At 35.4% G+C, this 72,089-nt stretch overlaps 1 protein-coding gene and 1 long non-coding RNA gene across 2 annotated transcripts; one reads left to right on the top strand and one right to left on the bottom strand.

Moving 5' to 3' along the window:
• Nucleotides 1-47,968: 47,968 nt before the first annotated feature.
• LOC149138655 (uncharacterized) lies at nt 47,969-49,912 on the bottom strand. Its single transcript, XR_016264297.1, has 2 exons — nt 49,469-49,912; nt 47,969-48,361 (listed from the first exon to the last, which is right to left on the bottom strand). It is a non-coding gene; the product is annotated as an uncharacterized LOC149138655 (long non-coding RNA).
• Nucleotides 49,913-50,030: 118 nt separating this feature from the next.
• Nucleotides 50,031-51,660, top strand: LOC149138654 (hydroxycinnamoyltransferase-like). Its single transcript, XM_089447773.1, has 2 exons — nt 50,031-50,501; nt 50,571-51,660. Exons 1-2 carry the CDS (start codon nt 50,061-50,063, stop codon nt 51,558-51,560), a joined length of 1,431 nt encoding a protein of 476 aa, XP_089303899.1. The 5' UTR covers nt 50,031-50,060; the 3' UTR covers nt 51,561-51,660.
• The last annotated feature ends 20,429 nt before the right edge of the window (nt 51,661-72,089 follow it).

Below are 72,089 nucleotides of genomic sequence, written 5' to 3'. Positions count from 1 at the left end.
AAACTTTACTCTTTGGAGAAAAATTTGTTGCTGTATTCGATTTCAGGTAAAACACTTGTTTATGGAGATCAACTTATCATTGCAATTCGGTCAACAGTGACCATGGTAAAATCCACTTTCACTAAGAAAATGCATAAAAACACCAAAAATCATGTGTTATGACCACGGAACTACAAATAACCATGACTGTCAAAAAGCAATAAATTAGATGTCACAAGATTAAAGCTAAAGATAAGACAGAAGAATACTAATATGGAATGGAATTTCAACAAAGGGATATGCCATTTTGGAAACATACCCTATAACATCACATAGGTCACAACCAAAAGCTAAACATGGTCCATGAGGCATGACATTAAAGCCGCCAGCAATGATGGCACTACACAAAGGAAGTTTGTGCAAGGAGGCTATCACATCAACCCATGAACTTGCACTCCAAAGCCATCTTCCAATTGGTAAAGCTTTTTGTGCCAACAATGCTTTATGAACCATCTCAAAATTGTTACGTATGTGTGAATATTCACAACACACACCCAACAACGATGTTAAGATACACACAATAATCCCAAAATAGGGACACCGGAAGTTACGATCAGGACCTTACCTTAACAAAATTTTTGTACTGCCTCGTACTTAGTATGTTGTATAGGCCTGGAACTTATATTTGTGTCAACAAATGAGTATATGGTTGAATCCTCAGGTGTCTTCACCGACAAAGACATGTGTGCATTTTGGAGGCATATAATGAGAATTTTGTCAGAGTTTTCTTGTTTTTTTTGTTGGTTTTAATGGTTTATCACAATGAGGATGAGTTGTACAAACCATGACTATCAAAAAGCAATAAATTAGATGTCACAAGATTAAAGCTAAAGATAAGACAGAAGAATACTAATATGGAATGGAATTTCAACAAAGGGATACGCCATTTTGGAAACATACCCTATAACATCACATAGGTCACAATCAAAAGCTAAAGATGGTCCATGAGGCATGACATTAAAGTCGCCAACAATGATGGCACTGCACAAAGGAAGTTTTTGCAAGGAGGCTATCACATCAACCCAGGAACTTGCACTCCAAAGCCAGCTTCCAATTGGTAAAGCTTTTTGTGCCAACAATGCTTTATGAACCGTCTCAAATACTGAGATTCAAACTTATTGATGCCTTATTCTACATTGAGAATTAATTTCAATACAACAATGTGTCACCAGAGCAAGGTTGAGTTTGGTTTAGGGCTTGGTCTAAGGCCAATAAAGGAGATCGAGCCATGTTGATGTAACCCTTGAAGGAGGTTGAGTGCCTCAGCATGTGTGAATAGAGTGCACAAGGGAAAGATTGAAGGGTTTACATGAGTGAGAACAGAACCAAAATAGCAACTCATCTGTGTCTACATTAGCCCAAGAAGGAGATGCAGAATCTTAAGAGAAACTGCAGCAAGAAGAAGCATAAGTTTATGGTATGTTTTTTGTTGGAAAGAAGCTAAGTTTACCCTGGGAGATAGGCCAAGAATTATGCAGGTAATTTGTGCCTTAAGAGGGCTCAGTCCAAGTTGAAATAAGGAGCAAGAAGACACCAAAAGTTCTAAGACTGAAGTTAGGGTTTTGTTTTATGCACAGGGAAGAGGGTCAAGCCCTAAAAGAGACCTGAGCCTCATATCAGACTATGGTGGAGGGACGAAAGGCCTAAGAAGGTTTGCTAGATTTTTGTAAAGGAAAAGCCTTTATAAACCAATTGTATAAAATGGTTTTTGGAAATGTTTGAGACCACTCAACTTTACCTTGCCACATTCGACTTTGACATCTACGATATACGATTTGCAGTTATATAAATGACATTCTATTTTGATAAGTTTCAATAAGAGTATAATTTTTTGAAAAGTAAATTTAATTATATATTTATTTAGAACATTAAACATTATATAGTGAAAAGCAATTATATTCCTCCTCCCTTACAGTGACTATTGAGAAAGTTCCAAGAAAGTTACTCTCACTATTCAAAGGAATAAGAAACTTTACTTTGTTTTTTCTTGGGTTCAAAGAAAACTCAAGAGTTTAGAACCTTCTTTATAGTTTCTCTCACATCAAAGAAATAAGAAACTTTTCTCTCAGTTTTTTCTTCGGTTCAAAGAAAACTCAGAGATTTAGCTGCTGGAATAAACATATAACCCGACTCACCAAATCTAAAACGATTTAGGTGCCAATTTACAGTTGGACTCCCACCAAATTGACTCCATTTATTATCCTAGGATTCAGGATTGTGTACATAAAACTTGATAAATGATATTTGAGGTAACTAAGGAGTTGTCACATGTAATCCTGCTCCCTCCGTACATGAGCAAGGAGATTTGGCAATAGCATGTCCGCTTCGGCTCTTTCTCAATTTATAAAATTGACACTGTTGACTGATATTGGAATAACCAACCCTATTCTAAGTTGAAACTTCTTTCAAATTGAGCAGTCACCTCATGAAAGGTTACCTTAAAATTGCTCCATAGTTGTGACTATTCGAAATTGACGAGGTGATTCCTCCTCCCTTACAGTGACTATTGAGAAAGTTCCAAGAAAGTTACTTTCACTATTCAAAGGAATAAGAAACTTTACTTTGTTTTTTCTTGGGTTCAAAGAAAACTCAAGAGTTTAGAACCTTCTTTATAGTTTCTCTCACATCAAAGAAATAAGAAATTTTTCTCTCAGTTTTTTCTTTGGTTCAAAGAAAACTCAGAGATTTAGTTGCTGGAATAAACATATAACCCGACTCACCAAATCTGAAACAATTTAGGTGCTAATTTACAGTTGGACTCCCACCAAATTGACTCCATTTATTATCCTAGGATTCAGGATTGTGTACCTAAAAGTTGATAAATGATATTTGAGGTAACTAAGGAGTTGTCACATGTAATATCGCTCCCTCCCTACATGAGCAAGGAGATTTGGCAATAGCATGTCCACTTTGGCTCTTTCTCAATTTATAAAATTGACATTGTTGACTCATATTGGCATAACCAACCCTATTCTAAGTTGAAACTTCTTTCAAATTGAGCAGCCACCTCATGAAAGGTTACCTTAAAATTACTCCATAGTTGTGACTATTCAAAATTAACGAGGTGATTAAAAAATAACATGTTTGTTTTCAGTTTCTTGACCATGGTAAAATCCACTTTCACTAAGAAAATGCATAAAAACACCAAAAATCATGTGTTATGACCACGGAACTACAAATAACCATGACTGTCAAAAAGCAATAAATTAGATGTCACAAGATTAAAGCTAAAGATAAGACAAAAGAATACTAATATGGAATGGAATTTCAACAAAGGGATATGCCATTTTGGAAACATACCCTATAACATCACATAGGTCACAATCAAAAGCTGAAGATGGTCCATGAGGCATGACATTAAAGCCGCCAGCAATGATGGCACTGCACAAAGGAAGTTTGTGCAAGGAGGCTATCACATCAACCCAGGAACTTGCACTCCAAAGCCAGCTTCCAATTGGTAAAGCTTTCTATGCCAGCAATGCTTTATGAACCATCTCAAATACTGAGATTCAAACTTATTGATGCCTTATTCTACATTGAGAATTAATTTCAATACAACAATGTGTCACCAGAGCAAGGTTGAGTTTGGTTTAGGGCTTGGTCTAAGGCCAATAAAGGAGATCGAGCCATGTTGATGTAACCCTTGAAGGAGGTTGAGTGCCTCAGCATGTGTGAATAGAGTGCACAAGGGCAAGATTGAAGGGTTTACATGAGTGAGAACAGAACCAAAATAGCAACTCATCTATGTCTACATTAGCCCAAGAAGGAGATGTAGAATCTTAAGAGCAATTGCAGCAAGAAGAAGCATAAGTTTATGGTATGTTTTTTGTTGGAAAGAAGCTGAGTTTACCCTGGGAGATAGGCCAAGAATTATGCAGGTAATTTGTGCCTTAAGAGGGCTCAGTCCAAGTTGAAATAAGGAGCAAGAAGACACCAAAAGTTCTAAGACTGAAGTTAGGGTTTTGTTCTGTGCACAGGGAAGAGGGTCAAGCCCTAAAAGAGACCTGAGCCTCAGATCAGACTATGGTGGAGGGATGAAAGGCCTAAGAAGGTTTGCTAGATTTTTGTAAAGGAAAAGCCTTTATAAACCAATTGTATAAAATGGTTTTTGGAAATGTTTGAGACCACTCAACTTTACCTTGCCGCATTCGACTTTGACATCTATGATATATGATTTGCAGTTATATAAATGACATTCTATTTCGATAAGTTTTAATAAGAGTATAATTTTTTGAAAAGTCAATTTAATTATATCACATATTCTCACCAATGACTTTGATTCTACATAATATCACACATTCCCACCAACGACTTTGACTCTACCCCACATAGCTGCATGGTCATGATTACAGAAGATGCTTTCAAATATCTTTAGTAGTTTCTTACACACTTACATGTCCTTATGGACAAGAACTTACAACATTACATACATACTTAATTATGAGACAGATAAACCTGAAGGCCAACACCACTACATTACAGTTCTAACTTGATAGTGCCATAATACTTCAAGTCTACTTCTTTGCTGCATTATTCCTATTACCAAAATTAGCAGCAACTTTGGCTGCCCTGTCAAGAATCCCAGCAACCATAAGTGCTCCTGTTGCAAAATAACTGTTGTTGATAGTTGTTGTTCCTGCATTGCAAGCTGCATGCCCAGCTGTAATCAAATCTGCTTTTGATATCTCTCTGAAGAATTTGCCAAAATCTGCCACCTTTGCTGCAACAGTGTCCATCACTTGATACTTCTTGTCTAACTCTTTGGCTTTGCTTAAAGTATCTTTTCCTAGCGTATAACCTTTTGAAAGCATTGTTGTAACCACTTTTACTGCTTGGTCAACAAAATGGAACAAAAAATCTCAGTTGCTTATCAAGGACTTCAAACTGTCCAATAACAACAATGTTAATATCCTCGGAATATCATAGGCTAATTGAGAAAATCATTTTTCAGTCTAAGAAGTATGACTTTCTAAATTTTGATGTAATATCTAAATTTTACCTTTCTCCATTGGTAAGGTAGGTGGCCTTTACAAAACTACGGGAATAAGTAGAATTTAAAAGGTAGGATCTTCCTTCTCTGCAAATAGTTATTTACAGACAGTTTGTAAAGCAAGATTACATTTAAGACTTTTTCTTACAAAACAGTCAAAATAAATGAAATTTGTTTTTCATTATTTTCCTTTCTTTTCACAAGTAAAATCTTATTCTAGGTTACTCTCAATATCCTTGACCAAAATGGCTTTTGAGGTAATCTACATGATCCAATCTTGATCTTGGAACTATACAACAGGAAAAAAGTATTGTCGTTTACCCATGAATGGTACTCATTTATCAAATACCTCAAAAAAAAATTGAAAGATCAGACATGTAAACACATATATAGAGACCATAAAAAAGCAAGGTCTAGATCTAAGTGCAGTATTAATGCTATTTTGAGGAAACAAATTTCTTCTTAAATGTATTTGAACCTTGTTCCTCCACATATAAAATTAACCAACAAATATAAAAGACTAAAAATAAGTAAATGAAAATACTCCTAATGCGTTGCCCTCTTCATGGAATTTTATCATTTGCTTTTCCCATTGATTAACTGCCTCCTCTGATCCCCCCCATGGCACAATATACACCTCCTGATTTGGGATTGTTGCTCCTTGGTTCAAAAACGCCAAAAACATCAGAAACCTACAATTTTTTTCACTTTTTGTATTTTTACCAGAAAACCAAATCTATATTCAGAATGCCATGTCAATTTGAATGTGACTATCAGTAAATTTACATCTTGAATTCCATCTCTTTATAGAAAATTCAAATCGCAACCAAAATCCACTTGTAACAAAATCACAACAGAGAATTTACCCTTTAAACCTTACAATTGCAAACATTGATAAACTAAGAAAATCATACTTACACTAAGAAGGATAGTAGTTTCTAAAGCATAGGGCTCCTTGATAGTCACTAGAGCAACTTGTGTCCACTGCCCCATCCTATCACCACCCAAAAAATATAATCAGTCATTGGTTTTCGCCAGTTAAGGTTTGTTGTTACACAGACCTTAAGTATGTATATCAATGCAAATCCTCTAGTGTTATCGAGTTTTATCAAGAAATATATACACCAGGGCTACTGCCTGGCTTCATATTTCTTGACTGATTGATGTCAAGCCTTACTACATCCAACATGTTTTCCATGAATCACTTCTCTAATTTTGATAACACAAAAATAATATTGTGACTACACTTTATTTCTCAACCAATTCCTAATAGAACACTTCTCTGCAACTCTGATAAAACACAAGTTGACAACTATTATGCTCAATAGATAGTGCAACACAAAAATAATATTGTGACTGCACTCTATTTCTCAACATATTCTTAATAGAACACTTCTCTGTAACTCTGATAATACACAAGTTGACAACTATTATGCTCAATAGATATTGCAGAAATTGGAAATCAACACTTTTACATAAAACTCAATCAAGAAATCCAACACCCACCTCTCTAATTTTACGTTCTTTACTGTGCCATAGTATGAGAAAAACTGCTTAACGTCCTTAATTGTTGCTTTGGTAGACAAATTACAGACCTGGATTGTGTAACCATCTGTAATGGCCACTGACAACACTTGGAAGTATCTATTATGATATGATTCAGAATCTTCTTCTCAGAATTTTAAGGGAATAGAAAACACACGAATATGATATATATATATATATATATATATATATATATATATATATATATATATATATATATATATATATATATATATATATATATATATATATATATATATATATATATATATATATATATATATATATATATATATATCGTGACACTAAATAGTAACCAAAGGAAGATTTATTAAATTAACATTAGTTGTTTTATTCGTTATCAAAAGTTTTGATTCAATGCAATATTGGGCCTCCAAATCTTTTTCTTCCTCAGTCTCAAGTGTATCCATCGATTGCTGTGCAATCTTTGAATATGCATTGTTGAATATCGTTCAAAATGAAAAGAGCAAAGCATCACACCATCATAGTGAGTTGCTTTTTTGCAGCGTCTGATAGGGAAATTTAACAAATCACATCCTTTGCAGATATGGTTTGATGTATTTAATTTAGTCATTTTGCTTTGTGTCAATACATTTGAAGAATTACAACATTGAAGGAGGTTTGAGATCGAGACCATTGGAGTGAGCAAAAATGTGAAACAAAAACTTAAGTGGAGTACCTTGTATCTTAGATGTAGTGTTCTGCTAAACAATCCTAAAAATACTATTTCATGGATGTAAGAAAATTAAACTCAGTTAATGCCTACAAATATTGCTCAGCTAAACCAAGGAATTTTCTGGAAGCGACATTGTAGGAAGTTACAGTTTTCCCATCACTGGTGGTCACCTTGAAGGAGAGGCTCTGCCCATCAAGATAATTGTTGCTCTGCCAATTTTGGCCCTAGTTCCGTGACATCAGCTGCTAGCTAGTCTTGCCGCCTTTGACAAAAATAGCCTCAACATCGCCTGCTCCACCAATGTTGGTGATGAGGACCAAATTGAAGTACGAATGACCATTAATGGTGAAACAAATTCCGCCCTTTCTTTGACAGGGTACCCTGAATCAAGAAATCAACACCAAATCAAACCCCATATCAAGAAACTCAAAAAAACTTTTTAATAGAGCATCACCTTTAGTTCAAAACCCACATCAAGAAACTCTAAACAACGCTAAAGCTAGCAGATAGAGACAAAATCCACAAACCTTCTGTATTGAACAGGGACGATTCCAACCCAAAACTTAGCAATGTGCTGAAAAACAGGCTCATTTGCCAGTTGTTGGAAGCGACATTGTAGGAAGTTACAGTTTTCCCATGATTGGTGGTGACCTTGAAGGAGAGGACCTGCCCATCAAGGTAATTGTTGCTCTGCCAATTTTTGTCGCAGTTCCAAGACATTGGCTGCCAGCCAATCTTGGCGCCTTTCACAGAAACAGCCTCAACGTCGCCTGCTCCACCAACGTTGGTGATGAGGACCAGATTGAAGTATGAATGACCATTAATGGTGAAACGAATTCCGCCCTTTCTTTGATAGGGTACCCTGAATCAAGAAACTGACACCAATTCAAACCCTATATCAAGAAACTCAAAACAACTTTTTAACATAGCCCTCCTCTAATTCAAAACCCACATAAAGAAACTCTAAACAACGCTAAAGCTAGCAGATACAAACAAAATCCACAAACCTTCTATGTTGAACAGGGACGATTCCAGTCCGAAACTTAGCAATGTGCTGAAAAACGGGCTCATTTACCAGTTGCTGGAAGTGACATTGTAGGAAGTTACAGTTTTCCCATCATTGGTGGTGACATTGAAGGAGAGGCTCTGCCCATCAAGGTAACTGTTGCTCTGCCGATTTTGGCCCCAGTTCTGGGACATTGGCTGCTATCCAGTCTTGGCGCCTTTGACAAAAACAACCTCAACGTCGCCTGCTCCATCAACATTGGTGATGAGGACCAGATTGAAGTACGAATGACCATTAATGGTGAAACAAATTCCGCCCTTTCTTTGACAGGGTACCCTGAATCAAGAAACTGACACTAATTCAAACCCTGTATCAAGAAACTCAAAACAAATTTTTAACAGAGCACCACCTCTAGTTCAAGACCCACATTAAGAAACTCTAAAAAACGCTAAAGCTAGTAGATACAGATAAAATCCACAAACCTTCTGTATTGAAGAGGGACGATTCCAACCCGAAACTTAGCAATGTGCTAAAAAATGGGCTCATTTGCCAGTTGCTAGAAGCGACATTGTAGGAAGTTACAGTTTTCCCATCACTGGAGGTGACCTTGAAGGAGAGGCTCTGTCCATCAAGGTAACTGTTGCTCTGCCAATTTTGACCCTAGTTCAGGATATTGGCTGCCAGCTAGTCTTGGTGCCTTTGACAGAAACAGCCTCAACGTCGCCTGCTCCACCAACGTTGGTGATGAGGACCAAATTGAGGTATGAATGACCATTAATGGTGAAACAAATTTCGCCCTTTCTTTGACAGGGTACCCTGAATCAAGAAACCGACACTAATTCAAACCCCATATCAAGAAACTCAAAACAATTTTTTAACAGAGCACCACCTCTAGTTCAAAACCCACATCAAGAAACTCTAAACAGCGCTAAAGCTAGCAGATACAGACAAAATCCACAAACCTTCTGTGTTGAGTAGGGACGATTCCAGCCCGAAACTTAATGTGATGAAAAATGGGCTCCGAGAGATCAAAGTGCTCCAGAGGAGGATTGCACCAACCACTTCAATTGATGACCTGAAGCCGAAACCAAAAGCAAAGCCAAAACTGTTATGGAGGATCAAATTTGCGCTGGTGAGGCGGTTAGGGAGTTGTAACTATCTCAGCGTAATCGAACGACTCAACATGGCTCAATCGTCTAACATATCATCTAATGGTGCAAAGTAATGACACGTAGGCAGACATCAAAGTTTATTTCAGAGGGAACACCTTACGGTGTAATTATTTTATGTTGTATGAATTTCTCGAATTAAGGAATGTTAGGAATTTGGGTAGTGTCCGGAATGGCTAGAAGTTTCTGCAAAATTTATAATAAATGGTTAATCAGAGCCATAATATTATATAATAAAAAAATCAATAAAAAAATTAAAAATATCATTTTTTTTTAATTATATAATTCATAGAATAATCAAAATTAATATTCAATCAAAATATTCAAATATTAAAATCAATTTAAATATATAAATAATAAATATATAATCTCTGTTGTATATAAATATATTTTTTGGGTGTTTTTCTCTCTCAGTCTTTCCCTTTTATATATATTATGACATATGATAAGTCTTTGAAACAATCTAGGTTGAAAATACAAAGGAACAATTTTACATATGTTTCTCTAGTTATTCTTAATACAAAAAGTAAAGCAACTCTAATGTTTAAGCATTGTCTCTCACATACAATATGCACACAAAATCTTCTACCATATATATTCATAAACAACAAAAGAAATACTCATCAGCATGACATCCTAGATATTGCCCTTAGATCGAGGTGCCACACTCTTCCTTAACCTATCAAGAGATTGCTCCAATTTCTCAATTAATGATATCCTTCATAAGGATGTTTTTGGATTTTTCAACTTAGCCTCATGTTTTGTGGGAAGTTCAACATATTTATCTAACCAAAAAAATAATCTTCAAAACTCCCTCAACTTTCCCAAACTCCCATTACAGCTCCCGCTGCTAAAAAAAAAAAAAACAAAAAACATACAATTCTAAAACTCCCGAGAAGACAAGAACCATTAAAACAATTTTTAATTTCTCTACTCTGTGAAGCTATTGCCTTGTAACATAATACTTATCCTTTCATTCTACTTAGTTTATTGAGAAACGAAAACTTATCGTTTCATTCTACTTAGTTTATTGAGAAACGAAAGTATGTTGAACAATTTAAATAGTTAAAAGTACGTTTTCTCTTTGGATATATGAAGAGCTATTTATGAACTAGCATTTGCACCAAATGTTGCAAAAGAAACGCCGTAAGGCATAATTTGAGGAACAATCACTACATGGGAATGGGCAAATCTAAATGAGATGCAAATATGTAGCAGAAATGAAATTCTAATGCTGTATAAACAGAAGTTGATTTAGGGTGCCTCACACTAATTTTTATTAATTATTGAATTAATATTGCATATAAATCTCATAAAATTCAATCAACTTATAATTTAAGGCTCTGATCTAAATTTGACTTTGGGTCATTAACAGGGTGATGCCGTGTCTCAACTACTTAACCACTAAACCATAGGCCAACAAAGAAAAGACTGCAAAATGTTACAGGCATTACCATAGTAAACCCAATGACTCTACACACAAGAATTTTTGGGGGAGAGTGTTATTGGAATTAATAAATGGCATAACAGGAGCAGAACCCTTGTCTTGCTTCCAATCCTCGTTTACAAAAGAAAGCTCATTTTGAATGATATATCTTAGGTTTGGATCGGAAGGCAGAGCTGAAGCCTCTGATAAAAAAGAGCGACATTTTTCCTTCACTTCATTAAAGCGACTATAAGTGGGAGTGGGAATATAATTTTTGTTAGTTTTGAAGGTAGATGGAGCATCAAATTTCAGTAATTTGTAAGGGGATGAACTGGCCTCATTGCAGTTGTTGTGGTCTAAAGTGGTTGTTAGCTATTTTTGTGGTTGATGTGAGTAGTTTTGTGAGTGTGGCCTTAATGCAGAGTGTTCTTTGTCTTATGTGCTTCTATTGCATTGTCTACAAACTCATTCTGGTGAAAATTGGGTTGGCTAGGAATTTAATGCAGGACCTGCTCTACCAATGAGCTACCTGCCCTTTTGATGATGGGCATATTTACCGGTTTGATATCAAGGTGTGAATTGGTACCTCCAGCATTCCATTGGGTTAATGCCAAATGGTGTAGTAGCACATAGGCAACTTTTGCAGTGACATTTCGGGGGAGTAGTTCAAGTTCTGCTGATATTCACCTTCTTCTGCTAGCTAAAAATGTGTTTTAGGTATGGTTACTCAAGGTTGAAGTTATGATAACGAGAAAGATCAAGGCCTAGGTTTTGGGCCGAGTTCTTTGTATGTTTAATCTGCTACATGTGCCTCTGGTTAGAGTTCCTTCTTGAATACTTACTTGAGTTGGTGGAACTCGGAGTTCATAACACTTTCCAGCTTATTTCAAAATTCATTCCATATTTTCATGCAGCATTGCCTAAAAGTTTCCATGTCGGCACTGGTTGCCTTTTCTCCAGACCAATCCTGGTTCAATTATGCAAGTACTCTTCTTAATAGCATACGCTGTGTTGGGTGCCAAATTATACATTTCTGTTATTGAAATTCAACTCGAGAATATGGTAATATGGTCATATGGTCATATGTTTATTTTGTTTTCTATTTTCCAGTTTTGGTCTGCCAATCATGTACACGAGCTTTTTTTCTTATCTTCACAAGATAAGATAATGCATGCTATGTATGTTTAGGAACATTTGAAATCTTCTAAGAATTGATGGAAACAATAGATGTTACTATGGAAAAATCAGATGAGTCCAAATTAATATCACATGGATATTTTGATGAACTAGTAGTTGTACCTAAGCTAACCTTAACTGACAACACCTACAAGTCATTACCAACTCCCGTGTTTTATGATGCTAAAAAATAACTTATAGCCTTATCTGTTACAAAAATGGTTCTCCATCAACAAAAGGAGCATTCTACATCTGCAAGCGAATGGATTTATTTGGATTTCCATCACTCACAGGGAGGGGACTGCAACAATCATAGTTGTTTTTCTCTTCGGAAAAATATACAAGATGAAGACAACTGCAAATTGATTAATTTTACAGATCCTTCTTTGAAAGTGACTTCAACTATTTTGAATATAATGGAGTATTTTGATAAGCACCAAGATAATCAACCTGAAAAGAATGGTCCAGAGCTCTCTGAAAGTGTTGGTATATCAGATATTCCAAGGTTCAAGTTTGAAACTGTTCTGGGCGGGGTACCTGACAACATTGACATGAAAACACAGGATAATCTGCAAAATGCACTTCAGTCAAGAACTAAAAAAGTCTCTTTATTGTTCAACTCTATGTTTGTATCGAGTGATTTGTCATTTTACTTAAATGTGAAAAGAAGTTTTGTAAGATGTGGAGATCCTTTAGCAAAAGAAACAAGTAGCATGCAAAATTCTTTGTATAGCGATCTCAATTCTCAAATACTATTTCATCCGATTTTTATTGTCAAAAGAACATGATACAACTTCATCATATTTAGATGTCCAAATCTGTCATAGACATTATTGATTGCATTCGAATGGATTCTGAAATGGTTTATGAGTTAGATAATGAGCTAAAAAGAATAGTACATGCATTTCCAAACCTGAAAAAGCTTTGTATTTCACATGTTAATCAGGTAGATCTAATGATTTTGATCAAGGACATGGTTTCCCAAATAGGTTCCTTGAAATATGATACAACTTTGAGAGGACTAGGCACTATGCATATATTATAGAAGACAACTTTTGATGTTTGTCTCTAAGTGTTCAGGTAGCATATCTGTATTTGATAGAGTTGGTTCAAAGCATAGAGTTTTTGGAAGATTCTATAAAATTGCCCTATTCTTTGCTTAAATATGCCTTTCTTGACCATCAATAAGCACTTTGGATTTAACAGCACCAAAACATAGAACTTTTGGAGGAGAGTCTACCATGGATTTCATTTCCATTTTCTTATACATTTGGTTAGATGTACCTAATTTGTTTAACGCATATAATTTTTTCTGAGTTCCAATATGATGCTCACTAAAAACAAACAGATAAATCTGATGCAGCCTTGCACCAATAAGTAAACGGTGTAATGTTTCAATTTAAAACAGCAGCATTGGTCCACAGTAAAAAAGCCTTCAAGAGCCATCCATTTCCTCCAACTGGCTACCTCGAACATCTTATCAAGTGATATGATACAACCTTGGCTTTTACACCAACAGGTATAACGATGTAATCATTTAGTTAAAACAGTAGAAATTGTGCACAGTAAGACAGTAATGAAGGGTTATCTACTTTCTCGAATTGGATACACCATTTTTTTCGCTGTTGAAAATGCATCATATACCACATTAAAAATCAAAGAGATCTGGTGATTGACAAAATATTTTGTAAAAAAAATACTTGTTTAGATTATAACAAGCAGATCATTGTTTACAATAGCAGACTTCTGGGCCCCAAGGGTTAGACTGAGAGGACAAGGCTCAGGGAGTTAATGCTCCCGCCTCATTTTGAATTCACACACTTAACTATTCTGTGTGGCTGGGCCTCTCCATGGGACCTAGGGTTTATAGTGGCAACCTAATGGACTCAAACCCATGCCTAGCGAGTATGAATCCACTCAGTTATTGATTCCCTTAATAGAAATGAAAACAACAGACTTTCGTACAAGCCTCGTACCATGTCACAGAATGGGCCTTACTGCAAATGGCCAAAGCCTCTAAGTCTGTGTTTCAGCGCATTGGACATTGGGATTTTTCTATCCCCTTGCACGCAGTTATGATATATAAGGGGGCTCTTATCTTTATTGCGATTAACATGTTGACTCTGTTCCATCTGCATCTATGTTCCAGATTTATTTGCTTCTTAATCAGGCCATCAATAGGAGCTTATAAATTTTCATGCATTGTTGCCAGTAGGACAATTTCTATTGCAGTATAGTTCTCATGCTATATGGCCTACTTTCTTCTTTATCTATCCATATCTAGTTATCAAAAACACGGATTTCGACTGTCTACTTTAATGAAGTCTCCACTAGTGTATGAGTCACACTGTCTGTACAACATTCTTGAAGGAAATCGGATGATAAATTGAAAGAGGACCTTAAGTAGTGCAAGAGCAATGCAATGGTATTTTGTATTCCTAAGCCTATTCAGAAAATGAATAATGCAGTGTGGAGAATGTGATTCCAACCTTCCCAATGATCTTTTGTATAGAATTCCTAATTATTGTGAATACTTGTACTTGTAAATCAGAATTGGAAGACAAAAGGATAGTGTGTGAAAAAGTTGAAACACAGAAAACAAAAATAGAAGTAAATCAATTTTTCACACCATATGTAAAAGAACTTATATTCATATCTAACTGAAACATCCAGCTCCCCCATAAACTTTATGTAATGGACGAGCTTGTATACTCCCTGTCATTAAAGGACAAGTAATGATTTCTGTCATGGATGCCCCCCCATATAATTTAAATTTTCTCCCATTGAGATTTCCGCAAATGGATGGCCTCTCAAACACTCTGCCATTAAAAGACAAGCAAACCATTTATATTAAAAATAAGATTATATGAGTCAAAAAAATACTTATTAGGATAAGAGTGATGTGGTACTTATTAGGATAAAAGCCTGGCAAACCATTTATATTAAAAATAATGTCGCATTGAAGAGACTATATCAAAGCGAGCTCTGCTCTGGCTCTTGCTTGTTATTCCATATGAAGCAGCGTTCAACAGGATGAATCATCTGCTTTAGCATCCAACATGAATTGTTTATAGGTATTGACTGGACAACTTTCCTTCCTTCACAATATAATTCTGTGAAGGGAAATATTTGTGAGCCAACTTCATGCATCAATAGCCACAAAGGACTAAAGCACTGACTTCACTCTATCTTAGATTTTGTTTATTTCAAAACTACTAACCTATGAAATCAATAAGATGGAATGAGCTCCATGCTAATATTTTATCATTCATTCCTACATAATGCTTTGAACCATCATTGGTCTCAGGAATGTATTTGAGAGTCCAATATTTGATGCATTGTTTTATTTGAGAGAAGCAAGCTCTTCTCTGGCTCTTGTTTGTTATTCCAAATAAAGCAGACTTCAACAAGATGAATCATCTGCTTTAGCATCCAACATGAATTGTTTATAGGTATTGACTGGACAGCTTTCTTTCCTTCACAATATAATTCTGCGAAGGAAAATCTTCTCCCTTGAAGTATCTGTCTAGAATATCCTGCGTTCCAGCTGCATACATTATCTGAAGTAGAGATTTTATAAACAATTAGTCAGAAAAATCTCAAGAATATCTTTGTACTTTTTATGATTCCTATTTTCTGCTTCCAAAGATGACAAAAATGATGAATTAATGACAGCATTAAAGCTTTGTGCAATGGACCATGATGCAATATAATTGACTTTTTGAATTATTTATGAGGTACGTTTGTCAATCAAAGAAATTGCTAGAAACAAAGGGGTGAAATTGGATGAAATATGACACCTAGCCATCTATTGTAGTCCCAGAGATATGGGGAGTCATAGCATGGTTTGGCATGGAGCACCATGGATGATCTTTTGGAGCAGGTTGAGCAAACCAAGAGTTAGCAATGTACCTGTTTCCATCACTGCAATTGGAAGTTAGCAATGTGGCTGTTTCCATCACTGCAATTGGCAAGCTAACTTGTTATAACAAACAGGAACATAGTTTAGATCCTTTTGTCTTTCAGCGCATTGGACATTGGGATTTTTCTCTCCCCTTGCACGCAGTTATGATATATAAGGGGGCTTCTATCTTTATTGCGATTAACATGTTTACTTTGTTCCATCTGCATCTATGTTCCAGATTTATTTGCTTTTTAATCAGGCCATCAATAGGGGCTTATAAATTTTCATGCATTGTTGCCAGCAGGGCAATTGCAATTGCAGTATAGTTCTCATGCTAGATGGCCTACTTTATTCTTTATCTATCCATATCTAGTTATAAAAAAAACGGATTTCGAGTGCCTACTTTAATGAAGTCTCCACCAGTGGATGAGTCACACTGTCTGTACAACATTCTTGAAGGAAATTGTATGAGAAATGGAAAGAGGACCTTAAGTAGTGCAAGAGAAATGCAATGGTATTTTGTATTCCTAAGCCTATTCAGACAATGAATAATGCAGTGTGAAGAATGTGATTCCAACCTTCCCATGATCTTTTGTATAGAATTCCTAATTATTGTGAATTGCAAGTGTTTTCCAGACAGGAATAGCTTGTAAAAGATAAAATTCCATCACAGTCAAGGAAACTCATCTGGTAGTGGTCCAAAGTACCTTCACAAAGGCCCTGGTACTTCGTGAATTTAGAGGATGCATATGGGTTTGCATGTGACCATGTTCTAGCGAAATGTTACAATTTGTTTTAAAAATTTAAACCAAAACAAAAATCTTGCATTGCATTCAGAAGTACAACTCACTTGGCCAAGGGAAGCAGTTAGAAAGTTTAAGGAGGTCAGCGTCCAGTATGTAAAGAGATAAGGAAATATGGTAGCATACCTATTGGCTAATATTGCAATAGAGGAGGAATAGAAGGATAAGACCTAAACACATATATAGAGACCATAAAAAAGCAAGGTCTAGATCTAAGTGCAGTATTAATGCTATTTTGAGGAAACAAATTTCTTCTTAAATGTATTTGAACCTTGTTGCTCCACATATAAAATTAACCAACAAATATAAAAGACGAAAAATAAGTAAATGAAAATACTCCTAATGCGTTGCCCTCTTCATGGAACTTTATCATTTGCTTTTCCCATTGATTAACTGCCTCCTCTGATCCTCCCCATGGCACAATATACACCTCCTCATTTGGGATTGTTGCTCCTTGGTTCAAAAACGCCAAAAACATCAGAAACCTACAATTTTTTTCACTTTTTGTATTTTTACCAGAAAACCAAATCTATATTCAGAATGCCATGTCAATTTGAATGTGACTATCAGTAAAGTTACATCTTGAATTCCATCTCTTTATAGCAAATTCAAGTCGCAACCAAAATCCACTTGTAACAAAATCACAACAGAGAATTTACCCTTTAAACCTTACAATTGCAAACACTGATAAACTAAGAAAATCATACTTACACTAAGAAGGATAGTAGTTTCTAAAGCATAGGGCTCCTTGATAGTCACTAGAGCAACTTGTGTCCACTACCCCATCCTATCACCACCCAAAAAATATAATCAGTCATTGGTTTTCGCCAGTTAAGGTTTGTTGTTACACAGACCTTAAGTATGTATATCAATGCAAATCCTCTAGTGTTATCGAGTTTTATCAAGAAATATATACACCAGGGCTACTGCCTGGCTTGATATTTCCTGACTGATTGATGTCAAGCCTTACTACATCCAACATGTTTTCCATGAATCACTTCTCTAATTTTGATAACACAAAAATAATATTGTGACTACACTCTATTTCTCAACCAATTCCTAATAGAACACTTCTCTCCAACTCTGATAAAACACAAGTTGACAACTATTATGCTCAATAGATAGTGCAACACAAAAATAATATTGTGACTGCACTCTATTTCTCAACATATTCTTAATAGAACACTTCTCTGTAACTCTGATAATACACAAGTTGACAACTATTATGCTCAATAGATATTGCAGAAATTGGAAATCAACACTTTTACATAAAACTCAATCAAGAAATCCAACACCCACCTCTCTAATTTTACGTTCTTTACTGTGCCATAGTATGAGAAAAACTGCTTAACGTCCTTAATTGTTGCTTTGGTAGACAAATTATAGACGTGGATTGTGTAACCATCTGTAATGGCCACTGACAACACTTGGAAGTATCTATTATGATATGATTCACAATCTTCTTCTCAGAATTTTAAGGGAATAGCAAGCACACAGATATGATATATATATATATATATATATATATATATATATATATATATATATATATATATATATATATATATATATATATATATTGTGACACTAAATAGTAACCAAAGGAAGATTTATTAAATTAACATTAGTTGTTTTATTCGTTATCAAAAGTTTTGATTCAATGCAGTATTGGGCCTCCAAATCTTTTTCTTCCTCAGTCTCAAGTGTATCCATTGATTGTTGTGCAATCTTTGAAGATGCATTGTTGAATGTCATCGTTCAAAATGAAAAGTGCAAAGCATCACACCATCATAGTGAGTTTCTTTTTTGCAGCGTCTGATAGGGAAATTTAACAAATCACATCCTTTGCAGATATGGTTTGATGTATTTAATTTAGTCATTTTGCTTTGTGTCAATACATTTGAAGAATTACAACATTGAAGGAGGTTCGAGATCGAGATCATTGGAGTGAGCAAAAAATGTGAAACAGAAACTTAAGTGGAGTACCTTGTATCTTAGATGTAGTGTTCTGCTAAACAATCCTAAAAATACTATTTCGTGGATGTAAGAAAATTAAACTCAGTTAATGCCTACAAATATTGCTCAGCTAAACCAAAGAATTTTCTGGAAGCGACATTGTAGGAAGTTACAGTTTTCCCATCACTGGTGGTCACCTTGAAGGAGAGGCTCTGCCCATCAAGATAATTGTTGCTCTGCCAATTTTGGCCCCAGTTCCGTAACATCAGCTGCGAGCTATTTTGCCACCTTTGACAGAAATAGCCTTAACGTCGCCTGCTCCACCAATGTTGGTGATGACGACCAAATTGAAGTACGAATGACCATTAATGGTGAAACAAATTCTGCCCTTTCTTTGACAGGGTACCCTGAATCAAGAAATCAACACCAAATCAAACCCCATATCAAGAAACTCAAAAAAACTTTTTAATAGAGCATCACCTTTAGTTCAAAACCCACATCAAGAAACTCTAAACAACGCTAAAGCTAGCAGATAGAGACAAAATCCACAAACCTTCTGTATTGAACAGGGACGATTCCAACCCAAAACTTAGCAATGTGCTGAAAAACAGGCTCATTTGCCAGTTGTTGGAAGCGACATTGTAGGAAGTTACAGTTTTCCCATGATTGGTGGTGACCTTGAAGGAGAGGACCTGCCCATCAAGGTAACTGTTGCTCTGCCAATTTTTGTCGCAGTTCCAAGACATTGGCTGCCAGCCAATCTTGGCGCCTTTGACAGAAACAACCTCAACGTCGCCTGCTCCACCAACGTTGGTGATGAGGACCAGATTGAAGTATGAATGACCATTAATGGTGAAACGAATTTTGCTCTTTCTCTGATAGGGTACCCTGAATCAAGAAACTGACACCAATTCAAACCCTATATCAAGAAACTCAAAACAACTTTTTAACATAGCGCTCCTCTAATTCAAAACCCACATCAAGAAACTCTAAACAACGCTAAAGCTAGCAGATACAAACAAAATCCACAAACCTTCTATGTTGAACAGGGACGATTCCAGTCCGAAACTTAGCAATGTGCTGAAAAATGGGCTCATTTACCAGTTGCTGGAAGTGACATTGTAGGAAGTTACAGTTTTCCCATCACTGGTGGTGACCTTGAAGGAGAGGCTCTGCCCATCAAGGTAACTGTTGCTCTGCCGATTTTGGCCCCAGTTTCGGGACATTGGCTGCTAGCCAGTCTTGGCGCCTTTGACAAAAACAACCTCAACGTCGCCTGCTCCATCAACATTGGTGATGAGGACCAGATTGAAGTACGAATGACCATTAATGGTGAAACAAATACCGCCCTTTCTTTGACAGGGTACCCTGAATCAAGAAACTGACACTAATTCAAACCCCGTATCAAGAAACTCAAAACAAATTTTTAACAGAGCACCACCTCTAGTTCAAAACCCACATTAAGAAACTCTAAAAAACGCTAAATCTAGTAGATACAGATAAAATCCACAAACCTTCTGTATTGAAGAGGGACGATTCCAACCCAAAACTTAGCAATGTGCTAAAAAATGGGCTCATTTGCCAGTTGCTAGAAGCGACATTGTAGGAAGTTACAGTTTTCCCATCACTAGAGGTGACCTTGAAGGAGAGGCTCTGTCCATCAAGGTAACTGTTGATCTGCCAATTTTGACCCTAGTTTTAGGATATTGGCTACCAGCTAGTCTTGGTGCCTTTGACAGAAACAGCCTCAACGTCGCCTGCTCCACCAACATTGGTGATGAGGACCAGATTGAGGTATGAATGACCATTAATGGTGAAACAAATTTTGCCCTTTCTTTGACAGGGTACCCTGAATCAAGAAACCGACACTAATTCAAACCCCATATCAAGAAACTCAAAACAATTTTTTAACAGAGCACCACCTCTAGTTCAAAACCCACATCAAGAAACTCTAAACAACGCTAAAGCTAGCAGATACAGACAAAATCCACAAACCTTCTGTGTTGAATAGGGACGATTCCAGCCCGAAACTTAATGTGATGAAAAATGGGCTTCGAGAGATCAAAGTGCTCCAGAGGAGGATTGCACCAACCACTTCAATTGATGACCTGAAGCCGAAACCAAAAGCAAAGCCAAAACTGTTATGGAGGATCAAATTTGCGCTAGTGAGGCGGTTAGGGAGTTGTAACTATCTCAGCGTAATCGAACGACTCAACATGGCTCAATCGTCTAACATATCATCTAATGGTGCAAAGTAATGACACGTAGGCAGACATCAAAGTTTATTTCAGAGGGAACACCTTACGGCGTAATTATTTTATGTTGTATGAATTTCTCGAATTAAGGAATGTTGGGAATTTGGGTAGTGTCCGGAATGGCTAGAAGTTTCTGCAAAATTTATAATAAATGGTTAATCAGAGCCATAATATTATATAATAAAAAAATCAATAAAAAAATTAAAAATATCAATTTCTTTTAATTATATAATTCATAGAATAATCAAAATTAATATTGAATCAAAATATTCAAAAATTAAAATCAATTTAAATATATAAATAATAAATATATAATCTCTGTTGTATATAAATATATTTTTTGGGTGTTTTTCTCTCTCAGTCTTTCCCTTTTATATATATTATGACATATGACAAGTCTTTGAAACAATCTAGGTTGAAAATACAAAGGAACAATTTTACATATGTTTCTCTAGTTATTCTTAATACAAAAAGTAAAGCAACTCTAATGTTTAAGCATTGTCTCTCACATACAATATGCACACACAATCTTCTACCATATATATTCATAAACAACAAAAGAAATACTCATCAGCATGACATCCTAGATATCGCCCTTAGATCGAGGTGCCACACTCTTCCTTAACCTATCAAGAGATTGCTCCAATTTCTCAATTAATGATATCCTTCATAAGGATGTTTTTGGCTTTTTCAACTTAGCCTCATGTTTTGTGGGAAGTTCAACATATTTATCTACCCAAAAAAATAATCTTCAAAACTCCCTCAACTTTCCCAAACTCCCATTACAGCTCCCGCTGCTAAAAAAAAAAAAAAACAAAAAACATACAATTCTAAAACTCCCGAGAAGACAAGAACCATTAAAACAATTTTTAATTTCTCTACTCTGTGAAGCTATTGCCTTGTAACATAATACTTATCCTTTCATTCTACTTAGTTTATTGAGAAACGAAAACTTATAGTTTCATTCTACTTAGTTTATTGAGAAACGAAAGTATGTTGAGCAATTTAAATAGTTAAAAGTGCGTTCTCTCTTTGGATATATGAAGAGCTATTTATGAACTAGTATTTGCACCAAATGTTTCAAAAGAAACGCCGTAAGGCATAATTTGAGGAACAATCACTACATAGGAATGGGAAAATCTAAATGAGATGCAAATATGTAGCAGAAATGAAATTCTAACGCTGTATAAACAGAAGTTGATTTAGGGTGCCTCACACTAATTTTTATTAATTATTGAATTAATATTGCATATAAATCTCATAAAATTCAATCAACTTATAATTTAAGGCTCTGATCTAAATTTGACTTTGGGTCATTAACAGGGTGATGCCGTGTCTCAACTACTTAACCACTAATCCATAGGCCAACAAAGAAAAGACTGCAAAATGTTACAGGCATTACCATAGTAAACCCAATGACTCTACACACAAGAATTCTTGGGGGAGAATGTTATTGGAATTAATAAATGGCATAACAGGAGCAGAACCCTTGTCGTGCTTCCAATCCTCGTTTACAAAAGAAAGCTCATTTTGAATGATATATCTTAGGTTTGGATCGGAAGGCAGAGCTGAAGCCTCTGATAAAAAAGAGCGACATTTTTCCTTCACTTCATTAAAGCGACTATAAGTGGGAGTGGGAATATAATTTTTGTTAGTTTTGAAGGTAGATGGAGCATCGAATTTCAGTAATTTGTAAGGGGATGAACTGGCCTCATTGCAGTTGTTGTGGTCTAAAGTGGTTGTTAGCTATTTTTATGGTTGATGTGAGTAGTTTTGTGAGTGTGGCCTTAATGCAGAGTGTTCTTTGTCTTACGTGCTTCTATTGCATTGTCTACAAACTCATTCTGGTGAAAATTGGGTTGGCTAGGAATTTAATGAAGGACCTGCTCTACCAATGAGTTACCTGCCCTTTTGATGATCGGCATATTTACCGGTTTGATATCAAGGTGTGAATTGGTACCTCCAGCATTCCATTGGGTTAATGCCAAATGGTGTAGTAGCACATAGGCAACTTTTGCAGTGACATTTCGGGGGAGTAGTTCAAGTTCTGCTGATATTCACCTTCTTCTGCTAGCTAAAAATGTGTTTTAGGTATGGTTACTCAAGGTTGAAGTTATGATAACGAGAAAGATCAAGGCCTAGGTTTTGCGTCGAGTTCTTTGTATGTTTAATCTGCTACATGTGCCTCTGGTTAGAGTTCCTTCTTGAATACTTACTTGAGTTGGTGGAACTCGGAGTTCATAACACTTTCCAGCTTATTTCAAAATTCATTCCATATTTTCATGCAACATTGCCTAAAAGTTTCCATGTCGGCACTGGTTGCCTTTTCTCCAGACCAATCCTGGTTCAATTATGCAAGTACTCTTCTTAATAGCATACGCTGTGTTGGGTGCCAAATTATACATTTCTGTTATTGAAATTCAACTCGAGAATATGGTAATATGGTCATATGGTCATATGTTTATTTTGTTTTCTATTTTCCAGTTTTGGTCTGCCAATCATGTACACGAGCTTTTTTTCTTATCTTCACAAGATAAGATAATGCATGCTATGTACGTTTAGGAACATTTGAAATCTTCTAAGAATTGATGGAAACAATAGATGTTACTATGGAAAAATCAGATGAGTCCAAATTAATATCACATGGATATTTTGATGAACTAGTAGTTGTGCCTAAGCTAACCTTAACTCACAACACCTACAAGTCATTACCAAATCCCGTGTTTTATGATGCTAAAAAATAACTTATAGCCTTATCTGTTACAAAAATGGTTCTCCATCAACAAAAGGAGCATTCTACATCTGCAAGCGAATGGATTTATTTGGATTTCCATCACTCACAGGGAGGGGACTGCAACAATCATAGTTGTTTTTCTCTTCGGAAAAATATACAAGATGAAGACAACTACAAATTGATTAATTTTACAGTTCCTTCTTCGAAAGTGACTTCAACTATTTTGAATATAATGGAGTATTTTGATAAGCACCAGGATAATCAACATGAAAAGAATGGTCCAGAGCTCTCCGAAAGTGTTGGTATATCAGATATTCCAAGGTTCAAGTTTGAAACTGTTCTGGGTGGGGTACCTGACAACATTGACATGAAAACACAGGATAATCTGCAAAATGCACTTCAGTCAAGAACTAAAAAAGTCTCTTTATTGTTCAACTCTATGTTTGTATCCAGTGATTTGTCATTTTACTTGAATGTGAAAAGAAGTTTTGTAAGATGTGGAGATCCTTTAGCAAAAGAAACAAGTAGCATGCAAAATTCTTTGTATAGCGATCTCAATTCTCAAATACTATTTCATCCAATTTTTATTGTCAAAAGAACATGATACAACTTCATCATATTGAGATGTCCAAATCTGTCATAGACATTATTGATTGCATTCGAACGGATTCTGAAATGGTTTATGAGTTAGATAATGAGCTAAAAAGAATAGTACATGCATTTCCAAACTTGAAAAAGCTTTGTATTTCACATGTTAATCACGTAGATCTAATGATTTTGATCAAGGACAGGGTTTCCCAAATGGGTTCCTTGAAATATGATACAACTTTGAGAGGACTAGGCACTATGCATATATTATAGAAGACAACTTTTGATGTTTGTTTCTAAGTGTTCAAGTAGCATATCTGTATTTGATAGAGTTGGTTCAAAGCATAGAGTTTTTGGAAGATTCTATAAAATTGCCCTATTCTTTGCTTAAATATGCCTTTCTTGACCATCAATAAGCACTTTGGATTTAACAGCACCAAAACAGAGAACTTTTGGAGGAGAGTCTACAATGGATTTCATTTCCATTTTCTTATACATTTGGTTAGATGTACCTAATTTGTTTAACGCATATAATTTTTTCTGAGTTCCAATATGATGCTCACTAAAAACAAACAGATAAATCTGATGCAGCCTTGCACCAATAAGTAAATGGTGTAATGTTTCAATTTAAAACAGCAGCATTGGTCCACAGTAAAAAAGCCTTCAAGAGCCATCCATTTCCTCCAACTGGCTACCTCGAACATCTTATCAAGTGATATGTTACAACCTTGGATTTTACACCAACAGGTATAACGATGTAATCATTTAGTTAAAATAGTAGAACTTGTGCACAGTAAGACAGTAATGAAGGGTTATCTACTTTCTCGAATTGGCTACATCATTTTTTTCGCTGTTGAAAATGCATCATATACCACATTAAAAATCAAAGAGATCTGGTGATTGACAAAATATTTTGTAAAAAAAATACTTGTTTAGATTATAACAAGCAGATCATTGTTTACAATAGCAGACTTTTGGGCCCCAAGGGTTAGACTGAGAGGACAAGGCTCAGGGGGTTAATGCTCTCGCCTCATTTTGAATTCACAGACTTAACTATTTTGTGTGGCTGGGCCTCTCCATGGGACCTAGGGTTTATAGTGGCAGCCTACTGGACTCAAACCCATGCCTAGCGAGTATGAATCCACTCAGTTATTGATTCCCTTAATAGAAATAAAAACAAGACACTTTCCTACAAGCCTTGTACCATGCCACAGAATGGGCCTTACTGCAAATGGCCAAAGCCTCTAAGTCTGTGTTTCAGCGCATTGGACATTGGGATTTTTCTCTCCCCTTGCACGCAGTTATGATATATAAGGGGGCTCTTATCTTTATTGCGATTAAAATTTTGACTCTGTTCCATCTGCATCTATGTTCCAGATTTATTTGCTTTTTAATCAGGCCATCAATAGGAGCTTATAAATTTTCATGCATTGTTGCCAGCAGGAAAATTTCTATTGCAGTATAGTTCTCATGCTATATGGCCTACTTTCTTCTTTATCTATCCATATCTAGTTATCAAAAACACGAATTTCGACTGCCTACTTTAATGAAGTCTCCACTAGTGTATGAGTCACACTATCTGTACAACATTCTTGAAGGAAATCGGATGAGAAATGGAAAGAGGACCTTAAGTAGTGCAAGAGCAATGCAATGGTATTTTGTATTCCTAAGCCTATTCAGACAATGAATAATGCAGTGTGGAGAATGTGATTCCAACCTTCCCAATGATCTTTTGTATAGAATTCCTAATTATTGTGAATACTTGTACTTGTAAATCAGAATTGGAAGACAAAAGGATAGTGTGTGAAAAAGTTGAAACACAGAAAACAAAAATAGAAGTAAATCAATTTTTCACACCATATGTAAAAGACAGCTCCCCCATAAACTTTATGTAATGGATGAGCTTGTATACTCCCTGTCATTAAAGGACAAGTAATGATTTCTGTCATGGATGCCCCCCCATATAATTTAAATTTTCTCCCATTGAGATTTCCGCAAATGGATCGCCTCTCAAACACTCTACCATTAAAAGACAAGCAAACCATTTATATTAAAAATAAGATTATATGAGTCAAAAAAATACTTATTAGGATAAGAGTGATGTGGTACTTATTAGGATAAAAGCCTGGCAAACCATTTATATTAAAAATAATGTCGTATTGAAGAGACTATATCAAAGCGAGATCTGCTCTGGCTCTTGCTTGTTATTCCATATGAAGCAACGTTCAACAAGATGAATCATCTGCTTTAGCATCCAACATGAATTGTTTATAGGTATTGACTGGACAACTTTCCTTCCTTCACAATATAATTCTGTGAAGGGAAATATTTGTGAGCCAACTTCATGCATCAATAGCCACAAAAGACTAAAGCACTGACTTCACTCTGTCTTAGATTTTGTTTATTTCAAAACTACTAACCTATAAAATCAATAAGATGGAATGAGCTCCATGCTAATATTTTATCATTCATTCCTACAAAATGCTTTGAACCATCATTGGTCTCAGGAATGTATTTGAGAGTCCAATATTTGATGCATTGTTTTATTTGAGAGAAGCAAGCTCTTCTCTCGCTCTTGTTTGTTATTCCAAATAAAGCAGACTTCAACAAGATGAATCATCTGCTTTAGCATCCAACATGAATTGTTTATAGGTATTGACTGGCCAGCTTTCTTTCCTTCACAATATAATTCTGCGAAGGAAAATCTTCTCCCTTGAAGTATTTGTCTAGAATATCCTGCGTTCCAGCTGCATACATTATCTGAAGTAGAGATTTTATAGAAAATTAGTCAGAAAAATCTCAAGAATATCTTTGTACTTTTTATGATTCCTATTTTCTGCTTCCAAAGATGACAAAAATGATGAATTAATGACAGCGTTAAAGCTTTGTGCAATGGACCATGATGCAATATAATTGACTTTTTGAATTATTTATGAGGTACGTTTGTCAATCAAAGAAATTGCTAGAAACAAAGGGGTGAAATTGGATGAAATATGACACCTAGCTATCTATTGTAGTCCCAGAGATATGGGGAGTCATAACATGGTTTGGCATGGAGCACCATGGATGATCTTTTGGAGCAGGTTGAGCAAACCAAGAGTTAGCAATGTACCTGTTTCCATCACTGCAATTGGCAGTTAGCAATGTCGCTGTTTCCATCACTGCAATTGGCAAGCTAACTTGTTATAACAAACAGGAACATAGTTTAGATCCTTTTGTCTTTCAGCGCATTGGACATTGGGATTTTTCTCTCCCCTTGCACGCAGTTATGATATATAAGGGGGCTTCTATCTTTATTGCGATTAACATGTTGACTCTGTTCCATCTGCATCTATGTTCCAGATTTATTTGCTTTTTAATCAGGCCATCAATAGGGGCTTATAAATTTTCATGCATTGTTGCCAGCAGGGCAATTGCAATTGCAGTATAGTTCTCATGCTAGATGGCCTACTTTATTCTTTATCTATCCATATCTAGTTATCAAAAACATGGATTTCGAGTGCCTACTTTAATGAAGTCTCCACCAATGGATGAGTCACACTGTCTGTACAACATTCTTGAAGGAAATCGGATGAGAAATGGAAAGAGGACCTTAAGTAGTGCAAGAGCAATGCAATGGTATTTTGTATTCCTAAGCCTATTCAGACAATGAATAATGCAGTGTGGAGAATGTGATTCCAACCTTCCCATGATCTTTTGTATAGAATTCCTAATTATTGTGAATTGCAAGTGTTTTCCAGACAGGAATAGCTTGTAAAAGATAAAATTCCATCACAGTCAAGGAAACTCATCTGGTAGTGGTCCAAAGTACCTTCACAAAGGCCCTGGTACTTCGTGAATTTAGAGGATGCATCTGGGTTTGCATGTGACCATGTTCTAGCGAAATGTTACAATTTGTTTTAAAAATTTAAAGCAAAACAAAAATCTTGCATTGCATTCAGAAGTACAACTCACTTGGCCAAGGGAAGCAGTTAGAAAGTTTAAGGAGGTTAGCGTCCAGTATGTAAAGAGATAAGGAAATATAGTAGCATACCTATTGGCTAATATTGCAATAGAGGAGGAATAGAAGGATAAGACCTAAACACAAATTCACTGTCATTGTTCATTGTAAGCAGATTTTTTGCATCTACATTCAAATATTTCAAGGTAATGTCCTAGTTTATTGTAGAATCCATTGACAAAAAAGAGACACTTGCAGTCACTATAGGAAAAGCATATCATCATTTGATATATTGATTGATCTAGATTCTATAGGAAGGGGAAGCTGGGTAGAATGTACCATATACGTGAGCTCTAGCTTGAATTTCACAACCCCAATATCTCAATGCAGCATTAACATATATACAATTACTAAGGAACTGTACCTGCTGAAAACCAAACGTAGGAATGTAATTTTCTTCCTTAGAAGGCAATCCAATCAATCACATCTCATTTCAACTTTAAAATAAAAATACACTTAGCCGGTCAAAAGAGAAACTTCAATAATGCTTTGTCTTCAGAAAATCTTCGTCCATGACTCTAGTCATTAATTAGGATTTTCAATTCATGTATATTCAAATTGGAGCCAGCGTTAATCAACCATCTAAGCATGCAAACATTGGCATAAAAAAGAAGACGAGCTTCTGCCAGAGAAAAGGAGATCTTGAAGCATACGAGTCATTATTATCTCAAAGCTGCTTGTGACTCAACAAGAGCAGACTTTTGGGCCCTAGGGGTTAGACTGAAAGGACAAAGCTCAGGGGGTTAATGCTCCCGCCTCAATTTGAATTCACAGACTTAACGGTTCTGTGTGGCTGGGCCTCTCCATTGGACCTAGGGTTTATAGTGGCAACCCAATGGACTCAAACCCATGCCTAGCTGGTATGAATCCACTCATTTATTGATTCCCTTAATAGAAATAAAGACAACAGACTTTCCTGCAAGCCTTGTACCATGCCACAGAATGGGCCTTACTGCAAATGGCCAAAGCCTCTAAGTCTGTGTTTCAGCGCATTGGACATTGGGATTTTTCTCTCCCCTTGCATGCAGTTATGATATATAAGGGGGCTTCTATCTTTATTGCAATTGACATTTTGACTCTGTTCCATCTACATCTATGTTCCAGATTTATTTGCTTTTTAATCAGGCCATCAATAGGGGCTTATAAATTTTCATGCATTGTTGCCAGCAGGACAATTGCTATTGCAGTGTAGTTCTCATGCTAGATGGCCTACTTTCTTCTTTATCTATCCATATCTAGTTATCAAAAACACGAATTTCGAGTGCCTACTTTAATGAAGTCTCCACTAGTGGATGAGTCACATTGTCTGTACAAAATTCTTGAAGGAAATCGGATGAGAAATGGAAAGAGGACCTTAAGTAGTACAAGAGCAATGCAATGGTATTTTGTATTCCTAAGCCTATTCAAACAATGAATAATGCAGTGTGGAGAATGTGATTCCAACCTTCCCGATGATCTTTTGTATAGAATTCCTAATTATTGTGAATTACAAGTGTTTTCCAGACAAGAATAGCTTGTAAAAGATAAAATTCCATCACACAGTCAAGGAAACTCATCTGGTAGTGGTCCAAAGTACCTTCACAAAGGCCCTGGTACTTCGTGAATTTAGAGGATGCATCTAGGTTTGCATGTGATCATGTTCTAGCGAAATGTTACAATTTGTTTTAAAAATTTAAACCAAAACAAAATCTTGCATTGCATTCAGAAGTACAACTCACTTGGCCAAGGGAAGCAGTTAGAAAGTTTTAAGGAGGTCAGCTTCCAATATGTAAAGAGATAAGGAAATATGGTAGCAGACCTATTGGCTAATATTGCAATAGAGGAGGAATAGAAGGATCAGACCTAAACACAAATTCATTGTCATTGTTCATTGTAAGCAGATTTTTTGCATCTGCATTCAAATATTTCAAAGTAATGTCCTAGTTTATTGTAGAATCCATTGACAGAAAGGAGACACTTGCAGTCACTATAGGAAAAGCGTATCATCATTTGATATATTGATTGATCTAGATTCTATAGGAAGGGGAAGCTGGGTAGAATGTACCATATATGTGAGCTCTAGCTTGAATTTCACAGCCCCAATATCTCAATGCAGCATTAACATATATACAATTACTAAGGAACTGTACCTGCTGAAAACCAGACGTAGGAATGTAATTTTCATCCTTAGAAGGCAATCCAATCAATCACATCTCATTTCAACTTTAAAATAAAAATACACTTAACCGGTCAAAACCTAGATAAGCAACCCATTAAATGCACTATACCTGCTGAAAACAAGACGTCCGAATGTAATTTTCTTCCCTCGTTTTGTATTCAGGGACGGCTCTTCCCGAAAGGCAGTTCAATCAGATCTTATTTCAATCTTTAAAATAAAAATATCCTTAACAGGTCAAAACCTAGGTAAGCGAGTGAACCTTTAAATGAATTTAAAGCGTCAGTGAGTTTCCCTCGAAATACTTTCTTGTTGAAATCCCAATGAGTTGTGTCTGAGTACTTAAAACCCTGCAATAGGAAAAAAAAAATCATCAAACAACCCTCTGAGTCATCTTAAGATTCCAAACCATTATCTACCAGAGGGCATTCTAAATTCTGTACACCTATATAATATACTGGTTTGGAATTAAACAAGAAGCATACCTGCTCAGGTAATTACCCTTCACAGAAATCTGAAATCATGCGTTTCATCTCTTCTGCTCCGCATCGAACCAAACAAAATAAAATCAACCAATCCAGAAAAGGGAAAAAAATAAAAGAAAATTCAACAAACACCAGCTGGTAAAAGAAAAATCGACAAAGAAAATGCACAATGAAAGCCAAAAAATAACAAGCAGAAGCCAATTCAAAGCAATGCAGAATACAGAAGAAGATGAGCTCAAAATAATAAGATATAATTTGCCTGCAACTCTTATATAGCAGCTCCATCTCAAACGGTCATAAATTTGCCCCAACTTCTAGTTCTTTCTCACTTCCACTTTAATCTATATTTTAGATTTTATTTTATATTCATATCCACCGACATGGCCAGTGCTCTGCGATTCAAAATTTGTTTAAAAAATCACAAATATTCCGAGTGATTACGGTCGATGGCAATTACATGGAAGCAGTGCCGAAAGATTTCCAAACCAAAACCTTCAGATTGCGTTTTTAAATGGAAACATTTTACAGGGACATGAGATACTTTAATATTTACTGTTTTCCTAAGATATAATGTACATAGCTATGCATAGTCATTTAATTACCAAACTCGTTTCGAACATGCTTGAACAGGATTACAGAACAGAAGCAAAAGCAAGAAACTTGGCCTGGCGCTCCTCCTCCTGCAGAAAAATCCGCCCTGCGCAGCCCTCCCCATCCTCCTGGCCTTTCTCCTGGAGAAAAAGCTCGTGCAGCACTGGACAGACTGGCTAGGTAGACAGACGGCTAGAGCTAACCAGCCTGCTATTGGGCATTTAATGCACCCGATAGCGGCCTCACCATACATACATGCCATGCATTTCCATCCCGCATCCATCGTTTCTCCGGCAGCAGGATGGCCCATCACATCATAAGTTTTCCGAGAATGGGTGACCCACTACCTCCGAGCTGGCACCGGCTGTGCTGGGCAGGATTTTCAAACGAGCATTCGCGCCAAAGAGCCATTTTCTCCATTCGCGCAATCCGTCGAGTTTCCTCTGCAACCTCTGCAACCCCTCTCGAGCACAAACCGCTCCCGCAAGTGTTGCTGGCTCACCCACGCAGGTCCACCCAGGGTGCATATTCCCGGCTGGCTGTGCGCCCCCCGGCGTAAGGTAAATTAACCTCTGTGCCAGTTTCTTATCAATGCTGTATGTGGCATCCCCATATTGCCAATGCCTGTAAATCCTCGATTTATTCCATGTAGTTACAAAACATGGCAATCTCAAAATAAATTTTGGCATACAAGGTCTTATTTTACATGACCATGGACATAATATTTAAGATAAATGATCTCCTTATAAGCAAATCTGAATTCTTATGTTGTTTCTCCGAAAACTACATTTGAAGGTATCGAAATTCTGTGCTCTTAGCTGGCAATTTAGATTCTCTCAGCCTTTTTAATTTGGTGATTAAGACTAAATCCCATCCGCAGTAGTTTACATGTACTCAAGAATAAAATTGTTGACAGCGTTTAAGGCTAGAGTTTAGAAAATTTGGGTTGCATTAATCATAGAACTGTCAGACATGCTTTTCCTTTCTTGTACAACTATTACAATCTAGGTGGAGTAATATCCTTCCGATACAAGAATTGAACACATTAATTTCAGGACACCAAAACATATCATTGCAGTGTTTCTGCAGGGTAACCATACAAATAAATTGTTAGCAGATCACTGAAACAGCCTATGAATCATTGGTCCCTTTTTTTTGCTAAATTCTAACCATTTAGCACATTAAACCTTTAAATGAGCAGAAAAACACTGGAACAAAGTGCCTCAGAAGAAAGACATTTTGAATGAATGCACATGCTTGGGAAGGCATCTTTCGTTCAAGGTCTAATAGCAGTCCAACAAACTCTTTAGCAAGCTAGTGGGCTCTGTTCCAATATATACTTTATTTACAGGACCTTACAATTACTACTCGGCACCATTCCAAGCCTACAGGTTCTGATGTATGCCTACATAATTTGTCGAGGGGCCTACGGGTTCTGTAAGTGTTGATCAGTCTTGCAACTCTGCTATGCAATCTATTTTGCAAGTTGAGAGCTCCATTGTGGGCCTACACTTTATGTTTTTGACTTATTAGTGTTCCTAAGGTCCAACAAACTCTATTATGGATTTCTTCTTTTTGCTACAAGCTCACGAATCCTGTTAGAATTCATATTTTGAGAAGTACAACAATATATTGCTTATCGTTACATACTAGAAAACATGCAACTTTTCCGAAGAATTTTTTATACTCTGTAGATAACAAATTGGAGGAGCATCTAATTATTAATCCAAATGATGTGTTAGGATCAAGTAAAAAGCAAAATGTTTCAACTTTTATTGTTGAAACTTGAAATCTGGGAAGGATTTTTTTAATCAAAAATCTTCTTGACTATAAAAACAAGCAATGAACACTTTGCAATAAAAGACATCCACATTGGGATTATTTATTCATGGAATCATGAACCCCAGTCGATATTAATCTTTGCTACATTTCCATTGTGCTAAGAAAGAAGCCAACTTAAATAAATCATAAATGCAAAGATAACCTTGTTTTACCACTAGTTGGGCCACTTCACATCTGCCAATCTATATGGGTGAAAGACCTTCAACAATTTTCTTTAATGGAGCTCTAATAAGTTTTATAAACTCCTTAAAGTAAATCAAGAGCTACTTGAAGATTCACAATTTTGCCATCCCACTCAGATTTGTTATGACTTGACATAAAGCTTAACAAGCACTGATAAGTCGCAATTAAAAAGACAAAATGCTATTTCAGGTATAACTTCATACAACGACATGTGCAAAGTAGCATTTAGCCAGGCTATGGACTATCCTAATTTAGCTCCTTTGCTGAATTGTCTGAATAATGTACGCCTGCAACTAAAATGAGAAACTAACTCTGTAAAGAAGGCTACAGGTATAGGAAAGCGGTAGCCTGCATATAATCCCAGCCATAGATTTGTCTATCGATTATATCAGAGCAAGCATTCAATAATGACCTAGAGATATAAAATGTTCAATCACAATCTAGAGGTACAAATAATTGGACCAGAGATACAAATATTTGGATAGACTTGTTGCTGATTATGAGTGCTCAAAGTTTGTCCTTTCTCTGAACAATAGACATGTCATCTGATAGGCTAGAGCCTAGATTATAATCAGCATTAAAAACGAACATCCATTAAGAAGGTTGTACTGACATGCGAATATGCAAGTCTAAAACGCCATGATTACTTGTCTATTTCCAATCCAGTAACTTCGCATAACAAATGGGAGGAGCATCTAATTATTAATCCAAATGATGTGTTAGGATCAAGTAAAAAGCAACATGTTTTAACTTTTATTGTTGAAACTTGAAATCTGGGAAGGATTTTTTTAATCAAAAATCTTCTTGACTATAAAAACAAGCAATGAACACTTTGCAATAAAAGACATCCACATTGGGATTATTTATTCATTGGGATTATTTATTCATGGAATCATGAACCCCAGTGGATATTAATCTTTGCTACATTTCCATTGTGCTAAGAAAGAAGCCAACTTAAATAAATCATAAATGCAAAGATAACCTTGTTTTACCACTAGTTGGGCCACTTCACATCTGCCAATCTATATGGGTGAAAGACCTTCAAAAATTTTCTTTAATGGAGCTCTAATAAGTTTTATAAACTCCTTAAAGTAGATCAAGAGCTACTTGAAGATTCACAATTTTTCCATCCCACTCAGATTTGTTATGACTTGACATAAAGCTTAACAAGCACTGATAAGTCGCAATTAAAAAGACAAAATGCTATTTCAGGTATAACTTCATACAACTACATGTGCAAAGTAGCATTTAGCCAGGCTATGGACAATCCTAATTTAGCTCCTTTGCTGAATTGTCTGAATAATGTAGCCTGCAACTAAAATGAGAAACTAACTCTGTAAAGAAGGTTGCAGGTATAGGAAAGCGGTAGCCTGCATATAATCCCAGCCATAGATTTTTCTATCGATTATATCAGAGCAAGCATTCAATAATGACCTAGAGATATAAAATGTTCAATCACAATCTAGAGGTACAAATAATTGGACCAGAGATACAAATATTTGGATAGACTTGTTGCTGATTATGAGTGATCAAAGTTTGTCCTTTCTCTGAACAATAGACAGGTCATCTGATAGGCTAGAGCCTAGATTATAATCAGCATTAAAAACGAACATCCATTAAGAAGGTTGTAGTGACATGCGAATATGCAAGTCTAAAACGCCATAATTACTGGTCTATTTCCAATCCAGTAACTTCGCTTACAAGCATTTCCTTTTCTGAAGAATTTTTTATACTCTGTAGAGAACAAATGGGAGGAGCATCTAATTATTAAACCAAATGATGTGTTAGGATCAAGTAAAAAGCAACATGTTTTAACTTTTATTGTTGAAACTTGAAATCTGGGAAGGATTTTTTTAATCAAAAATCTTCTTGACTATAAAAACAAGCAATGAACACTTTGCAATAAAAGACATCCACATTGGGATTATGTATTCATGGAATCATGAACCCCAGTGGATATTAATCTTTGCTACATTTCCATTGTGCTAAGAAAGACGCCAACTTAAATAAATCATAAATGCGAAGATAACCTTGTTTTACCACTAGTTGGGCCACTTCACATCTTCCAATCTATATGGGTGAAAGACCTTCAACAATTTTCTTTAATGGAGTTCTAATAAGTTTTATAAACTCCTTAAAGTAGATCAAGAGCTACTTGAAGATTCACAATTTTGCCATCCCACTCAGATTTGTTATGACTTGACATAAAGCTTAACAAGCACTGATAAGTCGCAATTAAAAAGACAAAATGCTATTTCAGGTATAACTTCATACAACTACATGTGCAAAGTAGCATTTAGCGAGGCTATGGACAATCCTAATTTAGCTCCTTTGCTGAATTGTCTCAATAATGTACGCCTGCAACTAAAATGAGAAACTAACTTTGTAAAGAAGGCTTGCAGTTATAGGAAAGCGGTAGCCTGCATATAATCCCAGCCATAGATTTGTCTATCGATTATATCAGAGCAAGCATTCAATAATGACCTAGAGATATAAAATGTTCAATCACAATCTAGAGGTAGAAATAATTGGACGAGAGATACAAATATTTGGATAGACTTGTTGCTGATTATGAGTGCTCAAAGTTTGTCCTTTCTCTAAACAATAGACAGGTCATCTGATAGGCTAGAGCCTAGATTATAATCAGCATTAAAAACGAACATCCATTAAGAAGGTTGTACTGACATGCGAATATGCAAGTCTAAAACGCCATGATTACTGGTCTATTTCCAATCCAGTAACTTCGCTTACCGGCATTTCTTCAAGTCACTATAAAGTCCTTTAGCATACATTCCACTACCATAACTTACTCACATATGCAGAGTTTTAAGTCCCAAGAGGCACATTCACATTTGCTACAATTATGTCTCCACAGTGTTCGATACACCTATTACTTTATATTCTACCACACATTTATCTCCCAGTTGAACCCGCTGGAAAGAAGTAGACTGCATAAGATTTTTATGTGATTAAAATAGAATCAGAACTGGCCTTATCAATCTTGACTACAAGCAAAAATCTTCTTGACTATAAAAAGAAGCAATGAACACTTTGCAATAAAAGACATCCACATTGGGATTATTTATTCATGGAATCATGAACCCCAGTGGATATTAATCTTTGCTACGTTTCCATTGTGCTAAGAAAGAAGCCAACTTAAATAAATCATAAATGCAAAGATAACCTTGTTTTACCACTAGTTGGGCCACTTCACATCTGCCAATCTATATGGGTGAAAGACCTTCAACAATTTTCTTTAATGGAGCTCTAATAAGTTTTATAAACTCCTTAAAGTAGATCAAGAGCTACTTGAAGATTCACAATTTTGCCATCCCACTCAGATTTGTTATGACTTGACATAAAGCTTAACAAGCACTGATAAGTCGCAATTAAAAAGACAAAATGCTATTTCAGGTATAACTTCATACAACTACATGTGCAAAGTAGCATTTAGCCAGGCTATGGACATGCTGAATTGTCTGAATAATGTACGCCTGCAACTAAAATGAGAAGCTAACTCTGTAAAGAAGGCTGCAGGTATAGGAAAGCGGTAGCCTGCATATAATCCCAGCCATAGATTTGTCTATCGATTATATCAGTCAGCAGAACTTCATAATCTGTGTAATGAGCATCCAGACCAGAATTCTGAAAAGTGGAGAGAACATAGTCTGCTGTGGCAAAGTTTTCAGGGGTGCCGGCCACATGGGGTTCTTGGGTGATGACCTTGAGATGTTGAGCTATGGTGTCGTTGCATCCCATCTTCAAGAACAGTCTGTGATAGTCCTCGGCGCTGATGGTGGTCTTGGCCTTGATGGGTATTTCGAGTTTCTTGGTTAAATTCTGTCGCTTCTGAAAAGCCTGTCTATCAAATTAGTTTTGTGGATCTTGCAGCTTGTTTACATTAAGCTATTATGCTAAATATTAGGAATATCCTGGTTTCGAATATGCTAATTAATGCTATAGGTTCAGAAGGGGCTTGACACTGTGCTCTTTTTAAGCTCCTTAACGATAAATACGAAATAAACGAACTGATTATACCTGATCCCAGAGTTACTCATTATGCTCCGAATTTCCTGATGTAATATATCACAGGGAATGATCTATTACTCGTAAGGCAGTGTATGGTTGAATTTCATTTTGTCAAACAGAAATAATTTCGTGCCATAACATTGAAATCAAGTTTAACTGGATAATATATACTGTGAAGAACATTAAGGAACTTCGCTCAAATTTTAAAATTATTTCTAAAGTTTTCATTGAAGTATCGCCTTTTGACTGTTACTTTTTCTTCTTCTTTTGTATTAGGCATAAGAAGGTAATGGTTGAAGCTTATGACCAGCGGTGTGAAGGAACATGCAAGATTTTTGCATAATATCAGCGACGACTTTATCGTTATGTTGATCAAGCAAGGGATGCACAGCGAGTGAGGGTTGGCAGTGGGCAAGATGCAACTCCTAACATTCTGCGTGCCCGTAATGAGCAGGATACAGTTTATGCCACAATTAAGGGCAACAAGCCAGCGGATGATCTCATTCTCATTGAAACAGCACAGGAAAGGAGCATTAGAAAGGCATGTGAATCACTTGTAGCTCATCTCATCGAAAGAATACGGAACACTTTTCCGGCTTATGATGGGGGTGGTGTTCATGGACATGCACATTTAGATGCTGAGAAGCTAGTTATTGATTTGGATGGGGAAATACCAAACGATGTGAAGGATCTTGCTCTAAATTTGCTCAGGAGTCCTCCACAATTGCTACGTGCAATTACTACATATACAGCTCGAATTGTCAATCTGATAAACCGAGAGACAGAGAAAATTGATGTCAGGGCTGATGCTGAATGTCTGAGGTATTTGATTATTGCTTTGCCTTCTCCATTAGCTTTAATTTTGATTCACCAGCAATGCTATGAAAGCAGATATCTGTATTTCCATTATTGTATGATCACAATGTTGTTTTTGAAATAATAGTTGATCAATTGTCTGTTATTATATTTATAAAATGCCTTCCTTAAATACAATAGAAGTATTGGAAGCGCCTCAATAAACCCATCCATCCTCTCCCCCTCCACCGAGAAATTGCTTTTGGAAACCACTCATCAAAATTTCGTGGGCATTTTCCGACAATGAACTTTAGGTGCAGTTTCCAGGAAATTGAAGGAGAATTTCAAAATTCCAAACAATGGGGTTTTTGAAAAATGGCTTCAATTAGATGAGATACGAGAATTTTTTTAAAATTGTCAACAATTTGGGAGATTTTGTTGGTTTTCTAAAGGGTATATACTCAGTTTTTGGCATGGCCGAGTTTTGCAAAACAACTGATCCTTTATTTGAAGGTTGGTTGTTGGGTGCATGTTTCCTTCATGGCTTGGAATTAGAAGCTTTGATATCATGAAAATTCTTTTTCAGATCTGGGTGCATCTTCTACCAAAGTTTTAGAAGTCACTCGTTTTGATATTCAAGAGAAGATTATTCATAACTCTTTTGTATTCATTCAATTTTATTCATCGCATACATAGCTTAATAATTTTGGCTATGAGCTCATTCCAAAAGCAAATATCTTGAGTCTGCTAACCAATTGCATTTGTTATAAAGGGAATTTCCAAGATCTTGGTCCAGTTTCCTACTAACATTTAAGAATGTTGAAGTTTTGTCTATATCAAATCTTGGGGTATCATGTGGATCTAGTATAAGACGAGAGCAGATCGATAGTTATTATAAATCGTAAACCCCCTCTGTGTGTTCCATGTTTAACAAAGGGAGTGAAAAAACTATTGGTGATGTGGCAGCAGCAGGTTCATAGTAGCACCACCTTGACAGTTTTCAATACCATGGAACCCATCCCTCCTGTTCATAGTAGCACCACCTTGACAGTTTTCAATACCATGGAACCCATCCCTCCTCTCCCCCTCCACCGAGAAATTGCTTTTGGAAACCACTCATCAAAATTTCGTGGGCATTTTCCAACAATGAACTTTAGGTGAAGTTTCTAGGAAATTGAAGGAGAATTTCAAAATTTGAAACAATGGGTTTTTTGAAAAATGGCCTCAATTAGATGAGACACGAGAATTTTTTTTAAATTGTCAACAGTTTGGGAGATTTTTTTGGTTTTCTAAAGGGTATATACTCATTTTTTGGCATGGCCGAGTTTTGCAAAACTTTCTTTGAAGGTTGGTTGTTGGGTGCATGTTTCCTGGCTTGGAATTAGAAGCTTTGATACCATGAAAATGTTTTTTCAGATTTGGGTGCATCTTCTACCAGAGTTTTAGAAGTCACTGGTTTTAGAAGGCTCTGTTGCAATATATACTTTATTGAGTACTTACAGGACCTTATAATTACTACTGGGCACCATTCCAAGCCTACAGGTTCTGATGTATGCCTACATAATTTGTCGAGGGGCCTACGGGTTCTGTAAGTGTTGATCAGTCTTGCAACTCTGCTATGCAATCTATTTTGCAAGTTGAGAGCTCCATTGTGGGCCTACACTTTATGTTTTTGACTTATTAGTGTTCCTAAGGTCCAGCAAACTCTATTATGGATTTCTTCTTTTTGCTACAAGCTCACGAATCCTGTTAGAATTCATATTTTGAGAAGTACAACAATATATTACTTATCGTTACATACTAGAAAACATGCAACTTTTCCGAAGAATTTTTTATACTCTGTAGATAACAAATGGGAGGAGCATCTAATTATTAATCCAAATGATGTGTTAGGATCAAGTAAAAAGCAACATGTTTTAACTTTTATTGTTGAAACTTGAAATCTGGGAAGGATTTTTTTAATCAAAAATCTTCTTGACTATAAAAACAAGCAATGAACACTTTGCAATAAAAGACATCCACATTGGGATTATTTATTCATGGAATCATGAACCCCAGTGGATATTAATCTTTGCTACATTTCCATTGTGCTAAGAAAGAAGCCAACTTAAATAAATCATAAATGCAAAGATAACCTTGTTTTACCACTAGTTGGGCCACTTCACATCTGCCAATCTATATGGGTGAAAGACCTTCAACAATTTTCTTTAATGGAGCTCTAATAAGTTTTATAAACTCCTTAAAGTAGATCAAGAGCTACTTGAAGATTCACAATTTTGCCATCCCACTCAGATTTGTTATGACTTGACATAAAGCTTAACAAGCACTGATAAGTCGCAATTAAAAAGACAAAATGCTATTTCAGGTATAACTTCAAACAACTACATGTGCAAAGTAGCATTTAGCCAGGCTATGGACAATCCTAATTTAGCTCCTTTGCTGAATTGTCTGAATAATGTACGCCTGCAACTAAAATGAGAAACTAACTCTGTAAAGAAGGCTGCAGGTATAGGAAAGCGGTAGCCTGCATATAATCCCAGCCATAGATTTGTTTATGGATTATATCAGAGCAAGCATTCAATAATGACCTAGAGATATAAAATGTTCAATCACAATCTAGAGGTACAAATAATTGGACCAGAGATACAAATATTTGGATAGACTTGTTGCTGATTATGAGTGCTCAAAGTTTGTCCTTTCTTTGAAAAATAGACAGGTCATCTGATAGGCTAGCGCCTAGATTATAATCAACATTAAAAACGAACATCCATTAAGAAGGTTGTACTGACATGCGAATATGCAAGTCTAAAACGCCATGATTACTAGTCTATTTCCAATCCAGTAACTTCGCTTACCAGCATTTCTTCAAGTCACTATAAAGTCCTTTAGCATACATTCCACTACCATAACTTACTCACATATGCAGAGTTTTAAGTCCCAAGAGGCACATTCACAATTGCTACAATTATGTCTCCACAGTGTTCGATACACTTATTACTTTATATTCTACCACACATTTATCTCCGAGTTGAACCCGCTGGAAAGAAGTAGATTGCATAAGATTTTTATGTGATTAAAATAGAATCACAACAGGCCTTATCAATCTTGACTACAAGCAAAAATCTTCTTGACTATAAAAACAAGCAATGAACACTTTGCAATAAAAGACATCCACATTCGGATTATTTATTCATGGAATCATCAACCCGAGTGGATATTAATCTTTGCTACATTTCCATTGCGCTAAGAAAGAAGCCAACTTAAATAAATCATAAATGCAAAGATAACCTTGTTTTACCACTAGTTGGGCCACTTCACATCTGCCAATCTATATGGGTGAAAGACCTTCAACAATTTTCTTTAATGGAGCTCTAATAAGTTTTATAAACTCCTTAAAGTAGATCAAGAGCTACTTGAAGATTCACAATTTCGCCATCCCACTCAGATTTGTTATGACTTGACATAAAGCTTAACAAGCACTGATAAGTCGCAATTAAAAAGACAAAATGCTATTTCAGGTATAACTTCATACAACTACATGTGCAAAGTAGCATTTAGCCAGGCTATGGACAATCCTAATTTAGCTCCTTTGCTGAATTGTCTGAATAATGTACGCCTGCAACTAAAATGAGAAACTAACTCTGTAAAGAAGGGTGCAGGTATGGGAAAGCGGTAGCGTGCATATAATCCCAGCCATAGATTTGTCTATCGATTATATCAGCGCAAGCATTCAATAATGACCTAGAGATATAAAATGTTCAATCACAATCTAGAGGTACAAATAATTGGACCAGAGATACAAATATTTGGATAGACTTGTTGCTGATTATGAGTGCTCAAAGTTTGTCCTTTCTCTGAACAATAAACAGGTCATCTGATAGGCTAGAGCCTAGATTATAATCAACATTAAAAACGAACATCCATTAAGAAGTTTGTACTGACATGCGAATATGCAAGTCTAAAACGCCATGATTACTCGTCTATTTCCAATCCAGTAACTTCGCTTACCAGCATTTCCTTTCCCGAAGAATTTTTTATACTCTGTAGATAACAAATGGGAGGAGCATCTAATTATTAATCCAAATGATGTGTTAGGATCAAGTAAAAAGCAACATGTTTTAACTTTTATTGTTGAAACTTGAAATCTGGGAAGGATTTTTTAAATCAAAAATCTTCTTGACTATAAAAACAAGCAATGAACACTTTTCAATAAAAGACATCCACATTAGGATTATTTATTCATGGAATCATGAACCCCAGTGGATATTAATCTTTGCTACATTTCCATTGTGCTAAGAAAGAAGGCAACTTAAATAAATCATAAATGCAAAGATAACCTTGTTTTACCACTAGTTGGGCCACTTCACATCTGCCAATCTATATGGGTGAAAGACCTTCAACAATTTTCTTTAATGGAGCTCTAATAAGTTTTATAAACTCCTTAAAGTAGATCAAGAGCTACTTGAAGATTCACAATTTTGCCATCCCACTCAGATTTGTTATGACTTGACATAAAGCTTAACAAGCACTGATAAGTCGCATTTAAAAAGACAAAATGCTATTTCAGGTATAACTTCATACAACTACATGTGCAAAGTAGCATTTAGCCAGGCTATGGACAATCCTAATTTAGCTCCTTTGCTGAATTGTCTGAATAATGTACGCCTGCAACTAAAATGAGAAACTAACTCTGTAAAGAAGGCTGCAGGTATAGGAAAGCCATAGCCTGCATATAATCCAAGCCATAGATTTGTCTATCGATTATATCAGAGCAAGCATTCGATAATGACCTAGAGATATAAAATGTTCAATCACAATCTAGAGGTACAAATAATTGGACCAGAGATACAAATATTTGGATAGACTTGTTGCTGATTATGAGTGCTCAAAGTTTGTCCTTTCTCTGAACAATAGACAGGTCATCTGATAGGCTAGAGCCTAGATTATAATCAACATTAAAAACGAACATCCATTAAGAAGGTTGTACTGACATGTGAATATGCAAGTCTAAAACGCCATGATTACTGGTCTATTTCCAATCCAGTAACTTCGCTTACCAACATTTCCTTTTCCGAAGAATTTTTTATACTCTGTAGATAACAAATGGGAGGAGCATCTAATTATTAATCCAAATGATGTGTTAGGATCAAGTAAAAAGCAACATGTTTTAACTTTTATTGTTGAAACTTGAAATCTGGGAAGGATTTTTTTAATCAAAAATCTTCTTGACTATAAAAACAAGCAATGAACACTTTGCAATAAAAGACATCCACATTGGGATTATTTATTCATGGAATCATGAACCCCAGTGGATATTAATCTTTGCTACATTTCCATTGTGCTAAGAAAGAAGCCAACTTAAATAAATCATAAATGCAAAGATAACCTTGTTTTACCACTAGTTGGGCCACTTCACATCTGCCAATCTATATGGGTGAAAGACCTTCAACAATTTTCTTTGATGGAGCTCTAATAAGTTTTATAAACTCCTTAAAGTAGATCAAGAGCTACTTGAAGATTCACAATTTTGCCATCCCACTCAGATTTGTTATGACTTGACATAAAGCTTAACAAGCACTGATAAGTCACAATTAAAAAGAGAAAATGCTATTTCAGGTATAACTTCATACAACTACATGTGCAAAGTAGCATTTAGCCAGGCTATGGACAATCCTAATTTAGCTCCTTTGCTGAATTGTCTGAATAATGTACGCCTGCAACTAAAATGAGAAACTAACTCTGTAAAGAAGGCTGCAGGTATAGGAAAGCGGTAGCCTGCATATAATCCCAGCCATAGATTTGTCTATCGATTATATCAGAGCAAGCATTCAATAATGACCTAGAGATATAAAATGTTCAATCACAATCTAGAGGTACAAATAATTGGACCAGAGATACAAATATTTGGATAGACTTGTTGCTGATTATGAGTGCTCAAAGTTTGTCCTTTCTCTGAACAATAGACAGGTCATCTGATAGGCTAGAGCCTAGATTATAATCAGCATTAAAAACGAACATCCATTAAGAAGGTTGTACTAACATGCGAATATGCAAATCTAAAACGCCATGATTACTGGTCTATTTCCAATCCAGTAACTTCGCTTACCAGCATTTCCTTTTCCGAAGAATTTTTTATACTCTGTAGATAACAAATGGGAGGAGCATCTAATTATTAATCCAAATGATGTGTTAGGATCAAGAAAAAAGCAACATGTTTTAACTTTTATTGTTGAAACTTGAAATCTGGGAAGGATTTTTTTAATCAAAAATCTTCTTGACTATAAAAACAAGCAATGAACACTTTGCAATAAAAGACATCCACATTGGGATTATTTATTCATGGAATCATGAACCCCAGTGGATATTAATCTTTGCTACATTTCCATTGTGCTAAGAAAGAAGCCAACTTAAATAAATCATAAATGCAAAGATAACCTTGTTTTACCACTAGTTGGGCCACTTCACATCTGCCAATCTATATGGGTGAAAGACCTTCAATTTTTTTTTTTAATGGAGCTCTAATAAGTTTTATAAACTCCTTAAAGTAGATCAAGAGCTACTTGAAGATTCACAATTTTGCCATCCCACTCAGATTTGTTATGACTTGACATAAAGCTTAACAAGCACTGATAAGTCGCAATTAAAAAGACAAAATGCTATTTCAGGTATAACTTCATACAACTACATGTGCAAAGTAGCATTTAGCCAGGCTATGGACATGTTGAATTGTCTGAATAATGTACGCCTGCAACTAAAATGAGAAACTAACTCTGTAAAGAAGGCTGCAGGTATAGGAAAGCGGTAGCCGGCATATAATCCCAGCCATAGATTTGTCTATCGGTTATATCAGAGCAAGCATTCAATAATGACCTAGAGATATAAAATGTTCAATCACAATCTAGAGGTACAAATAATTGGACCAGAGATACAAATATTTGGATAGACTTGTTGCTGATTATGAGTGCTCAAAGTTTGTCCTTTCTCTGAACAATAGACAGGTCATCTGATAGGCTAGAGCCTAGATTATAATCAGCAATAAAAACGAACATCCATTAAGAAGGTTGTACTGACATGCGAATATGCAAGTCTAAAACGCCATGATTACTGGTCTATTTCCAATCGAGTAACTTCGCTTACCAGCATTTCCTCTTCCGAAGAATTTTTTATACTCTGTAGATAACAAATGGGAGGAGCATCTAATTATTAATCCAAATGATGTGTTAGGATCAAGTAAAAAGCAACATGTTTTAACTTTTATTGTTGAAACTTGAAATCTGGGAAGGATTTTTTTAATCAAAAATCTTCTTGACTATAAAAACAAGCAATGAACACTTTGCAATAAAAGACATCCACATTGGGATTATTTATTCATGGAATCATGAACCCCAGTGGATATTAATCTTTGCTACATTTCCATTGTGCTAAGAAAGAAGCCAACTTAAATAAATCATAAATGCAAAGATAACCTTGTTTTACCACTAGTTGCGCCACTTCACATCTGCCAATCTATATGGGTGAAAGACCTTCAACAATTTTCTTTAATGGAGCTCTAATAAGTTTTATAAACTCCTTAAAGTAGATCAAGAGCTACTCGAAGATTCACAATTTTGCCATCCCACTCAGATTTGTTATGACTTGACATAAAGCTTAACAAGCACTGATAAGTCGCAATTAAAAAGACAAAATGCTATTTTAGGTATAACTTCATACAACTACATGTGCAAAGTAGCATTTAGCCAGGCTATGGACAATCCTAATTTAGCTCCTTTGCTGAATTGTCTGAATAATGTACGCCTACAACTAAAATGAGAAACTAACTCTCTAAAGAAGGTTGCAGGTATAGGAAAGCGGTAGCCTGCATATAATCCCAACCATAGATTTGTCTATCGATTATATCAAAGCAAGCATTCAATAATGACCTAGAGATATAAAATGTTCTATCACAATCTAGAGGTACAAATAATTGGACCAGAGATACAAATATTTGGATAGACTTGTTGCTGATTATGAGTGCTCAAAGTTTGTCCTTTCTCTGAACAATAGACAGGTCATCTGATAGGCTAGAGCCTAGATTATAATCAGCATTAAAAACGAACATCCATTAAGAAGGTTGTACTGACATGCGAATATGCAAGTCTAAAACGCCATGATTACTGGTCTATTTCCAATCCAGTAACTTCGCTTACCAGCATTTCTTCAAGTCACTATAAAGTCCTTTAGCATACATTCCACTACCATAACTTACTCACATATGCAGAGTTTTAAGTCCCAAGAGGCACATTCACATTTGCTACAATTATGTCTCCACAGTGTTCGATACACCTATTACTTTATATTCTACCACACATTTATCTCCCAGTTGAACCCGCTGGAAAGAATTAGTCTGCATAAGATTTTTATGTGATTAAAATAGAATCAGAACTGGCCTTATCAATCTTGACTACAAGCAAAAATCTTCTTGACTATAGAAACAAGCAATGAACACTTTGCAATAAAAGACATCCACATTGGGATTATTTATTCATGGAATCATGAACCCCAGTGGATATTAATCTTTGCTACATTTCCATTGTGCTAAGAAAGAAGCCAACTTAAATAAATCATAAATGCAAAGATAACCTTGTTTTACCACTAGTTGGGCCACTTCACATCTGCCAATCTATATGGGTGAAAGACCTTCACCAATTTTCTTTAATGGAGCTCTAGTAAGTTTTATAAACTCCTTAAAGTAGATCAAGAGCTACTTGAAGATTCACAATTTTTCCATCCCACTCAGATTTGTTATGACTTGACATAAAGCTTAACAAGCACTGATAAGTCGCAATTAAAAAGACAAAATGCTATTTCAGGTATAACTTCATACAACTACATGTGCAAAGTAGCATTTAGCTAGGCTATGGACAATCCTAATTTAGCTCCTTTGCTAAATTGTCTGAATAATGTACGCCTGCAACTAAAATGAGAAACTAACTCTGTAAAGAAGGCTGCAGGTATAGGAAAGCGGTCGCCTGCATAATCCCAGCCATAGATTTGTCTATCGATTATATCAGAGCAAGCATTCAATAATGACCTAGAGATATAAAATGTTCAATCACAATCTAGAGGTACAAATAATTGGACCAGAGATACAAATATTTGGATAGACTTGTTGCTGATTATGAGTGCTCAAAGTTTGTCCTTTCTCTGAACAATAGACAGGTCATCTGATAGGCTAGAGCCTAGATTATAATCAATATTAAAAACGAACATCCATTAAGGAGGTTGTACTGACATGCGAATATGCAAGTCTAAAACGCCATGATTACTCGTCTATTTCCAATCCAGTAACTTCGCTTACCAACATTTCTTCAAGTCACTATAAAGTCCTTTAGCATACATTCCACTACCATAACTTACTCACATATGCAGAGTTTTAAGTCCCAAGAGGCACATTCACATTTGCTACAATTATGTCTCCACAGTGTTCGATACACCTATTACTTTATATTCTACCACACATTTATCTCCCAATTGAACCCGCTGGAAAGAAGTAGACTGCATAAGATTTTTATGTGATTAAAATAGAATCAGAACTGGCCTTATCAATCTTGACTACAAGTGTCACAAATGCCCTAGACCAATAAATATTTATATCTAGTTATAAAATCCTTTACAGCAAAAAGAAAAAATAGGACATCTCAATACATGGGAACTTCATAACCAAAAGTTCCACATAAATTACAATTTTGATTAGGTACATGATATTCTAGTTTTATCAGTAGCCCATCATTATGCTACTTCCAAACCAGTTCAGAATATATTCAGTACACACACCTCAGAATTGGAATTCATCAAAACTCCATGTGCATGCTGCAAAACCCACTCAACTGTTCCGAGACACCAAAGAATTTCTGCTCCCATGGGACTCCATTCTCCAATCCTGCCTCCTCTGCCGGAATCTGTGATACACCCTCTGGTCTTGTGAAGCACTTTTACCAACTAGCTGCATGTGATCTGCAAACAAAATTATGAGATGATTAACTATACCCAAGCCTAGCATTAGTTCATATAAGACAGAAAGTAGCAGCAATTGCTAGTTAGAAGTATACCCATTCTTCCACCATCCTCTCCTTATATTGATATTTTCATTTTATTTGTACAATTACTCTGTGGCAAAGGATATGAAACAATGGTCATTGTGATCTACTAACAATTCATTTGTATGGTTACCCTGCAGAAACACTGCAATGATCTGTTTTGGTGTCCTGAAATTAATGTGTTCAATTCTTGTATCGGAAAAAGTTACACATTCAGAACAGTGGATATTACTCCACCCAGATTGTAATAGTTGTACAAGAAAGGAAAAGCATGTCTGACTGTTCTATGATTAATTTGCAATATTTCAACAATCCTATGTGGCCTGGTATTCTCCTTTCTTACTCTACTTCCCATTTTTTTTTTCATTTTTTTTTTTGAGAAATATGTTGTATAATTCTATTGAAAAAAATATTGGTAAAGGGAGCATATGACAAAAAAATGGACAGTATATTGACTTTCACCACGTACACAGATCAAAAGCAGAAAATTTAAGTCCAAGAATGAAACCTAGAAACCTAAAAACCAACACGTCCCTGTGATAAACAGAGCAGGGCCAGACAGACAAAGAACCAAAAAAGAATCCCCCACGAATTGCCAAAAGGGAGTTTGGGGAAGATCACTCCCCAAAGCACTGACAAACATGACAACATCGAAAACCATGAAATCCTAAACAACAGTAGTTCCCATAACAGGCCACTGCTAGGCAGCCATGACATGGGATGGTAAGGGCTAGCAGCCAACACTTCACCAACTGCAAGATGTGTACCAGCAGGCAAACTGTCAGCAGAAAGCCCTTCGCACAAAAGCAACTGCAATCAAAGGGCTTCATGGCCCAACCAACAAGATGCCAAGCCCTTCAAGTTGCCTGCAACCAATATCATCACAGAAGCTTGAGCCACCAGATGTCCTTCACAAGTCGTGTCGCAGTGCCATCCCCAGTAAGGCATAACTCCAAGCAACACTGCTGCAGGGGATAAACCCTTTCAACAACCTACAAACAAGATGTCTGTGAAGAAAACTCACCCCAATGCCTTTCATGAATAGATCTTAAACTCCATTTGCCAAGAAGAGGTGAACCAAATAATGTGAGCCAGAAAATTCAGAATATGGGCCTTTTTCTTGCAGTGAAAAGCCATGAACATCAGCCCACAAACTAAAAACGAAGAACGCACAGCCAGCCGGGAATATGCACCGTGGGCGAGCCAGCAATGCTTGCGGGAGCGGTGTGTGCTCGGGAGGGGTTGCAGAGGAAAACCGAGGAGCTATGTTTTTTTTGGACGGCTGAGAATTGTTGAATCGTCTAACAATAGATTTAAGGGTTAAGATTATGACAAGGAGACATCTGGAGGAGTTCATTTCAAAAGGGAACGCCTTACGGCTTACGTCTCTTTATAGATTAAAATTAACTATTTTTAAATTAAATGTTTAATCACATAATAAATTATATCTATTTTTAAATATCACTAATTATAAAATATCACATTTATTCATATATTAAAATATAACTATTGTAAAGAGTTGAACCAGGCCCAATCTATAAGAGATCTTCAATCAATAATTTCACGAACCTACTTTTCGGTATATCTTAAATTTTGGTGGTTTGTATCCTGCGGCCATGGCAGGAGTCCAAATGAAAGTAAAGGTATCGAGGATTTCCACTGTTGCACCAGCCATGCCTACTGCTAAGCATAGCATGTTCCTATCTGCCATAGACATTAGTAACATACCCTCTAACAACGTGGGAATACTTCTTTTCTATAAAATACCAGACATTACTGCTCCTATGGATTTTCCTACTATGGTGGAGAAGCAGAAGACAAGCCTGTCGTTAGTTCTGGTGGATTTCTTTCCATTTGCAGGTCGGTTGGATATGAAGGGACGAGAATCAGGTCGGCCCCAAATTGATTGCAACGATGAGGGAGTGGAGTTCGTTGAAGCAACCATCGACATGGCATTTGAGGATGTGGAAATTGATAATTTTCAGCACAAATACTTCTTCACGGAACTTGTCCAGATCCGCCATGGAAAGGATGACGATTCACTTCTCTCAATACAGGTATGAAAAATTCACTCGCTTTCCATTTTCCTACGGATAATGTTTCAAAAGTAACGATGGCTACTGCAGGTCACTGCTTTCCAGGGAGGCGGATTTTGCATGGGAGCCAATTTTCATCACGTAATTGCAGACGGGAATTCCTTTTCGCATTTCATGAGCAGTTGGGCAGAGTGTAGCAGAGAACTTCCAATTTCCAAGAGTCCTCACCACATGAGAACAGTTTTTCAGCGGGACAATGGAGATCGCGCAATACCCAACCTTTATTTGAGGGCTGAAGAAGTTATCACCGATTTTATTAAGGAAGCGCAAATTTTCAGGTTTGTTCGAGATAATCCACTGGCCATAAAATATTCAGAAATCAATTCAAGCGCTGTTGATGGTTCAGTGGAAAACAGGAGCAATATTATCCAGAAATCTGTCGAAGAAGAAACAAATCTGGAAATCTCAACTTTTCATTTCAGCGAAAAAGTAATTCAAGCTTTGAAGGAACGATCCGGCGCTTCAACTTCATTTGTAGCAGTTTCGGCGCAGTTTTGGAGATGCGTAATGAAAGCTAGACAAGTTCCAGAAAACAAGCCTGTTTATTTTAGAGTTCCTATTGACTTCAGAGGGCGGGTAAAACCGCCATTGCCTCCAACGTATTTTGGGAACTGTATATGCAGCGGTATTGCCCGGACAACGGCCAAACAGTTATTGGAGGAGGATATCGTGTTTGCTGCGGCTCTCATCCAAGAAATCATCTCTTGCTGTGCCTCAGATGTGCACATCAATAATTTTGTAGACTTCGTTGAATCTCATCTTGGCAGCGGCAACCCAAATCTTGGAAATTTATGTAGCGATTACATTGTAATGACATCGATGTCTCCCAAATTTCCTGTTTACGAGATCGACCACGGATGGGGGAGGCCAGTGAGCGTGCAGGCTCCTTCCTTGAAAGGAATTGGACAGATGATGTTGTTCCCCGGAAGAGGAGGAGGAAAGAGTATTGCAGTGTCCACCAAACTCCCTCACCATCAGATGGAATCTCTGAAACAGATGCTCATGGTTATCCCCGATTGATGATGTTCCTTTTCTTATTTCGTGTGTAGCCCTTCTTTCTCGCTGCACATGGGAGTTGTTGAATTTGATTCACTAATAGAGATTAAACTTCATTAATAGTTGCATATAATGAGGAATCTTGGAGTTCTCTAATATAGAATATAATGAGGAATCTTCTTGTTTTCTAATAGACGTCTTTGGAATACCATTTTGATTATTTTCTAAAATATTTATTTGATTTATGTTTATAAAATATATAAATTTTCAGAAAATTATTTGAATTAAAAATAAGACTAGGGAATGGATAAAGATAATAATATATTTATTCTTGATTATAATGGGAGTCCAGCTAATAAAATATATAAATTATCAGAAAATTAATGGAATTAAACATAAGATTAAGGAATGACTAAAGATAATCACACACTTTGTCTTAATTTCAAAATACCATCACTACTACATATAGGGGGTTTAAGACAATATTTGAAACATTTTTTGTTTAAATTATCTTAACTTGAGATAACAAAAATTTGTGTGTTGCCTTTTAAGACAATATTTGAAACATTTTTTGGGTAAATTATCTTAACTTGAGACAACAAAAACTTGTGTGTTGTCTTTAACCTAGTGTCCCAAATTACTGTTTTGAAAAATTGTCTCTATAAAGACAATATATAATACAAGCATTATAAAGACAATATATAACACAAGCATTATTGCCTCTTAGGAGACAATGTCATTTTCGTCTCTTAGAGACAATAGTCGGGATTAAAGACATATTGTCTTTATAGAGACAATGTTTTAAATATATTTAAAGACAATACAATATCACTTTTGTCTCTTTTGAGAATATAAAACAATGAACACAGAAAAATATTTCATCATTGAAATAAATCAATATAAAAAGTATTTAATTAAAAACAAGCTACAATATCCTTAATTAATTCATGTTAAGACACAATGAACCTCCTTCTTACAAGGCAGATGCTCTTCCATTGAGCTAACACCCTTTAAAGAGTTATGTGAGTACTTATGGAACCTAATTTGCACCTAACTTTATCCCCATGCAAGGTTAATAGCACAGGGAGCAAGCAATACAATTATTCCATGACCCAAAGTATATGTTTGCTTCAACTAATTTCACAAGAGTACATAGTAACTGCTACAATGAACAAAACAACCTTGAAAGAGTAACGGATTTTGCACCCAACACTAAGACCACAAGTATCTCTGATGGTTCCAGAATAACTTTGGCAACATTATTGTACCTTGTGCAATGAATGTTTTACAAAATCCCTGGCTTGATATTATTATTTGTAATGTATGTAAATCCAAAGTATTGATTCATCATATAATTAAGTGATTTTCATAAAGAAGTGTCAGTTTCCTCACTAAATCAGCTGCCATATGTTTGATAACAAAGATAAAAGAGCATTTGCATCATATCAGGTGGATAACCTATTCATTTTTCACACGACAACACCTATTTGGTTGAAGAAATAACATGTGCCAGTTTGCCATCTGTTATCGATGTCAATCTAATCCACTCCATCCCTCACACATAAATAGTTGGAGCAAAACACCTAATAAGCACACACATGATACCCATTATTGCCATATTTAAATTTCACTTAGCATACAATTCACCTCAAAATTTCAAAAAAAAAAAAACATAGATGATTTTCCATTCTATCTTGTTGGAAATTTAGTCTATCAAGGCATAATATGCATAAATTCTCTCCTAAACAAGAGGTGCAAACCCACCTAGAGTGCATAGTTTCCTAATGACTATTGAAACCTAACTTGAGAAAATGGTTTTCCTATGGAGATTATTTCGACCCCAATGCTTGGCAGGGGAAAATCATCAAACAAATAGGGAAAACAAGAAAGATGAAAACAATATGGAGACTAACTTTATTTTCCACTAGAATATGGAAGAATGGACAATTGGATACAATTTTGATTGTGAGCTCCATCTGAGCCTTCTTTAAGCCTTCGTAATATAAAAACAATGTTATGTGATATAACCTTGCCAAATCTCATAAAAAATTGTCCATTAGAGGTGTTTCTCGTGCTCCTTAAAACTTCTTTGTGATTGCCTTCGATGCACTCATCCAAATATATCTTGTAGTTGTTGCTAGGGGATGGTTGGTTTAATCAGATACCTGAAGCTTGTTTAGAAGCAGGTACTAATGACTACAAAACTATGGTAACCTCATGCATGGTGTGTTGGCTCCCTATAATACTAGTTATTACCCGATTACTATTGTAGTTATACCCCTTATTAATATTGTTGTGCCCCTATTTCCCCCATATTGTTATTATTGTGCCCCATAGAATCCTTCTACTGTTATTTTTGTGGCTTTATATTATTATTGTTAGGTCGGCTGGATTATATTGTGACTCCTTAGACTCCTATATATAGAAAGGAGGTTTTGTCATTTGAATCATCCAAGAATTGTTCATTTATGTAATGTAAAGCAGGTTTCCCCGTCGAAGAGGCTGAATGCTAAGGCGTTGATCTATCTTTTCTATCTTTTCTTGAGCTGGTTTCATAACATTTGGTATCAAAGCTTTGGATTCTAGGGTTTCGCTGCTCCAAACAGGTCATCGTGGCATTCTCGTTATAACTTTTTTCTGCGATGTTTCAGAAGTTGCAAAAGAATCCCATTTGAGGAGAATTCGCGCTAAACCTCAAGTCCAAATTTCAGAGCTTTTCACACTATATTTGCGGAGATATGATCTGAGGAAGTTGGTCTTTTTGCAGACTCTTGAATTACATTCCAAACAGGTGACCTGGGGAAAATCGTCATAACTTTCGATCTGGGGATCAGATTGAAATTTCATAAGAAGGTATAGAAAGAGGACGAACTCTAGTTTCTTGTATGCATTTTTCAGATCCAAAGGTCGAAACAGTGACTCGTGGCACTTCGTACAAGTTAGCTCTACTGAACTAGTCTATAATCAAGTCACTGTGGGAGATTTCGCATAACGCTTCCTTGGAGAATCCAATTTGGGTCAGACTTGTGGCATTGGAAAGAGAACGCAGAAGGATACTACAGGTAACAATTTTAGAACCGGAGGATCTGAATTTACAGAGATACATCAGATTCAATATCAGGCTTCTATAAAGTGAAAAAGGTGTGTAGTTTTTTTTTGAAATTTTTGTGTAAGCTTGGTTTGAAGGAATTCAAAGGGTATAGTAAAGCATTATTATCGGTAACTTATGCCCCGAGGAAAGAAAATTCAAACACCTAGTAAGGAACCTGAAAGCTCTAGCATGACTCATGAAGAAGAGGAAGAAATGCTACATGATATATCAAAATTACAAGAACAAGTGCAACAAATGTCATGCTCACAAAAGATAACAGAAGCTAAGATAAATGGCGTGGAATCTAAGATAAATGGCGTGGAATCTAAGATAAAGGGCGTGGAATCTAAGATGGATGATTTGAAGATAGATTTGAAGACAGACATGGCAGATTTGAAGACAGATTTGACAAATTTTCTACAAGAAATACTTAATAATGGTGAAAAGGTTGTAAAGGAAACTCATGATGTGAACAAAAGAAATGTTAATCATGATTCCATAGACTCTAATGTTGGATTGAAGACCCACCATATTCCAAAAATCAATATGAGGAAGTTTGATGGCAAGGATCCCGCCACATGGATATTACAGATGGAGAAATTCTTCGATCTCAATAATGTGCAAAACAGACAAAAGGTACGTATGGCAACTTTCTATTTGGAACCAAATCAGTTTGTATGGTATCAATGGATTTGCTCTCGTAAACAATTTATCACTTGGGCAATTTTTACGGAAGAATTGATAACACATTATGAGGATACAAAAAGGAACACTTTTTTTAGCCAATTAATAAGTCTCAAACAACAGGGTTCAATAATGGAGCACATTGAGGAATTCCAAAAATTGAACATAAGGGTAAAAGATATTCCAGAGGAGCATAGGATTGATGTGTTCATAGGGCCTTTAAAGGATAATATCCAACATGATGTTCGCCTTTGGGAACCTGATTCATTAGAGAAGGCATTCAGGTTAGCAAGAAAAATGGAAAGCAAAATTATGGCAACCATGAAGCATACCACTCACAACTATAAAGACGGAAGTGTTGTTGCCTCTAGTATTCCACAACCTATAAGGTTGACACCACAAAAATTGGAAGAAAAAAGAGCAAAAGGGCTTTGTTACAGCTGTGATAGCAAATACACTAAGGGTCATAAGTGTGCTGAGAAGAAATTATTCTACATAGATTGTGAAGAGGAAGAAGAAAAGGAGCAAGAAAGGTCAAAAGAAGAGGATATACTCCAGGAACAAAGCCTAGATGAAGAACAAATAAATCCGACCATATCTTGTAATGCATTGGCGGGAATTACCACTCCTCAAACCATCAAGATAGAAGGAAAAATCAAGAAGAAAAAGGTAATAGTGTTGATTGATTCAGGAAGCACCCACAATTTTATTCATTGTAAGGTAGCAAAAGAATTGAATTGCTTCCTATATCCAGCACCTGAGTGTCAAGTGATGATTGCAAATGGAGGAACAATAAATTGCTCTGGAAAGTGCCATAATATCAAGCTATCCATGGGGAATATGTATTGACTAGCCCAATGCTTTCCATTCCAATGGGAGGTGCTGATGTTGTACTAGGAGTCCAATGGCTACAATAGCTTTTAATTTTCAAGAACTTTTCATCAAATTTTCTACGGAAGGAAAGGAAGTTGAATTAAGGGGTATTGTAGGGAAACCATGAAAGATAATCAGCTCTAATGGTATGACAAAGCTTCTAAAAAAAGAGTAAAGAGGTGTAATTACACAATTATGTTCGCTAGATGTTTCCACATCGGAATCATCTATTTCTCCAGATCTCCAAAAAGTCCTGGACAATCATTACAAGGTATTTGAGACTCCGAAAGGTCTCCCACCTATGTGTGATCATGATCATGCTATTCATCTGATTCCAGGAAGTGTTCCTCCAAACATCAGGCCGTACATATATCCCTATGTCCAAAAGAGTGAAATTGAACGTATGGTTGCAGAAATGCTAGAGGCTGGTATAATTCAACCGATTCACAGTTCTTTCTCTGCTCCAGTAGTATTGGTGCACAAGAAGGATGGATCATGGTGCATGTGTCCAGATTATAGGGAGCTCAAGAAGCTCACTACTAAAGATAAGTTCCCCATTCCTGTCATTGATGAATTACTGGATGAATTGCATGGATCAATTTACTTCACCAATTTGGATCTTCATTCAGGATATCATCAGATTAGAATGAAGACTGAAGACATTCCGAAAACAACATTTAGAACTCATGAGGGTCATTATGAATTTTTGGTCATGCCTTTTGGCCTTACCAATGCACCTTCAACATTTCAAGGTTTGATGAATTCAATTTTCAAACCATTCCTTAGAAAATTTGTGTTAGTATTTTTTGATGATATACTAATCTACAGAAAGTCTTGGAAGGATAATGTTGAACATGTTGACAGGGTGCTACAACTATTGGAGGAGAAACAAATATATGCAAAAAGATCCAAATGTTTCTTTGGAGTCCAGGAGGTGGAATATCTGGGTCATATTGTATCTCATGAAGGACTTAAGGTAGACCTAGCAAAATTAAATCCGTTAAGGAATGGAAAGTCCCCACATCCATAAAGCATCTGCGAGGATTTCGCGGGTTGACAGGGTATTATCGCAAGTTTGTTAAGTATTATGGGAGAATAGCAGCACCTCTAACAACATTATTGAAGAAAGATGCATTTTCATGGACTCCGGAAGCAACAAAGGCCTTTGAACATCTTAAAGAGGCAATGTGCCAAGCACCGGTCTTAGCTACACCGGACTTCACAAAAACCTTTATTGTGGAATGTGATGCTTCAGGAAATGGAATTGGTGTTGTTCTAATGCAAGATGAAAGACCCATTGCTTTTGAAAGTCGTCCAATGAAGGGAAAGTTTTTAAGAAAAGCTATTTATGAGAAGGAAATGTTGCCAATACTCCATGCACTTAAGAAATGGCGACCCTACCTAATGGGAAGACACTTCAAGGTAAAAATGGATCATGATAGCCTTAAATACTTTTTAGAACAAAGATTATCCTCTGAAGAGCAACAAAATTGGGTCACAAAGATGTTGGGTTATGACTTTGAAATCATCTACAAAAAAGGGAAGCAAAATGTGGTGGCAGATGCACTTCCTTACAGCAACAAAAATGACCCCATTTATGGCACTTTATGGGTATCAACCACCATCCATCACATCATATTTAAGAGAAAATTCTAAGGTTCAGGCAGTGGAACATCACATCGAACATCAACAACAAGTCCTCCAACTCTTAAAGGATAACCTCGTGTTGGCATAGAATAGAATGAAACAACAGGCAGATCAACATCGCAGTGAAAGAAGTTTTGATGTAGGTGATTGGGTATTCCTACGGCTACAACCATATAAGAAAATGTCCCTCAAGCAAGCTAAGAAGGATAATAAATTATAACCGGAGTATTATGGTCCGTACAAGGTGTTGAAAAATATTGGTACTATTGCATACAAATTGGAGCTTCCTACAGCTTCTCAATTGCACCCAGTTTTCCATGTTTCATGTTTAAAGAAGGTTATAGGCAACAAGTTCCCAGTTCAAACAATATTTCCAAAACTTGACGAGGAAGGAAAAATTATATTGGAACCGGAAGCAGTCACAGAAACAAGAACTCGACAGCTATGAAATCGATCAATTTCAAAGTATCTTATCAAGTGGAAGAACTTATCCGCTAAAGATTCCACATGGGAGGATGAAAATTTTATGCAGAAGTATCCAGAACAACTCAAGCGTTGAGGACAACACTTTTTTGAAGGAGAGGGGCATGTTGGGTCCCTATAATACTAGTGATTACCCCATTACTATTGTATTTATACCCCTTATTAATATTGTTGTGCCCCTATTGCCCCCATATTGTTATTATTGTGCCCCATAGAATCCCTCTATTGTTATTTTTGTGGCTTTATATTATCATTGTTAGGTCGGCTGGATTATATTGTGACTCCTTAGACTCCTATATATAGAAAGGAGGTTTTGTCATTTGAATCATCCAAAAATTGTTCATTTATGTAATGTAAAGGAGGTTGCCCCCTCGAAGAGGCTGAATTCTAAGGCGTTGATCTATCTTTTCTATCTTTTCTTGAGCTGGTTTCATAACAAGGTGGGACGGTAAAAGGCTGTCTCTTTGTGCAAAGAAATGCAAGATGGAAGATCTTTCTTACAACCCCAAGACCTGTGCAAGTTGTTGCTACTTCTTCGTCTATAGTTTCCCTTACTATATCATTATCTACTTTTGATAAAATCTGTATTCAAATGCCCATTTTAAATAAATCAAGGTTATTTCTTTATTTTCTTCATCCATGCAATATCCCAAAACAAACTGGCTTCATAATTGACCAAAGGACAATCCCAACTGAAGCAAATTCAAAAGCATTATCATCTTACAAACTGAAGAAAATTAGAGTCATTATCCACATCTTTCCTCCCCATTATTAGCTCTAAAATAACAATGTCATAGTTGTACACATCATACTTCTCATTAAGCCTGGATGTCCTTGCATATTCAGGGTCAATATAACCAATAGTACCCATAACATAGGTAGAGGTGTGGGTTTTTGCAAAAGGGATACAATTGGCAACGACAAAGTTTGAAAATGCGCTTCAAATTGTTATCTAAGAAAATGGTGGAAGTTTTTACATCCTTGTAAATAATACATGGGTTACAGTCATGATGGAGATATGCTAGACCTTGTGCATCTCCCAAAGAAATCCTTAGACATGTGTTCTAGTATATCTTTATCGTCTTTGAAGATATTAAATACAAAATGCATTGCTTGGATTATCCAAGTAGGCCATTAGAAATCATTCACTGTATATGAAAGGCTGGTTAGAATCTTCTGCTAAAGGCTATATGACCATTATATGTGTAAATTTCTAGACGGGTTTTACCATCCATTTCACTAAGCATGTAAGATTGCCCATAGACTTCCATTCACCATGTAGTCATAGAACAACAAATTTCCATGTGGAGAAAGATAATAACCATGCAAACCCACAATATTATGATGCTTGATTCTTTCAACAATCTCAAACTCAATTTCAAATTGGCACAAATGGTGTGGATAATGTGTGTACAGTCTTTTAACAACAACTAGCTTCCAATTCTCGAGAACACATTTATAAATTATGCTTGTAGCATCATATTTCTTATTCAAATTTTCTATGATTTTAATTATGTCATCATACATGTGGAGGGCCATGTCCATGTGTAATATTACTAGCCTCAGAGAACCTAGTCAAGATATCAAAGAATTTTTTAAACAAGGGACACATATTGATGTTGACATAATTATTAAGTCCCAGAGAAATAATATGTTGACCCATTTTGTTTTCTGGCCCTTTGGTAAAAGGTTTAGTATGATTTGAATGGTAGAGAGTTATAATGATCATACATATTGATAAAATTGAGCCCAACCTAAATGCAAACAATAAATGGTGTTGAGACTTAAGCTGTTCATTTTCAAAATCAACTTAATACTCTTATAAATATAATTTCACTGAAACTTTTATCACACAAAATAACTAATCTATGGAAGCTAAAATTTATTTAATGTTTCACCTTTTGGTTGTTTGGAGTTTATCTCACAAAGTGATCCAATCCATTTGCCACATAGACCTGGATTTCCTAGAAAGTTGATGCAATAATCAATACTGTCAGATGAAATGCACAAATCAACTAATATCTATAAATAATACCAAATTTAACCCAAAAATAAATGTTTACATTATATCTACACCTTTCTCGGGTAAATCGTGTAAAGTATTTATGATAGGAATATTACAAGACACATTGTTGTAGGATAAATTTTTGTGAAACAATTGAAATCATATCTAGTATAAATTAGTACATGAACTAGAAATATGAATATTATTTCCCTTTTAATTTCACAAAAAAATGAACTTAGAATAGGGTATGGGATTCAAATGAATTCTTACAATGTTGTAAGGCTGAAACAATTGGTCAACTAATATGACACCTCCCCTGATAAACTGTTATTATTCAATATCCTGTATATGATATAATTCCAGAGTTATTTTCCGAATAACTATGAACGTATTAAATGAATTGTATTTTATAATCCATTTCATGGGACTTATAGTCAGACTAAATTATGTAGCTACTCAATTTCTTGACGAATGAGACCTAATAATTGGTTAGCATAAAGGTCTCTGAATTGAAGAGATATCACACTATGTTATTGTTTTGTTAAAGTGGCAATGGGTACTTTAATTAGTGATGTGGAAGAAAACATAACTATGGAACACATTTGCAGGCTACACAAATCAAGTATAGATACTTACTACACAAATCAAGTACAAAGGACTTACATATCCTTGATTGCTCAGGTTTCTAGATTTTATTGGGAGAAAACTAGTCATTTTATTTCCACTCAAATTCCTTGAATTCACAATCCAAAAGAGATCACAAGGATTAATATAACATATACCCATAGAAACTTGGCTTTTTTATAAAAAGAAAAAAAAAATATAACCATATAGTCCTGTGGTATTCCATATATTGGACAAACGAGTTGTCAATTAACTAGATGATCCATGAGCATGTTGTTGTCATTAGGCACAATTGGTCCCACTCATCGGATCTAGCTAAACATGCGGAGAAATCCAAACACCATGTATTGATTAAGGACTCTAGAGTCATTACTAGGGTTGATCATTTCCACCGTAGGAAGCTTAGGGAGGCTATTGAGATTAAGAGGCATGCTAGAAATTTAAACAGGGATGATGGTTGTAAATTGAGTAAGCGTTGGGTTCTGGCCCTCTCTTCATGATTCCACACCCCCTGTCTCACCCCCCCCCTTTTTTTTAATCCACCATATTCAAGTTTATTTGTTTATCATTATTAGAATAACTTCACTCCTATCCTTTTCTTTTAAATTTATCATATATAATATTTTTTAGCATGTATTATTGCTCTTTTTTAAAGATAATTGAAATAAATATTTAGGCCCCTTTATTAATTTATAACAGTTTGACAATATTTATTTAACATAATTATAATAATTAAGCTACTAATTACTTTTAATATATAATATTTTGAATCCTATTCTTAACAACTCTTAACCTTATCCTTCATAAATATATAATATTTTGGAATAAACTCTTAACCCTATTATTATTTAATATTTTAATTAATTGGGCTATATAAACCCCTAACAACTATTTTTAATAGTTATAACTCATTCTTAACCCCTAATTAATTTATGACATATTCTTTACAACTTCTTTATATATAAATATTACTTTGTAACTAATGCTTGACCCACATAGTATTATTAATCATTATTAATATATATAATTATGCTTCCTAACAACTATTTTTTGCCTAAAATTTTAATATTTTAATAAATAGTTCCTTAGTTCCATTTTATAATTTTTCCTGATTAACTAATCACCAACGGCTAAGTCTTGGCAATGATGCATCCATGCTATTTATTCTTGAAGATTAACTCATTTTCTCACCTTGTCCTAAGGATGACCCACATTAGTTGGTTCGAAACGTCGATCAAATCCTAATGATGTGATTAATCCAAAAGACATTTATCTACAATATGGATCACAAAAGTCTTAGATCTAACATAATATTAGTTGTTATATAAAAAATTTCTAATATATTAATAATTATATTTAACACATTTTTTTGTTGATCAAACTACTTTCATTAGATTTTCAAAATGGCATAACATACAAAATTTGTCTCAACAGTCCCCACACTCTCATTCCAATTAGAATTTTTGAGGTTGGGGACTGGAGGATACCATAAAGGACACTTAGAATACATTAATTTTTTAAGGCATAGAAGTCATGTCATACTAGTAATAACTAAAAACGAGACTAGAACTGACATCATCAAATCAAGGAGGGGGTTGGGGGGGAAGTACAGGGGGAGAAACAAAGTAACCAACACGATCATGAATGTGGAAATCAATATGTTCCACTCTCACTTCCAAGCTGCGAAGGTGATCATTAGTGTGATGGTGACTGCACTGGAGACTGTCCAGTTGAGCCAATATTTCATTTTGACTATACTGAATATCGGTAAGGTAGGCCACTATCTCATTTCGGTCGTCATACCTGTGGTCCCTTAGGATGTCCAAATCAATTTGGATGTGCCACAACTACTCAACAAGGGAGTCCAAAGAAGTCGGGGCCTTAATGTGGCCTGGAGAGCGAGCTAGAGAAATGGCTTCTACACCCTTTATCTCCTGGCTTGTCATATTGGTGGATGATGAACTACGTTCAATCTCGGGACGACTAACCTGCACATGTTGGCCCCTCCCATGACAAGGATGTCCCCGTTGGCAGGGCATATCACACTTATCACTGATTGACAACCAACTGCAGGAGAAGATCAAGAAGAGACCATTGTGATACCTGCAAGGGGCGATGAAAAACCAAAGACCATGACACCACTACCACCACTAAGAGGAAACATGAAGACTGACACAGGAAGTACTTGAATGAAACAAACTTGAGGCAACCCAGACCAGAGAACTACATGAGAGATACCCTCCTCGTAACCCAAGGGAATTACGAGAGTAGAAAACATTGCCCTGGCTGAGAGGATAAACTTTTCTGACTTCAACCCAACACAAAGACTTATACCACCTTCCAAATTTTCCAAAGAACAAGATATCATTGTCACTCCAGAATAGACCAGGAGGAACGTCAAGCACTAAGACCACAACAGAACGTTCGCCAACCCATAAAGACAAAATCTTGAAACCGCATAGAAAAACAGAGGAACTAAAAGACACAGAGACCTTACCCCGAGCACCAGATGGAGGAACCCAGACTTTCCATAAATTCACAGACAACTGGAGTCGCGCAATGATGAGGAGGTAGAACCAGACACTGCCCGCTTAGGTACCAGGGTCCCAGGGGAAGACCAGTAAGAAAAGACTAGCCTAAGCCATAGAATCAAATTCACACTTGTCCCTCCTTAGCTTGGGAAGAAGCCCCAAAGAGCCACCATGGTACCAAACCCAAAGCATAATTTTTCTTTGTTTCAAGCTTGTGTAAAAATTAAACCTACTTTTAGTCCATTTTGGTTATTATTTCCAAGACTCGTTAAACTCATGAAAATCCTGAGCATCTTTTGCCATTTTTTCATGCTTGTAAAATGTACATGAAAATGCCGAGTTCTTTCCATATTTTCATGCTCATTGATTAAATTGAAAGTTAGCGATCTGAGTATATTTTTATCACTTTTTTGAACTCGCTAAAAACTTATGAAAAAATGAGTACTTGATTGTTTGAACTCGTAAAGTAAATTAGAAACCATCTATTCAGTATAAGTTTACCCCTTTTACAAATTGAACTAGATTATTTAGGAAAAAAATATACTTTGAATAATCATGGTCAATAGAGTTATCTCCTGCATTGCTTTACCCTCTTTCAGGCTTGAGGGACTCAATTTACGAAAAATGACACTGTGGAGTTTACTTATGTTTTCTCTTAACTTCCTAAAACTGAAAAACATCAAGCTTTACTTTCTCCGGGTTCGTTAAAATTTATGTTGAAAGAACTGCATGAGTTTTCTTTTTGTGTCTTTTCATACAATTTAAATATGAAAATGACATCAAGTTATGCATTTACTAGACTCATAAAATCTAAACAGTGCAGGACTCATTATGTATGACGAGACTGAACCACTCCTTCTTAGGGTTCATTAAAAATAGTAAAGAGGACGCGTCCGAAGGATGAGCTTACAGGACAAGCATTTGTTATCCTCCTCAATCTTGTAAAAAATAAGGAGGTACTTGCCAGTAATGGTGGGGGAAAAGTGAGAAAGAATCTTTGTTTTTGTATTTGTAAAAGGCAGTATGTCGCTCTTGAACATGACACTCGGACTCATGTTTAGGTTGGGAAATCCATTTGCCTCTTAGTTGACCATACCTCATTGAAAATGTTCAGTTGGTTTGGGTTTTATTTTTGAGTCAAATTATCCCAAGTAATCATGTCGTGTCTCTGATATGTTCAAGAGAAGTTCAACCTCAATCAAATTCCTTTGCCAATCATAGCCTTCAATTGCGTTGACCATCCTTGAGTTAGTCTTGGATTACTCTAAACTACCGTTCTTCAAAACTTGACATAAGTTTCGGGTCGTAGGCCCTCCTACAACGGATCACTTCCTATCGACTTTAGCTCATTATCAAGGAAGTTGATCTAGAAACCTTTAGTACCTTGAGGCTTGCATGTCTTAATGGCAAGTTTCTCACCTTCGATGATAGGTTCTCATCATTGAACTTCGATCAAACGATTCTATGAGTGTTTGACATCAACATATTTATTCACACTTCATAGGTTTTACTCGAAGTACCTTAAGAGTCATTGTCAATATTGGTGGTTTCTATCACAATTGTTAACGGTTCACATCATTGACTAGTAATCAACTGGTTTCTACCATGTTTGACTATGAGACATTCACTTGCATGGCTAGATTTGTACTATGGATCGAGAAATGGAGATCAAGACCCTAGATCTAGTTTCATCCATCTAGGTTGTGTGGAGTTATTAAATATTCATGATTGTAAACATAGATCCATTGATGGCTGCGTCCATACTATGTCATCTATTGACATCGATATTTGGATGTATTTCCGTATTGTACTTTGAAACTTTTATGTTTTGAGTAAGGCAATGCCTACCTCAGTGATGATTATTATATTGCATTGTAATCCTTGATTGATTATTGCAGGTTTCCAACCATGATCTGTGATCCAATCATTGATATGATAAAGCACTTCAGTCATCAAAATATTTCTTCTAACTTTGTGCTATAGGGGGCAATCCGTTACATGTCATTTTGTCGCATTACGAAAATAACCATCAGTTTTGGTCTCTTTCTATCAACACATGTGTTCTGGAGAATTACCTTGTAGAGTTTGAAACTAAATTATCCCAAAGAAAGTGGAATTTCTAGATCCTATGGTACAAAACCCTGATTTTAGCTATGTTTGCAGTTTCCTAGCCGATTCTTGTGCATACATTGGGAATACCATTATTATCTACCATAAGTACACACTGTCTTCCCCTATGACCTGCGAACTTGACTTGAAGTATGTAAAAATAAAAAGTAATGGAAGCATTATTGATAGCATATATCCCAACCAACAAGCTTGAAATGAGTTACTATTCAGTGTTGATCCCTCCCATCATGGAGTAACTCCACTTCTTTTGTCACAGTACCTCTATCCCACTAATAGTGGATCTAATCCCTTGTAGAATGGATCCATAACTTCCCATTCTTGGCATATAACGCCACTAGGGGTCTGAGAATTGCAGGAGGAATTTTTGAAGTAGGTTTATGCTATTGAGATTAGGTTGGAAGGCTTTTCTTGCAAGGGAGAGGGTTGGATATTGCAAAAGGGGCTTGCTACATCAAGGCTACATGGTTGTAAGGTTTTTCTCTAGTTTTATGAATATAAGCAATTGTTCTTTCTTAGTTACATCTTCATTGATTTAATTTGTAGGATTCCTTGACCACCTACATGAGTTTTGGTTGTATAATTAATCAGTTAACATGTATAATTGGTTAATTAATTCATTTATCTCTTTGATTATATGTCATATGCTTTGATCTCTTGCTTGTCTCTGTCTTTGCAGATCTCTTTTAGGACATTGCAGAGAAGTTGTTGAGAGTGACGAGAGGACATTTAGAGCATCATAAAGCGAGCGATCGAAGGCTTTGAGGGGCTTCATCAATCAATTTGTTAAATCAGTAAGAGGCCCATTTCATTCTATTTTCTTTCAAATGATCAGAACTTAGAGAAAGGTATCTTTTACTATGTGTTTGCTACTAGGGTTCTTTGAAGTATAGGGAGATCACTCTTGTCCGCAAGAGGGATTTTTTCACATAACTCTTAGCTTGGGAAGAAGCATCAAAGATCTGCCATGCAACAAGACCGAACCACCTCCAACCTCCTCACAAACCCAACTCATCACCCAATCTAGAAAACTCGATCGAAATGCTCTCCAAACAACATATATAACAATAGACTGCAAGTAATTAATCTTCACGCCTGAGATTTTATGGAAAGTATGGTACATAAATGTCGAGTAATTATGCACGTGGCGAAGGTGTAGGTCCCAATGGCTTCGCTTGGGACACTTGTACCTTCATATGTTCACCCCATCGGGGAAGTTATATTTAAAATTTTAATATAATCCACATATAACATAATAATAACATTTAGTTCTTATTAATAATATGTATTTATTCTCATCGTTATGTTATGGTTAATAATTATTATATATCTATGAATATAACTGTCAATATATTTTATATAATTACTTGGAGTATATTGATAATATTAACTATATCTATACTATATATTAAACTAAAACATGTTATACTAATACTTTGATATATATATATATATATATATATAGTATTAAAATATATAATAATATATTATTTAATAATAAAATATGTAATAATAATATATTATTAAATTTTGTTAATATATTAATAGATATAGGTCAAACTATAATATGATTCAAAAATAACATAATAATAGTATTTTATTATTATTTATAATAAGTATATATCTCTTACCAATATCATTAATATCTCTTATTTATATATATTTACTAATATAACTATTAATATCTTTCATATATTTACTTAAAGTAAATTAAAAATATCAACTAAACCCAAGGGATTAATAAACCCTAGAAATTATCATTTTAAACACAAGAGATTATTTATATTATAAACCCAACAAATTAATACACCAAAGGGATAAATATTATAAACGTAAGGAATCAAGAAACCTAAGGGCCAATATAAAAAATAGAAGGGATTAATAAGCCCCATGAATTAATATTTGTAACTCAAGGGATAAATAAACCCTAGAGGATTCAATTATAAACCCGAGGGACTAATAATCCAAAGGTTTTAATATTATAAACCCAATGGATAAGTATCATAAACCTAAGGGATCAACAAACGAAAAGGATCAATATTAAAAACATAAGGAATTAATAAATCCCAAGAACATATATTTATAACCCAAAGGATTGAGAAACCTAGATAAATATTAATATTTTAAACCCAAGGGATCAATAAACCCTAGGGATTGTTAATATTATAAATCCAACATATTAATAAATCAAAGAGATAAACATTATAAACTTAAGGGATTAATATGAAACCCTATGATTAATATTTAACCCTTAATATTGGATTTTAATAAACCCAAGAGATTATTGATATTATAAACGCATGGGATTAATATTACCAACCCAAATAATTAGAAAACTCAAGGGAATAATGTTATAAACCCAATGGATCAACAAACCTAAGGGATTATTAATATTATAAATAAAAGGGATCAATAATAAACCCAATGGATTGTTAATATTATAAACCCAAGGCATTAATATTATAAATAGAAATGATTAATAAACCCAAGTGATTAATAAACCCAAGGAATCAATAAACCCAAAAAATTAATATTAAAAACTCAAGTGATTAATAAACCTTAGGAATTAATATTTTAAACTCAAGTGATTAATAAACCCAAGGGATTAAATGATAAACTCAAGGAATTATTAATATTATAAACTTAAGGAAGAAATAAACCCAAACGTTTAATATTATAAACCCAAGGGGAAAATATTATAAACCTAAGGGATCAAAAAACACAAGGGATTAATATTAAAAACATAATGAATTACTAAAGCTTAGGAATTAATATTTTAAACTCAGAGGATTGATAAATCCACATAACTATCAATACTATAAACCCAAGGAATCAATAAATCCTAGGGATTGTTAATATTATAAACTCAACAACTTAATAAAGTGAAGGGATAGACATTATAAACCTAAGGGATTAATATTAAGCTGTAGGAATAATATTTAACCCTTAATATTCGGATTTAATAAACCCAAGGATTTATTAATATTATAAACCCAAGGATTAACATTAATAACCGAAAAAATTAGAAAACTCAAAGGATTAATGTTATAAACCCAATAGATCAAAAAACTCAGGGAATTATTAATATTATAAACACAAAGGATCAATAAACCCAAGGGATTATTAATATTATAAACCCAACAGATTAATATTATAAATACGAATGATTAATAAACCCAAGGAATCAATAAAACCAACAAAATAATATTAAAAACCCAAGCGACTAATAAACCCTAAGAATTAATGTTTTAAACTCAATGGATTAATAAACCCAAGGAGTTAGTGAACCCAAAGGGTAAATATTAAAAACTTAAGGGATCAACAAGCCTAAGGGATCAATATTAAAAACACAAGAGATTAATAAAGCATAGGAATTAATATTTTAAGCCCAAAAGGTTGATAAAATCACATGATTATTAATATTACAAACCCAAGCAATCAATAAACCTTAGCGATTGTTAATATTATAAACCCAACTAATAACTAAAGGGATAAATATTATAAACCTAATAGTTTAATATTAAACCCTAGGACTAATATTTAACCCTTAATATTAGGGTCTAATAAACCCAAATGATTATTAATATTAAAAACCCAAGGAATTAATATTACCAACCCAAAGCATTAGAAAACTCAAGGGATTAATATTAAATCCTAGTACTAATATCTAACCCTTAATATTGGGGTTTAATAAACCCAAGGTATTATTAATATTATAAACACAAGGGATCAATAAACCTAATGGATTATTAATATTCTAAACCCAAGGCATTAATATTATAAATACAAATGATTAATAAACCCAAGTAATCAATAAATCCAACAAACTCATATTAAAAACCCAAGTGATTAATACACCCTAGGAATTAATATTTTAAACTCAAGGGAATAAAATGATAAATAAAAGGAATTATTAATATAATAAACTTAAGGAACAAATAAACCCAAACATTTAATATTATAAAACCAAGGGAAAAATATTATAAAACTAAGGGATCAATATTAAAAAGAGAATGGATTAATAAAGCCCAGGAATTAATATTTTCCACCCAAAGGATTGATAAAACCACATGGCTATCAATATTATAAACCCAAGGGATCAATAAACCCTAGGGATTGTTGATATTATAAACCCAAGAAATTAATAAGCTAAAGGGATAGACATTATAAACCTAAGGGATTAATATTAAACTCTCGGACTCATATTTAACCCCTAATATTGGGGTTTAATAAACCCAAGGGATTAATATTACCAACCCAAAGAATTAATGATGCAAGAGCATCAACGCCATTTTTCATTTGTAAATATGTGATAAAAGTGGGGTGTGACATTTTTATTATTTTATTAATTTATTTGTTATTTTTAATAAAATAGGAGATAATTTGGAAAAGTGAGGATTTTGTAAATATTCTTTAATTGATTAAAAGGATATGAGAGAAATAGTTTAGGAGCAAAATTAGAGATTAGGAATTCTATGTATAGGACTTTGTTGAGTCCACACCTAAAATATAGATTAGTTGAGGATTGGGTGGAGAGATATTTTGAGTGAATTAAATGCATTATCTATGTCTAAATATGAGGGGTTTTTGAGAGGATAAGGAGATATTGAGATTGCGAGTGAATGTGAGATTGAGAGTGGCTTGAACAACAAGGCTGTAAGCCTTCAACAATTGTAAAGGGCCACAGAAATGAAATAACTGGCCAACGAAAGTTTGTAAGTCATTGGTTTGTTTCAGATTATACATACATTGATTGATTGAGAAACTGTTTATTTGATTTCTGAAGTTCATGGTATTATTGAATTTAGGAAGAAATGATCAATATATGTGTTGAATTCACATCGACTTGTGTGAGAATCGCTATGCATAACCATTGAATGTACAAGACATTAATCTCTGCGTAAGAGGGATGTATTTTAATCCTCGGTTTGTATCGAACCTTGGTATAAGATTGTTCTTTTGGATTGGTTTGCTATTAATATAAACTTCTGTCAAGAATCCCTGTGAGTCCATGTCGATTTCATATTTTAAAACCAGTTCAAATTGTAAGTTGAATGCTGAAGGCGCTGCGTAAATTGGTTCAATAGGCAAAGCAACAGTAGATTGATATCAAACTGTGGGTGAATATTGGCCTGTTTGATGAATTCATAATACACCAGACGGAGGAGACAGGGTTTCAAAGTTTGGGTTTGTATATCCTCCGGCGAATTTACAATTGCAATTATATAAAATGAATACAAGTCATTAAATTCCCAACCTGGCAAAGTAATTAAGCAATGAAGGATTGCGATCTGAATGAAATCGCTATGTTAAAAGCAGAGATAGCGTTTGGAACTTATATGGTGAGAAATTGCAGGTTGAATCCACAGATATAGGATACAGAGAACATTTCAGATATTATATAGTATGCGTTGACATTATTGTGTTAAATGCAGATGTGCAGACGAGAGTTTTATGTTTAATCGATGGTGCAGAAAGGCGTGGATTGAAAACGCAGATCATGAATGTGTTTATTTTAAAACAAATTATGGATCGAAGTGAAGGAGAATGCGTCAATGTTCTGTAAATTGAATCTAGAGGATGGAGATTGTAAATCAGTGAAGCAGTTTGTCAAAGGCAGCAACGTTCTGCATTGGAAGACTACTGTTCATTTCGTGGTATGGTGCAGTTATATTTCAAGCCAATTTCGTTTGGATAAGGCGCCATCTCTGTGATTAGTGGATTATACACGGAAAGCGATAAGAAGGTATGTTAATTCCACAGTCAGATTGTTGTTATTTAAGTTCTGATCAAATAAATTGGGAGTACTGGCATGTTGAATAAAGTGGCAGTATAACAGAACAAACAAATTCGAATCGTGTTGAGATGCAATGGTATTACTTTGCAGTGGGTATGTTTTAAAGGGAAAGGTGTATATATATTTGATATTTGTGTTGAATGGGCAAACAAATTAATGTTAATGTCGTGGCATACTACTGAGTATGTTCAATAAAATGGAAACGTTGTTAATCCAATTATGAACCAGTAATGTGTGTGGGTTGATGTCGATTATCAAAGGATGGATGGTATTGCTTATGGTTTGGATTGAGTAAACAATGTTAAGATTGTTAAAAAGAAACAAGAGCACATTTGGTTTGTTGGCTTATAATTCATATGAAGGTTGGGTGGTTTCTAATGGGTACGATGTAAGGGAGGAAAGTTTCTGGGTTATGCAGGCAGCCTGCATCAATTTTTGGTATCAGAGCTAGAATGCTCTGTTGAAGATATTTGTTTTTTTTTTCGAATGAAAACAGAAAGTTTTGTTGAAAACTAAAGTGTGTTTTTGAATGTGTGATGAATGATGGAAAGGAAGATCAGATTTTAAATCTGATATGCAGCATACACAATTGCAAGTGAACAGGATTGCAGGGAGGAAAAGATCATGCAAGATCTTAAGAGGTGAGATGATTTTTCTGATTTGAAATTTGTAAATGCAGTTTATGGTTGCA

The sequence above is a fragment of the Pinus tabuliformis genome, chromosome X (assembly GCF_031772625.1).
Source record: "Pinus tabuliformis cultivar Carrire ecotype Pingquan chromosome X, CPIR1, whole genome shotgun sequence".
In the NCBI taxonomy this organism is placed as follows: domain Eukaryota; kingdom Viridiplantae; phylum Streptophyta; class Pinopsida; order Pinales; family Pinaceae; genus Pinus; species Pinus tabuliformis.
Note: the sequence above shows the minus strand (reverse complement) of the source record. Positions and strands in the feature narration are given on the sequence as shown.

Coding starts and splice junctions, on each gene's coding strand:
- LOC149138654 (XM_089447773.1), top strand. CDS start 50,061: ATGGCAGGAGTCCAAATGAAAGTAAAGGTATCGAGGATTTCCACTGTT. Junction 50,502..50,570: donor ATTCACTTCTCTCAATACAG/GTATGAAAAATT, acceptor TGGCTACTGCAG/GTCACTGCTTTCCAGGGAGG.